At 40.1% G+C, this 72,089-nt stretch overlaps 1 protein-coding gene across 1 annotated transcript; it reads right to left on the bottom strand.

The window, feature by feature from the left end:
• Nucleotides 1-16,451: 16,451 nt before the first annotated feature.
• Nucleotides 16,452-69,083, bottom strand: syt9b (synaptotagmin IXb). The gene is made up of 8 exons (XM_063477683.1): nt 68,401-69,083; nt 45,281-45,456; nt 42,931-43,148; nt 41,689-42,229; nt 29,262-29,382; nt 28,964-29,135; nt 28,736-28,865; nt 16,452-16,554 (listed from the first exon to the last, which is right to left on the bottom strand). Exons 1-8 carry the CDS (start codon nt 68,546-68,548, stop codon nt 16,477-16,479), a joined length of 1,584 nt encoding a protein of 527 aa, XP_063333753.1. The 5' UTR covers nt 68,549-69,083; the 3' UTR covers nt 16,452-16,476.
• Between the last annotated feature and the right edge of the window lie 3,006 nt (nt 69,084-72,089).

Genomic DNA, 72,089 nt, shown 5'->3' with positions numbered 1-72,089 from the left:
GCGGCAAGAGTGAAAGGGAAGGTTTACAAGATGGTAGTAAGACCTGCTATGATGCATTGTTTGAGGACAGTAGCACTGACAGAAAGACAAGAGGCAGAGCTGTTCTCAAAACCAACGTTGAGTAAACTTCAGCTATCTACCTGTTTGTTTTTGAGTTGAGATTTTTTAGTTCACCTTTCCAAACTGAGCTAGAAAATCTTTAAATAGTTTTAATGGTTCAGTCAACATGCTCAATGGATTTCTTGCTGTGAGCAGAACTGTAGTGTTGGAAACCCTTCAAAAGCAGCTGTGGAGCATTCAAAAGAGACGTTGGGATGTCAGCATCTCTCAAGGGAAGGGGGCGTGAGAAGTGTTAGAACAATCCAATTAAATATTTGTATAAACGTGTGATGGTTAATTCTTGAAGGCAGATTTAAAGGGACAGAGTTTTATTTGTATCTGTGTCTGATACTTCTTAAGAGTTTTGCGAACTTGCAAAGTTAAGAAGTCTACTGTTGTAGAGATTCATGTTTGGGTGTCACATGCACATTATTTCAGGCCACATTCATTCCTTATTGGAAGCAATATTCCTTCTGCACCTCCATCCTTTGGAAGCAGCACTTCTAATCACTGACCCTGCAATTAAGGGGCAAACTAGCAATAAAGTACAATATTTTTAATGAAATAAAAGATGCATACATTTGATTTTTTTCATGGACTTCTCACTCATCCTTTATAAAAGTACCTATACTCACAGCAACATCACATACTGTAGAACATTTTCACTAAAATACCCACACCATTTTGTTCTTGTGCTTCCATCTCTTTGCCACTCTCGTCCCACTTTTGCTCCATATCTGCTGTGCCCATCACTGTAGTGCCACGCGGACATGCAGCAGGTAATATGTGAATAAATCGAACCAAGCTTGCTTTGTGTCCTGTGTCATTGCGGCTTCTGTGTGGTTCACTGTTTTCACTGAGAGGATAAGCAGAAACTGATGTGGTTTCCACAAGAAAGAAAAAAAACTAGGACACAGCAGCATCAACAGTAAGATGACACAGCAAAGAAGAAAATAGAACACAAACTAGAATATAAACATCTGAGGTTATGCAAACTGAAGCTGCTTATTCAACACTCAAATTTTAAGCATCTATTCAAGATTTCAGGTCAAGCTGCTCAACATTCTAACAGTAAGATATAAAGTGACTGCACTTTCATGACTTGGTGTTCCAGTAATAGATACATTGTTTCCATATGCCACGTGGGTAATGCTTTATTTAAGAGACTGCACAGCAGCTATGAGTACAAAGAACTTTCTGCAATCATTTAAACTCAATAAAAGTAGGAACTGATTTGCAAAGTCCCGAAATCGCATCATGTCGTGACATTTTACCTTAGATGATAACATGGTGCAGCCAGAATTTCAGAGGCACAGGCCTTTCACAGTCCTGGAAAAATAAGTACATCACATGATTTAGTAGCTTGTAGAGCCAACATTAGCAGTAAAAACATGACTAAATGAATTTCTGCATGACTTTATCAGTTCACATCATTGTGGGGGAATTGTGTGGCAGAAAATTCTTTCCTTTTTCAGCCATTCTGTAGACTCAGATTATTGTTCGACCTTTATCTGTCAGTGAGATGGCCTTACATTTGACTCTAGGATATTTGGCTCAATGACCACAAGGTGCATAGGTCTTGTGTTCACAAAACAAACCCAGATAATCACCCCTCCACCACCATGCTTGTCAGCTGGTATGCAGCATCCAAACATCTCCACCTTGGTCTCGTCTTCCAAAGGGTATTGTTCCAGAAGTCTTGTCATTTCTATGGAAGCAACTTTTCAAACCTAACATGTGCTACCATGTTAATGTCATGTGCATTTGAATATCAGTCCCTGGCTACTACTTACCTTCTTGATTCCTATGGAGGAAATATGTGCTAAGTTGAAAACGTTCTTTTTACATGATTGTATCTAAAGATATAAAATTTAAAAAACCTGGAGAGGAACTGGACAATCAAGCAGAATCCCAAATTAAGCTATAGGGCAGGTGCTTAGGATGCTGATGTTCACCACCTAGGTTTGGAATGCTAGACTGTTGACATTTCCTGATTAAAATGAGTAAAATCTTTATCATGAGTTTACCTGTTATGTAAGCAGTGGACGTGTTCAACCCACTCACAGTCAGTGAAAGATTGTAAAATACCAAGATAGTGACCACAATTTATTTTTATAGGAAAACGTGTGTGCTAAATTTAATAACAAAAATATTTTGTTGCATTTTCATTTCATTGAATTACATAATTGTAAACCCCATGGTAGTGCTAGAGGAAATGACAGAGCAGGGGACAAAAAAAGTCATTGGGATGCAACCTCCTGGGACCAAGGATGCAACTGCATCCCACTTCACTGAATAAAAATGCACTTGCTGGTGATGCCTGATATGAACTCCCAGCAATCCATCCAAGTAAAACAAATAGACAAACAAAAACCCAAAACAAACAAACAAAATCCCAACGATAATCCACTTATTTTTGTGATGCCAGATGCTGAGGCTTATGATCATTTAGTAACAACACTATAGAGGGCAAGTCATAATCATGATCTCCAAAGAAAGAACATACATAAAAATACTGTATGCGGTTCCCTGAACCTCAGAAAGCATTTCTTGAAACCCCTGTTTTATTCAGGGGCCCCTTCTGTCATCAATCTGCCTGTCCCTCTGGGATCTGCTTTATCCAGTTTACTAGCATTGGCGGACAACTGAAAGACACCAGGAGCTCAAAGTCTAGAGATCTGATTTGCCAGCAGATGTGAAATATGCATGATCTCATCTACAGAAGTCAATCGAATCTCTCTGCTTTTCATTTCAGGTTCTAAAAATAACATACATGCTTCTTTGCACCTTTGATGTGCTTGAAAATTAATTCGAAAAGATTTATGTGATGCCTACTGCTGAATAGAAATGGATGAATGAATATGTTATTGGCATGGACTGAAAGTGACGCTAGAAAGGGACAAAACTGAAATGTTTTGCATGCAAATATTCAGGAAGAGGACTTAACTGCATACAACTGTGTTGTGAACTAAGACGAGGAGAAGTGGACTGCAAATAAGACATGACACAGCTGGAGATCAGATAGGGTAGGTAAGCAGACAGACTGAAAACTAACAAAAGGCGCACATGACTCAGAGCAAATACGACACAGATGCAACCAATGAGGGCAAGAAGGGACAAGTGTAGGAAACAGACACAGACAGGAAGTAAAAGCAGCCATGAAGAGCACATGTGAACAAGGAAACACAGGTGTTACCTGGAAAGAGCACATCTAAAGACACAACACCCAGTGGTAGTAACCCAACTTTCCTGTCTATGAGTCATTCAAGTCACCCGTGAAATTTTAAGAAAAGGCTGATTAAAAAAAATTTGTGTTTTAAGATTTGTGTTTGGTTAAACTGTATTCTCACAGCTCTGAGGTTCCTCTGATTTGGACCCACAAACTGGCGATTCAAGTTCAATGGGAGATGTGGCAAATGTGTCAGTTTGCTTTTTCTCTTGGTTTTATATTAGATTGTCATCCAAAATGTGAGAAACACATTAAAAACATGAGTAAGTTTGGAACTTTTATGCACTCTGTGATTTTCTTCTGATTTAAATTAATGCGTAACATTCAGTATTGGCCACAAGCAGCATTAATTGGATTAATTGGGGCAAAAACAATCTGTCTTTTATCCCAAGAAGCTAGTAATTTATTGCTGACATTGTACCCTCAAATGCACATGTTTCATTGTAGCCAGGTTCATGTTTTAGCAACACTTTCTGTTACTCCGCACTAAGAGGGCATTAGCTCAGGTTTCTGCATGTGTTTCCACCCAGAGATCACAAACAAGTTAGTAACTCAATGTTCAGTGACAGGAAGAATATAATAGATCTCCATAGTGGTGCCATTAGCATGCCTGAGCAATTACAGTATGTGTGCGTCTGTGCACATGTGTGTAGGACAGCTGATGCTTGTTTGAATCCCATCGGTGATGATGTGGTTGCAGACAAGTGACCTCATTTGCTGCTCTTTCAACTAAGTGCTTCTTACTGGTGGGATGATCCTGGAACTGCCTCCCAACCCACTTTACCTCTCTTCTTCCGCCCTTGTTCTTCCACAGATCAAACACATGCATGCAGTCTCTATTTAATGAGAAGGTAAAAATGGAGCAACATTTACCCCATCCTCTGGAAATGAGTTCTCGATCAGAATAGGCAGCATTCGTTCACTCAGTCGCTCCTTAACAGCACCTTAAAAAAAGGACAGTTATGTTCTGCTTTTGCTTGTTTACAGTTATAAGCCTTATTCAAACAACCAAGATGACCATGAACAGTTACATAGCATTGAGGATTAACTAAGAATGACTACATACATGCCACGCACAAACCCAAACTTGCAGAAATACATAAATAATATCATGAAATCCAGTATTTATTCTTAGCCCATGTTTTATGTGCAGTGAATCATTATAAAATTGATTATAAAATCCTCTTAGGCAATTAAAGGTTGATTTTGCAAGTTCATCTGATTTTGGTTTGCTTCAGCCCGCCTGTAAATGTTTGGCTGAATGAATTAAATGAGCCTTTCAGGTTGAATGTGGTATCCTTAGTGATCTGTTAAAATGGGAATGGGGAGATAAACGGCACAAAGCAACAGAGTGTGGGAGTGTATTCAAATTAAGCCATAGCTCGACACCTACATGTCTGCATAAGCAGAATGAACAACTCTGACAGCATTTGTGATGAGTACCTCCAAATTTCTAAAGATGTCACAATTTAAAGCAAATTTGTAGTTTAGGTTAAAAATGTTTAAATATCACTATAAAAGATCAGATCAGCCGGGTTGAAGAGCAGAGATCTCCCTAAGCAAAGAGCAAAAAGAGGGTGTTTGTGTTTTTATAGACATTATTGAATCTTACCTGATCTGTTAAAGCCAGTATTCATTGGAGACATGGTCTAAACAGCAGCAATGTTAACATTGGTGGCTTTTGAGGTTTTCCTCAGGCAACGTTTGAATTAAATGTTAACAGCTTACTAAAGAAGGAAATGGTGATTGTGAGCACTTGGAATGTTTAGCCTTTGTAGTATACTAGGGCTTTGGAGTTGACGTCACGCCGCAGTGCATTGTGGGATCGCGGCGCCATGTCAGAAGGCCACAAATCAAAACAAACACACTGTGTTGATAGCAGGACTGCCAGAACCATGCTTAAAATCAGCGCGAAAGACAAAGGGCTGTATCGCGAACGATTGCGCCCAGACGCCAAGAGACGGTACATGGAAAAAATAGCGTGCATCGGTAATGTGGACCCGTATGAAAAAAGGCAGTGGAGTGGAAACCCAGACGGCCTACCGCCGTTGTCCTATCCCGATATCTTCGCGTACCTTGTCTGTGGAGTCAGCGCATACACGGCGAATCATTTTCAGAATTATAAATTCCTGGAGGCGCACATCTAATTCACAAACGGTTGGGTACAAGATTTGGCCGTTTTTAAGCCTCCAATTTGTGAGTACGTTGACCATATGACCAAGATACAGCCAGAGATTGCCAGCTGTGCGTTGCCATGTAAATAGTTAGCAAGTACATACACATGAAATGCAAAGTACATGTGAACAGATCTTGAATAAAAAAATAAACATACTTTTCTTTTCTGTTTCATATTTCATATGCTGGTTTGCCTGCAATAATGCCAAATAATACGCTACTCCGTCAACATGACGTGGTTCTGCAGCATCACACATTAGGATGTTTTATCTAATTATCTATGACCTCAGCGCATTCAAAATAACACTAAAAGCCTATTAAGAGAGATATGAATTTATTTAGAACTCACCGGAAAGAAAATGCCGCGAGCAAACCAACAAAAAATTGGGGATGGCAGAGAACTCGATATCCGCTCGTCTGACCGTGAAATCCAAGCCTGACGTCTTCGTTTAGTAATATCTGATACATGAGATCCCTCCCGTTGCCTCCAGGAGGGGAAACGATGAAAAGAGAGCCCATTTTCCAGCTTCTTGCCTTCCTTATCATGTGATCTAACGTTGCAACACAGCACGTACGAACCATAGCTGATGCTTCCCTGTGCTTTCTTTGGCCTACTGTCATGGCGGGAGCTAAATGGGACGGTCTAGCCTTCAGAATTACGTCACTAGCTCTCTCGTTATAACTGGCGTAAATTTTCGACCATCCCACACTTCTGTTTAATCAGTTTTCTGTTTGATGTTTATTCAGTTGTGTGGAAACCCTCCCGAGTTATTAATAAAGTTTTATTTAATCTAATCTAATTTAATAACTTTAATCTCAGCCAAACCGATTTACTCACGAACAAATAAAACACTGAAAAACACCAAACAATAACATTTTTAGGTTATCTAAGTGAGTTATATATCATGTTTAACCTGAGTAGCGAAAGACCGCGGGGGTTTGAAAACGATGTGCCGGGACTTTGCTGTTCTCGCCGGCTCAGATATTTGAAGTTTACACAGCTACATTCTCGCCTAGAAATATGTTAAAAGTTTATTTTGTGACCCAGAAAGAATAACAAGTGTAATATTAAAACTAAGTAGCTGCAGTAGTAGTAGCCATTGTTGGAACCTGGAATTGGCTGGGCCAATCTGGGATATGGTTTTTCAATTTTGTTGTCCGGGTGGAAAATCGGGAGAAATTCGGGAGAATGGTGGCTCCGGGAGATTTTCAGGAGGGGCACTGAAATTCGGGATTCTCTCGGAAAAATCGGGAGGGTTGGCATGTAATGACGCTATACAATCAGCTTTTTTGGGTAGATATACAAATGTCTTTATATTTATGCAGCCAATACTTAGTTCATATTATAGTGTATATATAAGTTTGAGGATGACCGCAAGTTGTGATGTTGTATCCTGTGGGTATGTTCTGTTGACTGTGTAGTAGCAATCCATCTATACACCCATGACTACAGGTACGTTAGATAGCTACAGGTACCTTGGTGTTCATCTGAACAATAAACTGGACTGGACTCACAATTCAGATGCTCTCTACAGAAAAGGGCAGAGCAGGCTGTACATGCTGTGGAGACTCAGGTCTTTTGGAGTGAAGACCTTCTATGACTCTGTGGTGGCCTCAGCCATCTTTTACGGTGTGGTCTGCTGGGGTGGCAGAATCTCTGCTGGGGAGCACCCACGATGTGGGACGGAGAGACTCTGCAGGTCTTTCCTCCCAGTTGCTGTCAAACTCTACAACATGGTCTCTGCAGATGACTACACGTGCAGACAAACACACACACACACATCCCATACACAAATGTAACTGTCTACCTGATGTGCAATATTATCAAGTGCATACCATTTTTTCCTACTATAACAGAGCATTTTTATTCTATTTTGTATAGTACTTTATTCTATTGTATAAAGTATTTTATTCTTGTTGTATAGTTTGTTATTCTATTTTATCTTATCCTATTCTATTGTGTTTTTTCTTAACTTTTACTGTTCTTAAACTTGTACTTTCTTGTACTTCTTATCTTATCTTATCTTATCTTATCTTATCATACAATCCCACCAAAATCTGTGAATGTGCGGCTAAAGGGTCCCCATGCTAGCTTGGTCAAAAGCACATAGCAGCAATCTGATGCCAGAAGTGAGGAAATTATTTAAAAGCTGCACAGGAACTACATGTGGTATCACAGTATTCAGAAAAATAAATTGTCCTGAAATGACTGCAGCTGTCTTCAAACCAAAATTGCACTTCAGCCTGGGCCATACACCCCCAGGATTATCTCCTGCTTTGCTTCTTCTATGGCATTGCCATTTCAGCTCTGCTAGCATCTTACTTTGAAAGGGTTTTTGTTTGCATTCATACAAATGAATAATACATTCATTGTGATATATTCTTTAAATCTGTCAACTGTACTCATTGAGGAAAATCAAAAGTTAGTTGGGCTGAAACCTACCGCAGCAGTCACAGGGCTAACAGAGAGACAGACAAACATTCACACCTACAGGGAATTTAGAATCAACAGCTAACCCCACTGAGTGCATGTCTTTGGACTGTGTGAGGAAGCTGCAGTACGCAGAGGGAACCCACCCCCAAACTGGGACCAGTCCCAGCATGGAATCTGAACTTTAAGATTAGACTTTAATTTTCCCTTTTTTGATAAAGTTTATAATGGATCAGGGTTATCTCATCGTAGTTATGCTACTATAGGCTGCTCAAGCTGCTCAGGGACATCCCATAAAGCAATTAAGCTCTTCTCCACTCTCTCTGTCTTTAACGCCAGTATTGCAATTTGTCCTTTAGTTATGCCATGTTTGTTGTTTTCTCATCTGTTCTCTACTGTGAGAGAGCCTGAGGCTGGCTCTGCCAGAGGTCTCCTCCTGCTAAAATTGAATTCTCCTTTCTTATTGAGGTTCTCACTCTAATGTTGTAAATCTTTACCTTAAAATATAACGTGCCTTGAGGTGACTACTATTCTGGCTGGTGCTATGAAGATAAAACTGAATTGCATGTAAGTACTATTAGTTATGTTTCATTATTTTCCTCTCACAACTGATGTAATACTGTTGTGTAAGATATAAAATGTTGGTTTTTGTTTTATTTTCCCCCCCCTCCAAGGTGTTTTATCTGTGCTCAAAACAAAACAACGTTCAATCACAGCACTACAAGCACAACACTTTAGTATTTCAGTAGAAAAAGTTGGCGTTCAATTTATCTTTACAAGATAAATTCATTTATTTGAGCAAGACTGTATTGAATGTTTGTGGAATTAGCATTTGTATACAGTAAAATTACAGAATCACAAAGGCCAATGGCTAAAGTCAATGTGATGAAAGGCATATTACAGTAAAATGTAAATGTAACTGTGCAGTCAAGGTTAGTCGATATTGATGGTAAAATCTTCACAGGCTTTTTTTTTTGAAAGAGGCAAGGCCACGTGTCAAGGAAATAGTGCTACGCTTTTCAACAGAGGAGCTTCACCAGATGTACTCTGGCAAAGGTGATTTTTAAAGGCTAATAGCAATACATGCATACTGTATATACATATAGATTAAAAAGAACAGAGTTTTAATGCACTTTAGTGTTGAATTCACCTTTTAGACCTGGAAACTAAATCCATGTTTTATATACACTGTTTGTGAATTAGCCCTAGCATTGCAGTCGACATGTGCATGTGCTGGGGGAGCCGATTAGAGGAAGACAACTTTATGTGCAGCTACCATCTCACACCATGTGTCCAGTTTGTGCCTGACAGGGCAGCATGTTCACTCGCCTCATACTTGATGGTATAGGCTCAGTATTAAAGCATTTTGTTGGTGGAACTGATGTCCACCAACAAAAAAAAAAAGACAAACATGATCACAAATTACTGCAGATCTTGATATTTATCTTCTGTTTGCATAAATGAGCAACTATTTGCTGTATAGACTTCATATGTCAGTGTTGTGCTCACAGGTTGTGTCTGCTGCCCCCAAGAAAAAACAGAAAAGAATTTGTACCAGTTTATGCTGTGCGAGGTGTGGTGGAAGATTGATGACCTAAATACAGGATGCAGTAGATGACGGTTGAATGTAAAGCTAAGTGTTGATTTATTAAAAAAAAGAACAAGTACAGGTGGTAGAGAAACAGGTAACAACAAATCTATAAAGCATGGGAAGCACGGGGAAAACCAATGGATACAGCAATGCTAGTGGGACGACTTGATAATGGGCGAGGGGAAACAAAGACAATAAACACACAAGGATATGGGAAAACAGTAGGGGAAGACTGAACCTAATCACGCAACAAATCAAAAATGAACACAGGAATTAAACTAAACATCAAACAAACTAGATGCAGCTTACCAAAATAAAACAGGAAATAACCAAACGTGGGCACCATCACTGGTGGAAACTTTACACAAAGGTAGGAAACACTAAATATAATATTAAAAAAAAACAAGGACCAAGGAGAGAACTCATACACATGGAGAAAAAAGACACATCAATATTTACCCAAAGAAATACCAAGAATCACAAAGTCCAAAAGCCCCTCAAAGTTCCTGGGTAATAAAACCCAGAACCATAACAGTTTGCTTGTTTGTAATTTAAAAAAGAAAACAAAAAAAACAATGAAAGCAGCAACGGTAACGGTGGCTGTCTGAATGTATTCCCTGTTTTCTGAAGCAACAGAGTAAGAAAGAAAATTCAGTGTGACTGCAGACAGCGTGCCAGTGCTGCCCAACCTATGGTGAGACATGTTTTCATAAGACTCATCTTGCACTTATGCACCCATCGCAGCCATCACAACAACAGGAGCGATCACCAGAGTACAAAATATCCACAGAGCAACACATACCTCTCAGAAAGTGCTTTGCAGCCGCTTTCTACAAATTGCCTTCAAGAACCCAACAGGGATAAATTAAGCAGTCAAATTGGCACCATATGCAGCCTGAAGGTGCCGTGCTATTGGATAATTTCTAGTGCCTGTTGATAAGTTGAATTACATCCAAGAAGCACTTTATCTTCACTAATGCACCTTTATTTTGAAATGGGCCCCAGATTTGATAGTAATGAATGATCGGCGTCTTGAAATTGTAAATCCAAATGGTTGATGATGTTGTCAAGATCAGCATAAATGCTGTGTCAGCATTCTGTCTTTGTGGTTTCATCTCTCTCATAGTTGAGAATCTTTCTGGCTCCCCTGGTGCCTTTCTACTCTCCGAAATTGAAGTGTCATCCCATTGAACGTGTAACACAGGAAGCCTCAAACAGAATATTATCCCAAACATCACTCCACACCGTTGCTGCTTTATTGTCTCGCTGTTGAATCAGCCATCTCTTGTCTTTCTGCTGTGTTTCTGTTTGCTCTTCATTGTCAAACTCTCAGCAGCAAGACAACCAGGGAAATCTGGTTGATTGGCTTAATAACTCATTTTGTTGAAACATTTTCTTCTCATTTTGCTTCAGCAACTTGGCAAAGAGTGTCTCTTCACCCCATCCTTTTCAAAAGTGAAAAAATAACCTTTATGTTTTTGAATGTAAACATACGTAACACACAGTTTTAGACTATAAAAGAAATCGCCAACAAAAAACAGTTAAAAAACTGTACGCTTAACTACAGGTATTTAAAATTATGCAATCTCATTCAATCACAATAATGAATGACAACTTAGGAAGTGCATAGTACTATATATACTAACTTGTTATTACATGTGAAAAATCACATGGAAATGTCATCGTATACACGCAAGTTACACACTTGCATTCTTATTTTAGTGCATTTTATGATAAATATGCTAAGAAAATGTGAGTGGTCTAAATTAGTAGACATTCGTACACAATATTGAGATTTTGTGCGACTCAGATACATTTCTGTCACACTCCTCTGCCCCACACACCACACACTTACAGGAGTACAGATTTAATTAACATTTTAATATCCCTGAACACAAACATTGACTAGGAGTCATTGATCACAGCACTGCTAATTTAAGGAACTGAGGTTAAACATTAAAGGTCCCATTAGATGATTGCATTGCACACTTATTCTGCCCTCAGAAAAATTAAGCACATAATAGCAATAATAAATATGCACACATCAACACAAAGGCAGGTAAAACAGATAACTCAATGTAAGCAAAAGTCCTTCAATAAACTACTGTACATGATTAATTAAGGCAAACTAATTAAAATTGAGTAGGGACATGTTTGCTTTTGCAGTGGGTTCTGCAGGAAACCCTTTCTTTGTCTCAGTCCAATCTGTGTCTTCATCTTCTTCTTCTTCTTTGTAATTATTACACATTACTCGTTACTTTTCTCAAATGTAATGCAATACTTACTTGCCAGAGAAAGTGATTCATAATTTGTGCCAGTGAATGTTTGCGGTTTTTGTACATCATAACAGAGTTTAGTCAATTGTTTAGCCATCACACTGCAGGAGGATTGATTTAAGTGTCTCCACAGTCAGAGAGTTGGTAAAAAAAAATGGCAATTACTACATTAATTATTTAGAATTCATAATTATCCCTGACACACAGAGATAAGATCGATCAGGTCCCACAGCAAATGACATCCTTTACTGCACGGCTATCTCATGAAAAGTCTTAGTTACAGTCAAATTATTTGAAACATAAAGTGGCTTCAGGTGACGTAATCATAAATAGATATCAACTATTGCGTGTTATTTCTTTTTTAATTATGCAGGGGCTTTTGTAACACGGGCAGATTAAGTTAAAAAAAAAGAGGAGGGGGAAATCAAATCACGGCAGTAATGATCTGAGCGTGAGAAGCATCACAATAAACTTGACTGGCACACTAATGAGATGTACGTCTGTTTGGGTTTCTCTCGACTCCAGTTACAGCTCTAAATTGATTTGAAACTTTTGAGAGCCTCGCCAGAAAAGGAGCAACATTAGCTGTGTTTTTCCCCAAATGCTTAAAATAAACTACCTTCAGGCTGATCTAAGGAGAGACTCCCTGTGTTGTTATGTGAATTTTCTTCTGTGAAGAACAAAATTGAATTTTACCATTGGACGCAGCCATGGTTTCTTGTAAACAACATATAAAAATAGTTCCAACAGGGGGTAATATTACACACTTTGTGGACAATTTTTTCTCTCATATTTTTTTTAGAAATAGTTGCAAAAGAATGAAACGATAGAGTCTGAGAAAGAAGACTTAGAGGATGCAGCTCCCCCAGTTTAGATGATATTAAAGTGTCCTTTAAATGCTGTGTGCTTTGGCTATAACTGGCTTATACTTTAACCTCCAGGAAGCCACTTTCAAGTGCCCATGTTATAAAATTCTGTGGTAAAGTTTTGATTTAGGCTTCAATAAAATTAAATACAGTTTTGTGGTATTGTAGGAAGACACTGACAACTTCCTCAACCCTCAAAAACTCATCTTGGGTTAATGTGGAAAACTGTTTCCATTTTGGAGAATGGCATAAAGGCATAAAGCTGCTGCGGCAAATATTGCCACGTTAACAAATGCACAAGACGAATAATTTGTTCATAAATTACAATAGCCTGAAGTAACTTTTTCATACTGACGGTAACTGCTGGCGGTAGCACCTTGCAATAACTCCAGCAAATGTAGTTGGAACCTGGACGTCATCTCCCCAGTCAAAACTGCTCATGTTACAACAGACAAAACTGAACCTTGGGCAGATGGATAACAACGTTATTTCCACACACAACTGAGGCAGCATCAAACCGCTTACTGAGTGAGAAATACAGATCAGATTATTGCAATAGGGATTTAAATGCATTTGTATTTTTTTAAAGAACAACTAATGACTGTGAACAGATGTCGACACAACGTGTCCTACACGCATAGAATAGTTTTACCAGAGCTTGTTTTGAAAAATAAATTAATTCACTATCCTAAATGAAACAGCGTAGTGATCAAAAGCATTGTGAGCTATCCGGGCAAAAAAAAAAAAAAAAGCGATTAGCTGATGAAAATTGGAATATTTGACTTTGTCAGATGAAAACATGGCTCCAGTGCTCATGGGGCCTGTTTAATCATCGTTTGGTCTAGCAAATCTGAAATTATATGGAAATGTTCACTTTGCAGTTTGTCTTAAAAAAAATTAAATCGGAGCCTTGATATGCTATCGTTTAATGTGTCCAAATTCTTGCTAATTGGAAAAATGTTCAGAGGAGGAACACCAGGCCCAGACGTTGATATTTTAAATGTCGACATTTGAGTGAGCGTGAGGTCCTAGCGCAGCAAATGCAACACTGAGGGTGTGTGTAGGAGAAAGTGTGTCTGTCACAAGGTTTTCATAGGTCTTTCAATCACAGCACTCTGTTGGGAGAGCTCACAACACAGGTGTTAGCAGAAGGCCTGAGGGGGATACACGTCTCTATATCTGTCTCATTCATTCTCTCTCTGAAGCATCTTCTCGCTGCATATCACACTACCCATAAATCAATCCATGCTATATATAGAAATATTTATTAATAACATCTGAATGGACAATGTACACACTCTGCCTTAGGTTCATAATACATCTTGTGTTTACAATATGATTAGTATCTCACAACAAAAAGATATTTATTAAAAATGACTCATGAAAAAAATGATGCATGCATGGTACCTACAAACACAGAAGAAACTGTTATTTGTGACAGTGTCCAATACCGAGCCATAAACAATACTGGTATTAATCTGAATTTAAACAGATTTTTGTTAGAAAACAAACAAACACTGGCTTATTAAATTACTATCACAGAGTATGGTTCCAGTTAAAGAAAAGCAACATTGAGTGTCATAACAGTGGGACAGGGCAGCTTCACTGTGGAATCATTCAATTAACTTAAATGGGACCTGTAATGCTCATTTCCAGCTTTGTTTTATTTTATCAGACTTTACTAAAGTAGCTTTGCATGAATCAAAGTTTTAAAAGCATCTCAATTCATGCATTGTCTGAAACAAACCTTTTTAGCTCCTCCCTTTCAGCCAGATTTCTTCTGATTGGCTGCCCCTCATAAGGAATGATTTGAACTGTCAGAGCTGTGTGCTAAAATGACCACATTATGGAGATCCCCTCTGTCTGACATCATACAGATCTAAGAACAGATACATCTTTTGGCACACAGGGATTACTATTTTAAATGTTGGCCATCTTTATTATAAACATCTATTGTATATTCTGTATATAACAGAAAACAAAAAAAATATTATAGGACCCCTTTAATTGCAAAAGCTCCTCACTTCTCGCAAATTATTAAGAGTTACCACCTTTATGGTCTTCTAAACACCTCTCTAAATTGGAACACTGAATGGCAAAATGGCAAAGCACATCAAAAAGGCACAAAGGAGTCCCAAAGGGGTTGCACAATAACATCTGCAGTCATTGTGTAGTCCCTAAGGATAACTGATTTGTTACAACATGGGTTATATTTTTTGTAGCATCTGGGAACATGGTGACATCACTACAGGGGACAGAAAAACATGAGCAGTCACATAATCAGACAAACTACAACAAGCCAGCTGTTTATTCAGAGTATTTAGATCGCCTAAATTCAGCATGTTGAATCAAACTGAGCTCATGTTGGCAGTAATGCCTCCTGTAAAAGACCCTTTCCATTCACCTTGCTCTTTTCCCTAGACCACAGGTCTGTGAAATCCACATTGAATGTCAATCGGTTGCATATACTTTGATTAACTGTGAATTGTAAATGGAATTTGCAAGATTAAAAGCTGCACTAATGTATATCTTTACATCTACATGTAATCTTGCAACATGGAACATGTATCTCCTTAGCTCAGGGGTCCCCAACTCCAAGCCTCGAGGGCCGGTGTCCTGCAGGTTTTAGATCCTGTTTCCAGTGCAACAGCTTTAAAACAGTCAAAACCTTCATACAGCATTTATCTGCAAAAGTGTAAAACATTTTCCAAGAGTAACCATGACAGACGAGACACCAAGTACAGTACAGTGTCAACCATAAGTCATACAGTTTAATGTAAAACTTTTATTTCATGTTATTAATGTTTGTGCTGAAATTGTAATTGTAAATTCTTGTAAAGCCAAATAACATTAGTAAGTAATGATGACACTTATGTCTGGTTATCAGGATGATGTCTAAAAACAATCATAATTCATTTGCCTTAGATGAGATGAGTGGACTGCCCTTTTTCCACAGATGACAACTTATGTTTCCTTTATTATGACCACACCCTGTTAAAAAAAGGATGCCAATTTAACATGCACTAAAAATGTTCATTCTGACATTTTACAAATTCTTGGATCAAATCAAATTCTCTTCAATTTTACTTCTTAACAGGAAATCGTCTTCGCCCAGTGAAGTAAAACTAAGGTTTGCATTTGAATCTCCTCTGTTCGTGTCTGCTCCGGCTGCCACTGATAAAGGCAACACACGATATAACCAAACGCATGATGAGAATGAATCTTCAACACAACAAATAAAACTTTTAAAAGAGCTGAAATGTGTTGATCTGAACAGTGATGCTTTCTAATTCTGCAACTCGCCTTTCTAAATCCTACTATTGAGCAAATATGTTGCCTACGATAGCTGATCACTTGCACAAATCAACAGTCACAGCTGTGCATATTCACCTAAAAATATAATATTTTGGTCCACAAACTGCAATTTTTCTATAAACAAAAAAGAGGCATAAGCTTAATCTGTTGGATAATCTGTTAATACTGTCAGTAACAGCTCAATATGACAAAAGTACTGTACTAGTTTAGTTGGAATGTAGTTAAGTGTTTATTTGGTTGTGAAGACACAAGAGGAAGTGGGAATTAGACTTTGCTCCAGCCTTAGCACACTAACACCTAGTTCAATCTAATGACACACAGTTTGAGTATTGGCTTATAGCTGATGTTAGCCCACTGCTGCAGCCACACTTTGTACTGTATGTTTTAACATTAAGTAGGACTGTCTGTTGGCCCGTTGTTCTACCACCCTGAGGCTCTATATCTGTGTGTGTCTGTGTGTGTTGGTGTGAGTATACTGGTGTGTGTGTGTGTGGTTATGGTGATGGTGGTGTCTTCAGGGAATTGGTGGATCCTCCTTGGCTTCCACTCACCGTCGCTCCTTGTCCGACCCACTGAACCACAACAGAGAAAGAGAGTTTTAGTTAAAGACCAAAGGGAACGAAAGTCTAGAAACTTCCAAAGACTGGATTGACATACTCAGTAAATATGCACTGTAAGCCAGGATGATTTGCATCCAAGTTTGTTATGACTGTTGGGTTAATTGGCAGACCTTAATCTGCTTTGAAAGTTGTGGCAGTTTTTCTAAATAAGAAGATTTTTCAGATTTGTCCAAGTGGAAGCCTCTGCAGCTGAGAAATCATGAACTACATGTGGAAATGCCCTTCAAAATTAAATGGGGGTGGCTCACCTGACACATATCTATATAATGAGTCATGTCAGTTAGTCAACTACCCTCAGATTCAACAGGTTGCTCTCAGTCCCATTTGTTATATCCTCTGTCCTTCAGTGCTGCATGAGACAGGGCTGTCACTCCCAACACGTTGAATATAAAACCATATGGTAATGAGTGCAAAGTGATGTTTTTCAATCCAAACCACAATATCTTTGTTATGGTAATCCAGTATTTTTAGTGCCTAATCCATTCCAGGAGGTAAAAGCAAAACCAAGTGCAAAACACAAAGGTGCAGGTCATAATTTTCCAACTAACAGGCATGTTCCAACAATCACATTTACATTACATGTTTCTGTAAAAGGGACTTTACCATACAATATAAAATGTGTTGTGATTTGGTGTTATATTGAACTGAAGTGCAAACTGCATCCAAGACATAAACTCAACTGCTGCTAACACAAAATCGGTTCTTTCCAACCATCTGCACAGACAGCATGATGACCCCAGCAGCCAGAGCCAGATCTTCAACATGTTTTTTTTTTTTTTACTTTTTACCCCATTAATGCCGGATGGGGTATTTTGTCACCCTGCTGGGTGGGCAGGCAGACAGGGTGAGTTTCTAAAATCTTGTGAAATACTCACTGTGTCATGTTTGGTTATGTGGAGCAGTTTATAACTTCACAGATGAAGACGAATTAGGCGCCAGTCAACTTTTGTTTTGTAAATTCTCTTTTAAATACTGCTATGACAAGTGCAAAATGTGAAAAATGCATAAACCACAAATTTGTTCCTCACAGAAATCCCATGGAAATCATGCTATATAATTAATTGGTTGGACTCTGTCAAAGTGAGCCTTTTTATCTGAGAGCTGGTTTTATGATTTTGATCTGGTCCTCTTTGATGTGAAATGAACCTGCCCGGGAGCAGAATGAAAGTGCACACTACCATGGAGAAATGTTTTAACCTGAGCCAGCCCTGTGAGACTGAAAATCCAGAGATATAAACTCCAAAGCTGGCTTGGGAACACACTTACCTCACTTCATGAGAGCAGCCCCTTCAGTGTGCATGTCTGTTATCTAGTTACTCATTCATGTGACAAAGTGGAAGCAACCGAGCTTTCAACTTTCTGCATTTACTTTACTTTCTACTCTGTAACGTCTGAACTGTGTGTGTGTGTGTGTGCGTGTGTGTGTGTGTGTGAGAGAGAGAGAGCGAGAGAGAGCGAGAGAGAGAGTTTACAGTCTGGGCCGAAGAGCTCAAGCTGCTGAATTATTAATGCTCTCAGTGGTCAGGGGGTCAGTCCAACACTTTTGAAAAGCCGTAAACTAAAGTGGACAGGAAACCAGCAAGTGTTTGTGTGTGTCAGAAAAACACACACACACATGCACATGTCTGTGTGTGTGAAAGCCACGTGTGTGTGCATGTGTGTTAGTGTGAAAGCCAACTTGTCAGATATGTTTAGTTTTATTTGTTGAAACATAAATTTTGTGTGAATGTGTGAATACTCATTGCTTACATATTATGCATAGGCTTAAGCTACATGTGTGTATAACTGTGTGCAAGGATGTGAAATATCCACCGAGCCAGTTTCCCTTAGGTCTTCTGTGTGGATCTCTACACAAATAAGCCATTAGATGAGATCTCAGACTCTGCTGCTCTAGTCCAGAGCTGCTGCTAATGGCCTTAGACAAGAAATGCTACTGGTTAGTGTTTGACGCAGCCCATTGTTTGTGTGGATGGGTGTGTTAGTGCTACACAAATGGCCTCAGAGACAGTAAAAGAGCTCCTCTGGCCTCAACACTGTTGGAAATATCAGGGTCATTGACCTCTCACCAATACTGAAAGTACACAGTGTGACAGCTAGTGCTTCATTTACTTTATTTTAGGATGGCTTCCTTTATGGCTTTATGTGGTTCTTTGTACAACACTTAGCTGTTAACGTGGAGAAGTGGGGACTGACACTGTGGTGTAAAAAGAGACTTAACAACCTGCATGTTATTTTCAAAGGTTGGAATAAAAAGCAGTTGAATTTTGTTTAATTTTAAAATATACACACTCAAACTTAGAGGTAGCAAACCATTCACAGGCAGATTATGAGATAGAAAAACTAAAATTAAAGCATCAGAGCTTCAAAAATGATTGAAAAGAAAAACAGAATGCAATGAATTACTACTCATCTGAAGCCTACATAATTGACAATAACACAAAGACAAAGTGTTGATACAAAAATGTTTTTTGACCTTAAAAAAAGTCACTGCTGAGCCTTTCAGGAGTAACAGAAAAGAATAAATCGAAAAGAATTTAGAATAATAATAAGAATAATTTATTCTAAGAATCCTAAGAAGTCGGTGTACATAGCAGATAAGACTAAAAACAATGCAACTGATGTTTTTTAAAGGGACATGAATGAGTAGCGTACATTATTGGTACTTGACAAAGTTCAAAACTCACCTCCATAAAATACACAGTGTTAAACTAAAGCATAAGACTACCACACAATATAAGGAGCCCAGCTGTCCTAAATCAAAAGTATTTGTACTTACCAAAATAGATTCTTATGTTTATGTTTTTTATGACAATTTGTTTGCATTGTATATAAACCACAACCAAATATGCTGCAGGTCTATAACTGTCATGTAGTCTGTTGAAGCATGATGTAGTGCATTTTGACGTGTTTAGCCTCTTTCACTTTGACAGGCAGCTTAACAAATGAAATCATGTTTTAAAAACTGCATTGTGTATTTACATTGGTCATCTTTGTCTAAAATTAAAATTTGTTTGATGATCTTGAATTAAAAATGAGAAAAAGAAAATAATAGGAATTCATTAAGGGGCAAGCACTAAATTGATGTGCATTTTGTTCTTTTATGCTAATACATAATTTATGTAAAAATTCAAAATGTATATATACCAATAGTTTTAAAGTCACTGAAATGTGTAAGGTAAGCAACCAGTTAATAAACATAATATTAGTGAATAGGATATTTTATCATCCAGAGGCCCTTTCTAGGGAAATATTAAGTTATTATAAACATCTTTGTTTCATTTAAAATTTATATGTATGCTCTTGGCATCAAACCCCAAAATGATTAAAGGTATCACATAAAAGTCTGTTTAAATTGACAATATCGTTGGAAAAGTCAGATGGTACTGCTGCAGGAGCTATGACGTAACAAATGAATGCTATTAAAAACTCCAGAATCACACATTAATTCTTTGAAATGGTTATTATTGGTTACCATGTAAATTTCCAGGCTTCTGATTTCATAGTGACCATTCTACTTCCTGTGTTAAAAAATCTACAGATAGCTAAATCCAGTGTCAATAGCTAGCAAGTTAGCCTTTAGCTAGCTGCTAATCACTATAAGGTGCTAAAGTTATCTCATTTCAGTCAAAGTCTTTCTTTAAATTGTGCAAATAAGTGACAGGGCACATGAAGCTGGCAGTTGCTAATGCACGCCATGGCTGATGCCAGTCATTACATTTGCCTGGACAGCTTTCCATTTTGAGGTGTTTTTATCTTGTGACCCCCTTTAGCTGAATACCAAAATGTTTGGCTTTGACAACTCATCATGAATTTACATGAATCAGTCCAGCATCTGTTTTAGCTTGCTCTGTTTTTTTTTAATGAGTGTGGGCTGGGAATTCAGAAATAGAAGCATCTCACCGAATGTAGCCACCTCTCTGTATGTCTCCCTCCCTTTCTCTGATAGCTAGGCGCCTCTGCTGTGGCAATCACAACAAAACAAGTCAAGCATACACGGGGGTTGTGGAGTACTTGTTTTATTTCTTTTTCATTCACTATATCTTCAAATGAACTATACAAAACATAAATTTAACATGGAATGTGAAGCTTATTTAAAATAAGTTTTCTTTTTATCGGAATAGTGCGCTATTCTGACATAGAACTGTTTTTAGGTAAGAGAAGCATTTAAAAGCAGTTGTTTGGGACTGCTTCAGACTACTGTAACTCAATGGATCTCTGTATATATGGTTACTTGAGCATTACACAAGTATATCTGGCTTAAGCATTGCCTTTACATGATCAGATCAGAGTGACTATAAAGGGATGGAGGGGCAGAACATCTAAATCTGCAGGTCCACAGACAGCCACTTGAGGCTGGCTGCTTAAACTTTGTAGCAAACATAAACATGTTTAGAGCCTGGTGTCTGCCAGACATAATCTATGGTTACAAAACCTGTGGTTACAAAAAGACATCTAGTTTTATAAGTGTGTAGGAAATTTCCCTTAGCTATTTTACTTTGTGACATCAATTTAGCTAGTTTCATAGATGGTATAAAAGACATTGCCACAATAATAAATTAGGATATAATCCCAATATGTGTACAGTTTCAGTCAGATCTACACCGGAAAGGCAATGACGAAAACGCTGTACTATATGGTTTTTAATGGGCATTCACAAACCAATGGGTTTCATATAATTTCATAAAATACATGTCTATATTTTATATGCAATTCATAGTGCCAAGACAGGCTGTGTCCTAAGCATAAACATATCGAGCACAATGTCTTTTTGTTGCCTTCTGAATGAACATTTTCTGCAAATTATGCCACTTCATGTCATTTGTACTAAAAATGCTAGCACTTGACTGACTGTGTGATATGTTCACAAAGTTTATGGATCTTGCTAACCAAGCTAGCAAATACTAGCTGATAGCTTAGCTCTCCAACCCTTCCATTGCTACTGCTTGCCAGATAGAGTGTACAAACCATCTTTTATGGACAGTATATTATGGTGAGTCAGAGATGAGCAGTCATGCCATATTTGAAATCAAAGCTAATAGAGACATTAGTAGTGAATGGCCACTTAGAAGCCTTAATATTGATATGCTAAATTGATTGTTTTCTATGGCAAAAGCTTGCTTGTCAGGAAACCAATGCCAGTTAGTTGATCCACAGCTTTCCTGCTCAAATGGCATTTGTTTGATGTCAATTCGTCCAGAAGCTAAATATTAAATTCTGGACCAGAGTATGAATCCCTTTGACTCTGGTGATTACCTCACTTTTAATCCATAAATACATAAAACTCTCTTCAGTAAAATATCTGAATGCATATCAGATATAGACTATCCATTTCTTTGGTTCAGAAATGATTGGTACCCAGAGGATAGATCTTAATGATTGTGGTGACTACTTAACTTCTACTTATCTTGCATCAGAAGTATGGGGGAAATCTTTATATGTGTGTTTTTCATTATACAGTATAAACCTTCTTCTGGCTGCTTTCTTTAGTGGTTGCCTTAGCAGATCATTTGCCTCCATCTCACACTGTCCTTAGCATTCTTATTTTTATGTCCACATTTGTAACATCCATGAATCTTCTCTGTGGTTTACCTCTTTCCTCATGCCTGGTAGGTCCATCTTCAACAGCACTTGAGCAGTATATCTGCTATCCCTCCTCTGCACTTGCCCAAACCATCTCGGGCTCACTTCCATCATACAAACCTTCCCTTTCAATCTGGCTCTTATCCTTTTCTCACAAATCTGTTGGAGTTGGTGGAGATAACACTCATCTTCACCAACTCCAACCTGCCTGCATTCTTTACTTCATCTCTCTTGCACATTATCCGTTTTATTGAATGGCTGACCCCAGGTATTTTAACTACGCTACCTTCACAACCTCTCCTCAGTTTATCTTCACTTTTTTGTTTCAAAAAAACAACTGTCACTCCTACCGCACACCTCACCACTGTTCTGCTGTCCTCATACATTTCCTGCACCACCCTCACATACGGTGCTTCTATGCAACTCCTGACTTCTTAAAGCAGTATCACATTTCCTCTCTTGGCATCTTATCATATGCTTTCTGTAGATCCACAAAAACAGTGCAACGGCTGACCTTCTCTATACTTTTGCATCAACACCATACCCATGGTGTGCCTCATCCTGCTGCAGTTACTCTGCACATGGCCGTTGCTCTTAAAACAGCACACTTCATCTCCACTTTTTAGGGATCCTCTCACTCTACATGATTGTGAAACATCAATCTGGTTCAAACAGTCCAGTGCCTTCTCTCCTATACATAGCTGTCATTGTATATCTAAATTATTGTAGATTGAGCCACACTGAGCCTTGATATTTTCTTTTAACAGTTAAATGTCTCTACATTGTAAGCATTTATGATAAAGAATTCGATTGATGGCCATAAAATTTGATGGACACCTTTCTACTCCCCTCAGGACCAACTGAAAAATGACTTATGGTTGTTCAACCTTTCATCCACCACCTCATTTGTCATGACCAGACGGTCCTTCCTGGGGCGACCTGCCTGCCTGTGTGTGTGTGTGCGTGTGTGTCTCTCTCTCCTCCTCCCTACCCTTGCTGTCTCCACCCAGCGGCTGACACACCTGCACCTAATCGACCACCCAGCTGTCACTGATCATCCTTCGTCATGAGCTGGGGTATTTAACTGTGTGTCCAGACGGCAGTCGACGCTGGATTGTACTTGAAGCTCGGTAGTTAAAAGTGTTGTTAACTTCAACTTAGCTTTAGCCGGCTAGCCTTCTCACCGGTGTTGTGTCGCTCGTTTTCAGGAGGAGGAAACACGGAGCAGGAGGTTGGAGAGAAGGAGCCCGCGGAATTAAGCTCTCGGAGGAGAAGAAAACACACTCGGATGATCACTGTGGAAACTCACCTGTGCACCACTGGGAGTTGGAGGAGATCACCATTGGACTTTGCACTTCGCTTTGTTTTGGGATTGTTTTTGGGCACTGTAAATAAACGCACTGTCTGCTTCGCATCAAAAGCTCCGCGACTGAGTCCGTTTTTCCCATTACCCGTGACAGAACAATCCAGCCAGCAATGGACTCAGCGGACTCAACTCCCGTCCAGCGCGAGCTCGCGCTTCAAGCTGAACGGTTGGAACGACATGAAAAAATGCTGCAGCATGTGGCCGAGGAGCAGTCCGCGCTACTACAGGTGGTATCTGAACTGAAAGGTATGTTGCTAGCTACACCTAGAGCACCCGTTCACCCACCAGAGCCCGTTACACAACCACAACCACCAGTAGAGCTTCTTAATGTAGCAGCGGCCTGTCCTCTTCCTCCATCTCCACCTCCGCCGCAGCGAGAACACACATTACCTGTACCTGAAAAATTCAGCGGAGATTTGGACAAAAGCCGGGGATTTTTGACTCAATGCTCTCTGATTTTTAGGCAGCAGACTCGAGCTTATGCCTCTGATATTGCCAAGATCACCCTCATGGTTGAGCTCATGACCGGACGAGCACTGCTATGGGCTCAAGCAGTTCTGAGCGCCCAGCCTTCCATCTCATATAGTGATTTTTTGAACAAATTTCGGTGTGTGTTTGACAAAGGATCAAACCCTGACAGTGCTGCTCACCGCATGTTTACTTTAAAGCAGGGCCGGCGGAGCGTGGCAGACTTCTCCGTGGACTTTTGGATCTTGGCCGAGGAGACTGGCTGGGAGGAGAAGGCGCTCCGAGGAGCATTCCTAAACAGCTTAAATGAGAATGTCAAACGTGAGTTGGCCACTAAAGAGCTTCCTAAATCACTAAGTGCCCTGGTTAACATGTGTATCAGTCTAGATGACCATATGCGGGAGTTTGGCAGGCGGACTGGAGAGGGGCGACGGTCAGTAGGGGGCGTAGGAGTTCCTACTGGACTCCCATCTCTCGAGTGGAGAGAGGAGGAACCGGATTCACATGCTGACGAGGAGCAACCCATGCAGCTGGGACGGACTAAAATCACCCGGAGCAGAAGACAGCTGGTGGGTGAGTGTTTTGCGTGCGGGAAGAAGGGGCATTTCGCGGACGCCTGTCCCTCACGGCTAAAAGACTCAGCCCGTCAGTAAAGGTGGGGATACTGACGGGTGCGCCGGTTAAGACATTCCTCCACCTCAGCTGCCCCGCTAAATTACGGTTTCTTTCCCGCACCCATTCTTGTGATGCACTAATAGACTCGGGAGCTGAACAAAGTTTTTTGGACGAGGCTTTGGCCCGCAAGATGGGGTTGCCCGTTGTTCCTCTCCCTGAAACGCTTCAAGTGTCAGCGCTTAATGGCAGACCGTTAGCTGCTGTCACTCACCGCACGCAAGAAATCACACTCACTCTCTCCGGCAATCACACTGAGCAGATGTTCCTTTTTCTCTTCGAGGCACCTGACACACCCTTAGTTTTGGGATTCCCCTGGCTCCAGCAACACAATCCACAGATTGATTGGGCCAAGGGATGTATCGTGGGGTGGAGCACCCGTTGCCATGAGCAGTGTTTACGCTCTGCGGTGCCGGGTTGTATGTCAGATGATCCTGCTGGGCCGCCCACTCGCCCCGACTTGTCAACCGTGCCTGCCGAATATCATGATCTCGGTGAAGTCTTTAGCAAAGACGGGGCCCAGTCGCTGCCCCCCCATCGTCCGTACGACTGTGGGATTGATTTGCTCCCAGGCGCCCCCTTGCCCACTAGCCGACTCTATAGTATCTCTAAACCTGAGCGCGAGTCTATGGAGCGCTACATTACGGACTCCCTGGCAGCCGGCATCATCCGTCCCTCCACTTCCCCCTTGGGCGCAGGCTTCTTTTTTGTTGAAAAGAAGGATAAGACCCTACGCCCCTGCATTGACTATCGGGGACTAAATAAAATCACCATCAAAAACAAATATCCTTTACCTCTGCTCGCCTCAGCTTTTGAACTCCTTCAAGGAGCCACCCATTTCACCAAACTTGATCTCCGCAATGCTTATCACCTGGTCCGCATCCGCGAGGGGGACGAATGGAAGACGGCCTTCAACACCCATCTGGGTCACTTTGAGTACCTGGTAATGCCGTTCGGACTCACAAACGCCCCTGCTGTTTTTCAAGGCCTGGTAAATGATGTTCTACGAGATTTTTTGAACCACTTCGTGTTTGTTTACCTTGACGACATTCTGATTTTCTCCAGGTCCAGAGCTGAGCATGTTAAGCATGTGAGACTGGTGTTACGCCGCCTGTTGGAGAATCGGCTGTTTTGTAAAGCGGAGAAATGTGAGTTTCATGCCTCAACTGTCTCTTTTTTGGGTTTCATCATTGAACAGGGCCAGTTGCGAGCGGACCCGGCTAAGGTCAAAGCTGTGTTGGAGTGGCCTGTGCCCGGCTCCCGGAAGAAGTTGCAAAGTTTTCTGGGATTCAGCAACTTCTACAGACGTTTCATCCGGGACTTCAGTAAGGTAGCATTGCCTCTCACACAACTTACGTCACCCAAACAGCCGTACCTGTGGTCTCCAGCAGCCCAGCAAGCATTCGACCGTCTCAAGAGCCTTTTCGCCTCTGCCCCCATCTTGGCCCAGGCCGACCTCGCCCTGCCGTTCGTGGTGGAAGTGGACGCTTCTGATTCAGGAGTTGGGGCGGTTCTCTCTCAGCGCAAGGAAGGTAAATTACACCCTTGTGCCTTTTTCTCCCGTCGTCTCACTCAGGCCGAAAGGAATTATGACGTAGGCGACCGGGAGCTTCTTGCCATCAAGTTGGCGCTGGAGGAGTGGCGGCACTGGTTGGAGGGGAACGAACATCCTGTTGTCGTGTGGACGGACCACAAGAACCTTGCCTACCTCCAAGCGGCGAAGCGCCTGAACGCCCGACAGGCGAGGTGGGCATTGTTTTTTGCACGGTTTAACCTAACCATTACCTACAGGCCCGGGTCCCGGAACACGAAACCAGACGCCCTATCACGCCAGTTCGCGCCAGACACGGACCCCGAGGAGAAGGAGAGACCCATTTTGCCGGCCTCGTGCATTGTGGGGACCCTCACCTGGGAGATAGAAAGGGTGGTCCGAGATGCCCAGCAACAAGAGCCTGACCCCGGCATCGGTCCAGCAGGTAGATTGTATGTACCCTCAGCGGTCAGGGGTAAGGTCATCCACTGGGCACACACTGCACGGTTTACCTGCCATCCGGGCAGGAATCGAACTGTCACCTTTTTGCAAAGGCTGTTTTGGTGGCCCTCTCTCTCTCAGGACGTCCGGGAGTATGTGGCCGCATGTCCTGTGTGCGCCCGAAATAAGACGTCCAACTCTCCTCCATCGGGACTCCTTAGACCACTGCCCGTCCCCAGCCGGCCCTGGTCGCACATCGCCCTGGACTTCATCACTGGTCTCCCGCCGTCTTCTGGTAAAACTGTTATACTCACCATCATTGACCGTTTTTCTAAGGCTGCCCATTTTGTTGCCCTTACCAAACTTCCCACCGCTCTAGAGACTGCCCAGCTCTTAACCCAGCATGTTTTTCGCCTTCACGGCATTCCTCTGGACATTGTTTCTGATCGTGGGCCCCAGTTCACCTCTCGGGTGTGGAAGATGTTTTGTACCGAGCTGGGGGTCCAGGTCAGCCTGTCTTCTGGTTTTCACCCGCAGACTAACGGGCAGACTGAGCGGGCGAACCAGGAGCTGGAGGCCATGCTGCGCTGCGTCGTGTCCTCCAACCAGTCGTCATGGAGTGAGCAGTTGGCGTGGGCCGAATACGCCCATAACTCCAGCACGTCGGCCGCTACGGGTGTTTCTCCCTTCGAAGCATCCCTGGGGTATCAACCCCCACTCCTCTCCATCACGGAGGGAGAGGTGGCCGTACCCTCTGTACAACATCACATGAGACGCTGTCGACGGATCTGGCGGGCGACCCGAGCGGCTCTGCTACGTACAAGCGCACAAAACAAGAGACTGGCTGACCGCCGCCGCGTCCCTACACCGGCCTATCGGGTGGGCCAGCAGGTATGGCTGTCCTCTAGGAACATCACTCTGCGGACTGAGTCCAAGAAGCTGGCTCCCCGGTTCCTTGGCCCCTTTTCTGTGCAAGCCGTCCTGAATCCAGTGACTGTCCGGCTGGCCCTCCCGCACAACATGAAGGTACACAATGTGTTTCATGTTTCTCAACTTAGGCCGGTCCGGACCAGCCCGTTGTGCCCGCCTCCCGGGCCCCCACCACCCGCCCGGGATATCGCTGGTGCTCCGGCTTATTCCATTACTCGCATAATGGATGCCAGGCGCCGCGGTAGGGGCTTCCAGTTTCTGGTGGATTGGGAGGGGTACGGTCCGGAAGAGCGTTCCTGGGTGCCGCGGTCCGCGATTCTCGATCCCGGTATGGTGAGGGAATTCCGCCGTCGGCACCCGGACAAGTTTCGTGGGTCGCCCGGAGGCTCCCATTAGAGGGGGGGTACTGTCATGACCAGACGGTCCTTCCTGGGGCGACCTGCCTGCCTGTGTGTGTGTGTGCGTGTGTGTCTCTCTCTCCTCCTCCCTACCCTTGCTGTCTCCACCCAGCGGCTGACACACCTGCACCTAATCGACCACCCAGCTGTCACTGATCATCCTTCGTCATGAGCTGGGGTATTTAACTGTGTGTCCAGACGGCAGTCGACGCTGGATTGTACTTGAAGCTCGGTAGTTAAAAGTGTTGTTAACTTCAACTTAGCTTTAGCCGGCTAGCCTTCTCACCGGTGTTGTGTCGCTCGTTTTCAGGAGGAGGAAACACGGAGCAGGAGGTTGGAGAGAAGGAGCCCGCGGAATTAAGCTCTCGGAGGAGAAGAAAACACACTCGGATGATCACTGTGGAAACTCACCTGTGCACCACTGGGAGTTGGAGGAGATCACCATTGGACTTTGCACTTCGCTTTGTTTTGGGATTGTTTTTGGGCACTGTAAATAAACGCACTGTCTGCTTCGCATCAAAAGCTCCGCGACTGAGTCCGTTTTTCCCATTACCCGTGACATCATTAGGGACTTTGTGGTTTCTAGGTTTCTAAGTTATGTCTAGTGCTATGTTAAGAGATGTCATTACAATTAAAAAAATATTCCAGTATCCTCATGAAAAATAATTATATTTTTGCTTTATTTTACAAGACTTTTATCAAGTGTATCTTCAATTTAAAACACCTAGTACACAAAGCAGACCATACCTCTATGAGCGGGTGCCAGTGTGCGATTGGCTTCCGTGGGTACGTCAGCATCTCATTCCAGTGGTCTCGCCCAAGACTCTCAGCCTCACTGCCTACCCTGCATACCCCGATCACTTCATTATGCCCAACCCTGGAGGACAGAAAAAACAGCACCCACAGAGACTCTAAAATGTTCTAAAATGTGCTGGCATGTCACATGAGAGTGCTAAATGTACAGAGGTAACTCACCGATCATAGTCCATGACAGCTATTAGCAGGCTGATCTGGTCAATGCTCTCAGGAGGAACATCAAACACAATGGCCTCATTGTACACTGGATTCAGAGTGTTACGCTTGGTCGATGTCTTTCTCTTCTTTAGCCTTCGACCATCACACATCAGAGACACTTTCACATATGGATCTGAGAAGAGAAAAGGTGTTACGACTGAAGAAATAATTAAACAGATATACACACACTAACGCATGCATACCTCATCTTCCTACACCACCTCTTATTGGACACACTGTACTGTTGATGGGCACCCACCTGAGGCTCCAGTGATGTCCATGGCTTTGAGGTTTCTGGCTTTGATAATTGTGATGGTAAGCCTGCCAGCCGTTGGGAGATAGCACAGTGAGAACATCAGCTCTCCAAGGTCCACATTGTCCTACAAACAAATATATTGTGTTCCTATATTAGCACTGCACATCATCAAACTTTAATTAACTTTTTAGATTCAACACTACAGTCACAGATGGAACACACAGGGATCTGTATATTGGCAGTTAAGAGGTTGAGTGATAAAAATATACTATATGGGTAACGAAAAGCACAACTGCTGTTAGAACAAACATGAAAGAATAGGAACCAAACAAAAACTAAGAGACATCTATTTCAGGAAATCGATCATGGATAAAAGCAGCTTTGGTTAAGGGTTTATAATGAGCAGCACAGTTAAAGCGGATCCAACATGTAACACCAGAGGAACTTCACATATGGATCGTGGCTGAAACGCGGAAGCCTTTCAGAATCATGTCTGGATGATTCATCATTAATCACTAATCACCACGGCATTACTGTATCACAGCGCCCATGTGCACACTGATTTGGAATAATTGTTGCATTTCTTAATCAGTCTGTGCTAAAATGTGTGGAATCTACAATCAAGTTTGAGCTACTACTAAGATTATAAAAACTTCACTGCTTCTGCTTCTTATTCACATTCATGCATATGCCAGACTCTTTTCCCAATTAACACATCTGAAAATAACGTGTGATGGTGTGATAGTGAGCAGTGCGTTTACGAGGTACAAGCACTGACAAGATTTATCACAGGGAAACTCTGATTTCTATTTTTATGCCTCCTCTCACATATCTGGCTGGTAGTTAGCTTCATGTTAGGAAACCTTAGAAATTAAGTGATATATTTACAAAAAGGTTGTTTTTTTTTTTTCCAAAAGACTGATTTGCAGTTTTTAAAATAAGAACTAAAAATACAAGTTTCAATGGGTAGGGTAGCAAAGCAGGTTAAGAGTGATTAATACAGAGGATGCTAGCGATAATGTATTTTAAGATTCGTCAGGAGAAACCAGTCTGCTAGAAAGACTTGTTAAAGATGAAGCAGAGACAGTGGAACACCATTGTTTCACTTGGAAATTAGTAAGTGATCCATCGCATGCTGTTCAAGATGATTTGGAGTCTGATTATGAGAGCAGCAGAAATGCCCATTAAGAAGCTACTGCTCAGAGTCTTCAGCTGAAAATCACTGAAAATCAAATTGAACAAAATGAGTTAATTCATCATAGATGACAGCATATGCACGCCTGCAAGCACACTGACACACACGCGCGCACATACATGCGTCGTCCAGGACCTGTGACATTCTCAGTGGGCGATGAGTTGATTCATCACACGTGTTGCTGAGGCGAAATCTACCTCCAACACCGCATTATTGGTGTAGCTGTGAGCCTCGGGCATTAATGATATGCAGCTTATGCAGCCTTCGAGGTTTAACACACAAATTGGGGCACAAGCACAGGAATGCACACTCTGACACTCACATAAAGGTAAGCGTGTGTGGGGAAGGTAGATCAACTCGCCCTTCAGCTCACTACAGGATAATGTGATTTCCTTCTCCTATTTCACACATACACACACACATACACACATACTAAAGTTTTCAGACTATAGGATGTCGGTCACTACTCTTATGAGCACTCAAATCAAGCCTGCGGTCAAGATTATGGTCACTTGCGCTCGGCCAATGAAATTAGAGTGGTGCTTTAAAGCGCTCCAATAAAGCAGAGAGAGCATATGGACGGTCCATCTTCTCCAATTATAACACTAACACCTGCTCTCCCTCAGGAGCAGCCAGGCTTTATCTATGAGCCTCTCTCTAGCTGTGTCTTTCATAATCACGCAGTCTAACTTGATCACTCTCCTCTCGTTCATCATTCTGCTTCGTCCTTCCACTTGTAGCCTGTCTTTAAAGTGTCATGTTTAACATTCTGATATGATGAAATAAACCACTGTGTTTGGTATTTCTTAGACATCCGGACATAAAAAAAGCATATGAAGCACTTTCCTTATGTGCTGCACCAAAAGGCAACTTTTTCTACTGGTAATGAGAAGCAAAGAACCATCCATCCATTCGCTTCTGCTTCTCAGGGTTGCTGGAGCCTATCCCAGATGTCTTAGGGTGAGAGGCAGGGTACACCCTCGACAGGTCGCCAGTCTGTCGCAGGGCCAACACATAGACAAAGACAACCATTCACGCTCACATTCACACCTATGGGCAGTTTAGTGTTTCCAATTAACCTATCCTCATTAACTGCATGTCTTTGGACTGTGGGAGGAAGCCAGAGTACCTGGGGTGAACCCACACAAACATGGAAATTAAACTCAGGACCTTCTTGCTGTGAGGCAATAGTACGTGCTAACATGTCACCGTGAAAGAACCACGTCTTAAATATATCTTTTATGACACATGTTACATAGACTGGTTCTTATATAGTGCCTTTCTACTCTATCTTGAGCACTTTACACAACTTGCCCATTGACACAGCACTTTTTTTCTACTGTTTCTGGGTGCTTCCTAACTAACATCCACACTCTGATTGATGCGTCGGAGAACTACATGGGGTTAGCATCTTGCAGCATCTTGTACTTGGCATGCAGACTAGAGCAGACTGGGACCGAACAACCAACCGTCCAGTTAGTAGGTGACCTGCTCTACCACCTGAGCTACAGCCACCAAAACAGCACATAGTGGAATGTTAAACAACTTTAAACAATAATTTTGTGCTGTGACAATAAGAGTCCCTGTCAGTTGTTGTTGTTGTGGTAGTAGACCGTACTGTTTGGCTGCCTGATACTGCAGAGCATCACAGAAGTACTGAACAACTGCACTCCGAGGCAATAGAGTTAGTCATTCCATTAGACAAGAAACGTATTGCTCTTTTACTTTATTAAGCAGATTTGTTGTTAAATTATTCATCTAAAATAAAGTGGGTGCCCAGAAATGCTATCCTAATATTTAGGACCTGTAAAGTTCTCATTGCTCAGCCATATATGTATTTAAATAATTTTACAAACGTGAACTGACTTGACAAAGATTTTGTTTTTACTCAACTTTATACGGCCTACCCATTTCACATGCTTTATTGACATAATTGTATTTTGTACTTCTATAAACTGAATCTGACTGCAAGCAGCTGCAATTTGTACTCAGAAATTTCCCTTCCATTTGTAGATTGAGAGTAATTTTTTCTTCCATCACAAATGCCACTTACACTGTGAAATACTCCATTCTTCTTTTTTTTAACAGTCACTGTATCCATGGCAAACTGATTACAGTTTTACTGTTTTATTAGATCTCCACAGCTTTAAACAAAGCTTTCATTCATGCTTCTTCTGTTATATATTTTACTGACTATATACTGTACATATAGAGAGAGAGAGTTCTTTGTTCTTTGGGTCTTCGCTTCCTATATGCATATATAGATATGTCAATGAATCATTGCGTTAAGGTTATTGTGCTCTGTAATGGGAGGTTTTTGGTTTCCCCAATTCTCTTTCTTCTCTCCCTTTATCTCCTTACTCAATTACTACTCTCAGGTGTAGTAATGGGCCAGGTTCTTTGGATGGCCTGCCCGGTGAGTAGTGGGGTGCTGGGCTCTTTAGTGGTCAAACTCAAGCTATGCCATATTTAAGGAGCAGGTGGTGCTCATATTTCTTTCTCTTCTGCTTATTCATTTCCTTCTCTTTCCCTCTGGACTCCATTGGCTGCCTGTATACTCCCCTGCAGTCAGCTGCTAAAGATAACCAAGTACTTTATACTCACGTGGATCTCAGCTAACTCCTGTTTCCCTCTCTGACAGGAAACTTTGACCCATTCCTATAGAGCAGCACTTACCCGATTCAGTTACTTTGATTAATTATTTGGTATTGTTGCTGTAATAATGATCTGTAAACTGATGTAAGAGTCCTCCTTTTGAGTCTTTTTTCCAATTCATTATGACAGGACGATTCGGCCATGCGTGCAGCTGTGTCCCATGTCGTGTTGTTGGTTGGCCAACATGAGCAGATTCAGAGCTTGTCAGCTGAGTGGCTACAAGTAGTCCACCAATGGCTCAAATGAACAAAAAGAAATGGCGAAATAAATGAACAGTGCAATTCAAATCATGAGCTAACACAGCCTTGCTCCACACAGGCTGAACCCACAGGCACGCCTCAGATGGTTGAAGCTGAACCCCTGGTCCCGCCCTCCATCTGTTCCATCTCCTGAGCCCTTTGGAAGTCATTTGGGTTGTTGTGGATGGTTTCTGTTGCAATGGTTACTGTTGTTTAGCTAAACGTCTTGCTCCTTTACAAATGATCCCTCTTAAATGCACCACTTAATGGGTTTGCTTATAGAGGTAGGGCTCTCCAGTGGGCAGAATCTTACCCAGTCATTAACCCTGTTGAGTCCTTCATTTATGAATGATTTGTGGAGGATTCAGGATGGTTTTTGACCATCCTTTTCACGAGGAAGAGGCAGTAAGGAGGGTTTAAAATTTATGTCAAGTAAGTAAAAGTGTGCAGCAATTTCTGTTGAGGTTTGGATGCTGAAACGAGAGTACATTAGGTATGAGCTATCTTCTCAAGGTGACCCTGCCAGTTTGGATCATTTAATCTCATTAACCATAAAAGTTAACTATCACCAGCAGAAGCAGGTTCTGGAGAGAAACCTTAAATTCCAGTTATCCGCTGTCCATGGTTCCTATCACCTGATCCTCTCTAACTTTCACTTCCAGTGTCAGTGCTACGGGCTATCTAAAGGATCATTCTGAGGAGTCAGTGCAGCTCAGCCGTGCTTAAGCTAACTTTGCAAGAATTGCAGAAAAGGATCAAGTCTAAAGTCTGCATCTACTGTGGCCAACCCGGCCATTTCATTAGCCCCAGGAGGCCAAAAGAAAATGCCTCCCAGGAGAAGTGGGGATATTGGTGGAAAGCACCCAATTTAAAACTGTTTCTAAAATGTTGTTGCCAGCAGCCTTCTGTTTTATTCAGGATTCTGTGACTTTCCAAGCTGTAATTGACTCTGGAGCTAAACAAAGCTTGTTAGACAGTCAATTTATTCAGAAACTTGGAATACCACAAAGCTATTAACCACTCTTCTCTGGTCAATTGCTATCCCTGCCAGTTCCTAGTCACTCTCTGTCACACATAGCTCTGGATCTTGTTACTGGTCTGCCCTCCTCTGAAGGTAACTGTATAATGCTCACCCTTATCAATGGATTTTCTAAAGCTGCTCCTTTTATAGCATTACCCAAGCCCCGTTTGACCACAGAGACTGCTCAACTACTTGTCCAGCATGTGTTCTCCCATTTCTGTTGATACAGTATCAGATAGGGGCCTTCAATTAATCTCCTAAGTAGGGAAGACTTGTTGTGGGGCATTTAGACCTAGTGTTATTAGCTTGTCTTCAGGGTTCCATCTCCAATCAAGCAGCCAAACTAAGAGACCAAATCAGGAGTTAGAAGCTGGATTAGGTTGTCTTGTTTCTTCAAATCCTACCTCCTGTATTAACTATCTAACTTGGATTAAATATGCTTGTAACACTTCCACCTCTGCGGTTACTGGAAGCTCTCCTATCAAGACCTCTTTAGGGTAACAACCCCCTTTGTTTCCTGCCCAAAACTCATGGTCCCTTTGAGCCAAGAAATTGTTTTCCTTTTAGCCCTCTTGTCTCCTATAGCCTCAGGTAGAGATGTGGGCTGGGTTACCTTCGCTTCAGTGATCACACCTGTTGCCCGTTCCTGTTCCTGCAGAGGAGTACCTGAGTCTGTTATTCCTACCTTTCATTAGATGTTAGATGTTTCTTGTTTCTGGAATAAAAATCTGTAAACTGCCACAATCTGATTGTGACAAATTCTCTGTGTACTATATGCACTGCAGTGTTATTTGTGATTACAATCAAATTTTCAAGATTTTTTCTTTTCTTTTACACCTTTTCAGTTTGAATAGTAAAAGAAATGAAAACTACAAGGACCAAAAAGTAAGCATCAGAGCATTTGACTCCCTTAAACACTGGAGATCCCGTTACATGAGAGCCAGTCAGAAGTACAATATATCTGCCTGGATGAACATGGTGGAAATAAATAAATCACTGACTAGGCTGAACTTCAGCTGCATAGATAAATACACCCTGGCAGAATCAGGTTAGGCAAAAGGATCCTTCATAACTTCCAGTCGAGTAAGACTAGTGTAAGACTTTTATCTGTAAAGAAGCAAACTAAATCCATTGCAACTTATAAAGGAAAAGTTGCTCTGTCGCATGGGTTCCGGCAGAGATGCATCCATAGATCTGAACATTTCTTCCTCTGGCACACTGTGCATAAAATGTATGCTTACTCTAGTCAGTCTAAGATTAACAGACTGATTTGCCCATTCCTAACTTTTTTGCTCTCTCTGAAAGGTTTTGCTTCTTCAGCCTAATGACTTGTGAGTCAATTGTCCAATTATCTCTGAGATGTTAGTACTAGAAAGTACATATTACCTTTTATAGCCACTACGTTACAACTTTGGCGATTTAGCTTTTTACCCTCTTTAACAGGATATTTTAGAGGGTAAAAACGTCTGCTGAGAATAGAGGACTTGGAATGCCAATATCCTATCTCCTCCTCTGAGGAAAGACTGCTATTATATATATATATACACACACTGAATGGGATATTATTTGTTTCCTATGACCTTCATTGTTGTCTGAACAGGACAAGCAAGCCTAGATTTTACCTGCAGGGAAAGGGTTTGAACATTAAACCAGGTGAGGATGTCCAAGACTGTTTTATAGAATAGATACATACCTTTCAGGTCAATCACATACACTCTCAGCATTTTTAGCAAGTACACGTTTTGAGTGCATGCATGAACATGAAGTAGAATTTACCAGTAGTTGTTTGCTTTGTATAACAAACTACTGAACAGTTTGGGGGGCATTTCATACTCTTATTGTCTCAATATAAATACATTGTACATGTACGTATAAAGCATATACCTTTACAGCAAGACTTAAGAAAAGTAGAAATCTTATAATGAATCAGGAAAAATGCCATTATTATGGATAAAGGACCTTGTCGGGAAATGGAAAGCTCCTTTACTGAATTAACAACACACACACACACACACACACACACACACACACACACACACACACACACACACACACACACACACACACACACACACACACACACACACACTCACACTTTGAATGTATATGCTGACCCCATTCATCATTGTCCTAATTACAGGCCAAGCAGATTGCAGTCAATAGTATTGACTGGCCCTGCAGACGCTGCAGGTTACAGTGGCTCTGAGCTCTTTATTGTCCTTGCTGTCCCCAAAAATCTTTCGCTAAGAAGAAAGAGGACAGAGATGTCTATGTGGCAAAAAGTCATCTGCTGGAAAGCAAATAATTCAAGGAAGCTGCATAGCTCAAGGGAGAAAATACAGATAACATATAGAAAGGGCTTGTCAAGGTTTTGAGTCCCCAACCCAGAATTTTGAGTTTTCTTGGGCTTTAAATTTTTTTTTTAGTTTTTAGTTTTGTTCTTAGTTATTTATTGTTTATATCAGATTTTCTTCTTCTTTAGGAACTCGAGTCTTAGCTCTTTGTTCCAGTTTATGTTTCCATTAGTATAGTTTAGCTGGACAACTTGAATTTTCAAAATCTTATGTAACTAACAAAATTAAATTTAAATGTAAAGGTAATAGTAGGGTGGCTGTAGCTCAGGAGGTAGAGCAGGTCACCTACTGATCAGTTCAATCCCTGGTTTTGTTCTTTGTAGGTAATTTCATTCAGTGAATAATAACTTTTCTTTCAGTCAGTTCAATTCAATTTTATTTATATAGTGCCAAATGAAAACAATCAAAACTCAAGGCGCTTTATACTGTAAGGTAAAGACTCAACAATAATATAAAGAAAACCCCAACAATCATAAGAGCACGTGGCAACAGTGCGAAGAAAAAACTTCCTTTTAACAGGAAGAAACCTACGGCAGAACTAGGCTCAGGGAGGGGCGGCCATCTGAGTTCAGGGTGAGGGTGGGAGTGAGAGATAAATAATAACTTATGATTAAATGCAGAGTGGTCTGTAAACACATAGAAAGTGAAAAGAGATGAGTAAAGACAAAACTCCCAAAATAACTGAAGCAGTTCAGTCAGTAAGCTTTTAGTTTTAGGCAAATGTTATGCAGAACTTCCTTTTCACCCATTTGGTAATCCACTGATGAAAACGAAAGGTATGCGTCTTGATATATAATCTGGCCATTTTAACCTTTTCCTAATTCATCATCACTAAAATCCCTGTATGTATAATATCTTTTTTTATATGACTGAAGTCCTTTGCAGTGCTACTGAAAAATAGAAGACAAAGTGAAGCTGCATTCCTTCCTGTGCCAGCAAAGCATTCCAGAGTAGGATTTCAAAAACTGCTCCAGTAATTAATCACATTAACAGCAACAACAACAACATAACAAGTGTTATAACACAAATTCACAAAAAATCTATTACTTGCTTGGGGCTATAAAAACTCTAAAAAATATGTTAATTTTAATTAAAAATCAACATGCTAGAGTAACAGGTTCAAGCTCTTGAGAATTTGCTTTTATGCCTAACCTTATATACATAACCAACAAGATGGCTCTGATGTCTATAAGCATGCAACTCAGAAACATGTATGCATTACAGTCCAGTGCATGTGGCCTGCAATGGCTAGGGGTTCATTCACTGCCAAGAGCCATGATTAATGCACAGACACTGTGAGAGGACCAGCACGGGGTCCCAATCTGTAACCTCAAGGGAGGTAACCTAGTTCTGCTGGGGATAGTGAAAGAGGCAATAGAAACTTCATATTTTTCTTTAGACCTCCCTCATAGACCTAAAATCCTGAGACGTTCAGTAATCAGACTGATTCTCTGTGAAAATAAGAGAGAACAATCATTATCTATGTATTTTGTGCATGCATATAAAAACATGGGATTGTTTTAATACATTTCTGGGGTTTGACTGCTTTCTGGAAACAGAGAAGCACAGTTACACGTGTAACCTCGTTTATGGACGCCTAATCTGAAGGCTAGAGAGACTCAAGTTACAGTTTGGATTAACGTTACTTGCTGTACAATACACAACAGACTTCCACTCCTATAATCAGTCAAGCCGTCAACGTCATAATTTTTTTTTTTTACAGAAAACAGGACAAAATTGACGTGAATGCAGCAAAATAAAAATAAAAGACCTGCCGAGCAACTTTACAAAAAATCCTTTTTAATCCTGTGAAATTTAACCAGCTAAAAGTCAGATTGGGTCATATTAAGATATATGGAGAAAATACTTTGAAAACATTTACAAAATGTTCAGCATGCAACTCAGCATGATCTCGCTCTCTTGCTGTTCTTGTGACATTAAAAAAATAGAAAATGCGGTTTCCACTGTAAATTGATAGAATAGTGTATAACTATGATTTCCTAGTGATAAACAAGAATGAGATAGTTTTACCCTCTCTGTTCACCCACTTGTATATCACTGTGATGACAGTGGCTCTCAGAGAGTTGAGTTGGTGGACACAATATAAACTATGTGATGGAGGCCTTTGTGTTTAAATGTATCCATTTACCAGTTGATTTCATTCATTTTCTAGAGGCTGACATGTCCATTGTTTTACATGTGTTGAGCGTGATCTTTTTCATAGTACCAGGGCTCTTTCTGGTCTATTCTTGACTTGATGTGACACAGGTTAAAAATATACTTCAGTGATAACCAAACTCAACCTAATAACGACCACCTACAGCTTCACCAATTCAAACAATCCATCTGCCAAAGTTGGTGTTCTTGTTCAAAAAAAACCATTCACCAATTCAAAAAATAGAAAGTGACTCCTAATTCAGCCTTGCAGCTTGAACTACAGGTGATTCAGTAAAATAGAACCTGTATTAATGGCACTGTTTCATTATAACTAAAGTTCACGTATGATTGAGTTTGACATCTTGAACTATACTGTATATCCTCTTGCTCAAAACGAAAATATCCCTGAGTTGCTAAAGGTAAACTATGCAGAGTTGGAGATATCTGTCAGTGTCCATTTTTATCTATGGTGTTAAGGTGGATGGTTAAAAAGGCATTATATCTAGAAAGTGGACGCCTTATGACTTGGACATACAAGACAGGACAGCTATACATCACATATTGAAAGTCTCAGAGGAGAGCCTGACCCAATTAGACTGACCTTATTTAGTTGGCAATGCTGTTGAGTCTGCGCAGTGTTGAAACAATATTTGTGAACCAACGAGATTAGTGTGTGTGTGTTTATGAGGTGGGAGTGTTGTCCCACTGCGTCTTCACATCACTGTAGTTAACGAGGCACAAACAGGTCAGAACTGGTTTAACGCTGGCCCAGCTAACGATCATTTTCTCGCTTTGAACTTAATTAGTTGATGAGGAGCAGCTGCGTTGGCCTTGTAAGTTTCAAAGCCTCAAAATTAGGCTGAGTGGTGGTCACACTCCAGACACTTTGGCACACATGTTCATATGCACTGTATTTGTCAGATGCTTTTCTAAAGACGTGCAAACGTATGGGCCTCTTTTATAAACAGAATCACAGATAAAAGCAGGTACACAAGTCTAATACACACTACCATCTTCAACTATGTAAACACTCTTAATTAATCATTTGCATGTAAAAATGCTGCTTGCAACAGTTATTAGACAAGGGAATAGAAACAACAAAAAAAAAAAATCACAATTGCACTGAATGCTCAATTGATACAGGAGTTGCATAACAGGACAAAAGGACATGTTCTGTTTGGTGGACACTTTGGTCCTGGAATTGCAATCAGAGCAAAATCTACTAAACTGAAAAATGTAACTCACACTATCATGTCTTTGGTTTCAGAGCAAAGGGCTGCGGCAAGAGGTAAGGGAAAAAAATAAATGGTTTGACTACAAATGCATCAACAACTAATATCAAGGCACTTCATTACAGAAATGTTACAGTAAGCAGTTTATGAATAGTTAATAAGGGGGGTTTAAAGCATTTCTGCACAAACATCATTTTTCACACCCAGAAGCTACAGCCATCGTTTACCTGCCTGAGTGCATCTATTCAACATGGCGCACACCAACCTCCCCACTTATATGGTAACAGTGAGGCATTGCTAACTGAGCTAAATGCAAACATCATCATGCAAGCAAGCTTACAATGACAACTGATTATGTTTTGCAGGTGTATAGCATCACCACCATGTTGGTTGCGTGTTTTATTGTGCTAAACACAAATTATTTCTGTACGACTAATGGATATGTCATTACTTTTGCAGTACAAAGACAAAGCACAGAAAACATCGACTGCATCCATAATCAAGAGCCTTGGCCTATTTTTTATTCTATAAATTGTTTACAGGCTCAAAACCAAATTAATTATTCCATCCTTGTCCTTGACTCACTTGTCTACCTGACTTCAGCATCTGTTTGTTCAAATGGCCTAATTACAGCAGCGTGAATAAGATGAATATGAACATAAAGCCTGATACCAGCTTTAAATGAAACACGGAATTTCTCATTTGGAGTTTTTACTCTGCTAAATCTATTTGCATATCTCACCAGCCTAAAAATCAGATTATACACTAGTTTGTTTTGAGTATGTTTTGAGGAATAAATGCTATGATTTCTGTTCAATGATTAGTGTAAGGCTTAACTTCTAAACTTCCGTACACAATGAAGCAATGCTTCACTTACAAATGACTAAATATGCAGAACGGTCTTTTAATCCTAGTCCGCCCATTACGATTCCATAAACAGATTACATTTGCTCATAATCAGTGTGATCTGACACTATTTGCCCACAAACAACAACAACAAAAATGTCTATCCCATACTGTAACTCTTGTTCAACAAGGAGGGAAGCCATAACAAATTCCCTGATGGGAGGATCTAACTTCCTAACTGAGTTACTCTGTGTACCAATGCTGTAGATTTATTCCAGTGAATAATGTAATATAGACAGTGTCGCTGTATCTCTGTCAAACCAACCCTAATCTTATGTGTAGATCTGGGTCACTACCCCCAAGTGTTTCCTACTGCTTTCATTAAACATTAACTGTGTCTAAGTATATTTTTATGTCTTTGCCTCTTGAAACCGCAGATGAGTTCCACTTGGAGGGGAAATGAGATACAAGTCCGATGACTTATCTCCTTCCCTCTGCTGTTATAACAGGGTTTTACAGGAGTTCTTGCTCTTTTTGATTGTTTGAGCAGATTTGTTACAGGGACAAGGGATTTTGGGAACTACAGATAGTGTCGGTCTCGCCATCAAGTATCATGGTACTGACAATAAATAATAAAACGTTTAGTAAATGTAATAAATGTGGCCTTAATATGACAAAGAGAAGAGAGAGTAAAATGGACAGTCAAAGAATGTAAAGAAGCTAGTTCTCACCGAGGTTACATATTGTATGTTCCGGCACAGTTTTGTCTCCCGGGGAAAGTCGGAAAGATCCAAGAAGTTGTCCACCACCACTTGGCCAATCAAATCATGGCGAGAGAACCTGTCAAAGTCGTAAATACTGAAGTGTAGCTTACGATTCGACAGATCTGCGTACGCCACAGGAAAGAGGAACACTTCATCAAAAACCGGGTTGAGTGTCTTCCGGTGCACCTTGGTCTGGTGCTTGGTTTTGCGGTCGGGCAGCAGGTAGATTTTGACGTAAGGATCAGAGGTCCCTGAGAAGTCCTTGGCAGGAAGGTCCTGGGCCTTGTGGATCTTCACGATCAGCTGCTCCAGGTCAAAGTCAAACTTAAGGATAAAGTGAAGGCGCCCACAGTTAGAGGTTCTATGGCCATCTTCTGCATCTATCGAGCGCTGCTTGTAAAGTTCTGGTTTGATCCGACCCAAACCAGACAAAGACTCCTGGCGCTGGAACTGAGCAGGGTTGAAGTCGGGATTGGATAAGTTCATTTGACGACGGAAGGAGTTGTGCCTGTAACAAAGTGGTGTAATTGGAAGGTATATAAGGCAATTCAAATTATTCAGCAAATATATTCTTAAATCTTTGCATCTACTGTGTTCTCTAGCAGCTGAGGCCTGTACTACAAAGTAGGATTTGGGGCTTAACAGGCTAACTTAAGGTTTAACCCTGGGTTTTCAGTGTTACAAGATTGGTGCACATTTTCCTTGATAACTTTTACTGCACGCGTAAAATGTTCTGGAGGGAGTTATTTTTGAGATATGAGAGCAAAATATAAAAAACTAAATATTGTCACCGTTCCTTAAAGATTCCAAAGATATAGTTTCACTGACAGTCCTGTAGTTCTGACAAACTATATACAGTCTGTTGTTCCCGGATATGCATCAATAAATATTAAGAGCACCTTTATTTCTATGCTAAGGATGTCGTAGTGTAATCACAGCTGATGTGAAGTGAAGTTTCACCTGGCATTAGTTGAATGAATGATGTCACATTGGAAGTTAACATTTGGTGTGAAAGAACCAACAGGGTACGTGAAAAAGTTAAGAAAGTTAAGAAAAAGATCTCCTGGATATCCCGAACTTGCTTTGTAGCAAACATCCCTGATGTATACTGTCACTTTCCTAATTAAGAATCTCTGAACTGTGTGTGTCATCTGTATTTAACCTGTCAGCAACACTAAATACTGGACAACAGTTTTAAGAACTACTTACCGTACAGAAGAGGTAGGTTCAGTAATCTGTCTCTGAACCCTGTCCCTGGCCAGAGTGTGAGCATGGTTTTTCTCCACCTTAGTTTGCGTCTCCAGTGGGATGTCAGGTGATGTGTGGCTTATCTTCAAGGCCGACTCCGGGACAGGCACACCCGAAGGGGGCCCCGAAGGCTCCTTCACACAGCCATCTTCACTGTATTCCCTTTCCTCCCCGTCCACCTGCACAGCACACATCAGTGTCTGCATTACTGCATGCTATTAAAAAAATGTAATGTGGGAATGCTTAGTTGGACTGTTAAATTAATTTCTTGGTTGTATTTTTAAACAGAAGTGCCTTAAACCTGAAATACTTCCAGCTCTTTAAATACTTGAGTCATTATCCTTTTTCTTATTTTAAGATAAAAAAATAAATTAAAAGACATGTACTTTTTTGAAACATGATGTGTTCTGTTGTAGACTTATTCCTGTAGCGCGACTGCCACTAATCACGGTTAAAAATGTTATAATATGAAGCTCTATAGACTACCCTTCTTGGAAAATAAGTAAAAAAAATAAGTGCATGGCAACAATCAAATAAAGAGATTGATACCTGCAAGGTTGTTAGCTTAGCATAAAAACTAGATGAAATAAAAAATAGGTCAAGGACAGTCCAGTAAGTCTTTCCTAGGTTTTTGGGATCTTATCATCGCTGTAAAGTTGGCAGACAACCACCAAAAAAGAAGCAAATCTTTTGACTGTAGCTCTGATTGATTAAGCTAACAATTGTTTTAGCTTCCCTTTGCGCTAACATAGCTCAGACGACAAACACTCATGATGAAATTTGTACACAATTTGAAAGTAGTGGTGGCAGTGTACTCGCACCAGTACAATGCCAAGTAGAAAACCCCAGTCAAATAGAAAATACACATTATAAAAAGGGCTTCCTGTTTGTGTGTATAATTATACATAGTTCAAATAGCACTACTGCTTGAAACAGATGCAAAACTATGTTACTAAGTTCTCTCTTTAAGGCCATCTAATAGAGAACAGGATATTTTGGATCACTCTGGTTGATTAGATCTTTAGTCATGTAAAAGTTGAGTAGAGCTGGAATTATTTTAAGTGAAAAAACTCTACTGACCAAGAAGAATGATAAGGTTACACTGCCCAGTCCCAACAGCTTCAACAAGCCCAACAAAACATTCAAAAGAGTAGGCTCTCAGAGACACTGCTTCTTGTACCTGTTAGCACCAATGTTAACAGGTTAGTCTCATGTGAGTTGTTTGTTTTGTAGAGATTGGATGTGACACATTTGTCAGCAAAAGTAGACCACAAACCACTTTTCATAGTCATATCTATATCATAGCAATAGCATTACATAATTTGTGCTTTTCATTACATTTTTAATATCTAGAATATATAAGAAGATAGCTGTAGCCCTGAACCGTTTTATACATTACCTTGGGTATCTGCATTCTCACGCAAAAATTCCAACATAGTATAGTTAGTTATATAGTTATAGAGAAAGTTGGATGGGTTTATAAAGGGTTTTCAACTTTTCCAGCTCTTATCTGTCTATTGCCAATGTGCAAAAAGTACAGCAGTTGCACTGATCCCAGAACCTGGGTATTTCCATTCCATGCCACATGTGAGCTGGCACAACTGTGACTATAATTGTCAAAGGTAAACTCAATGTAGAAAGACAAGGCTGGCAGTAGCAGAGCTGCAGAAGCGACACTGATGGTATAGATGACACCTGCTTGCAATCAGCAGCATTTCAGTTCAGGTTATCATCGTGTACCGATTAGCTGAGCAGCTCTTTGGGCTTGAGAGAAATATTGCAGTATGAGGTTGTACTATGACCTTTAAAATGGATTTTAATTCTAATTTGGCAGTGGCTATCTAACAACATCATTACAGTTTGGCAGCATAAGTACAATATCAAATCCTGTTAGTATTAAACTGTGTTGTATAAGAGTTTTATACAAATCATACTCTATAAAGGCTGTATTATTTTAGGAATAATCTTGCAGTGCAAGTAGACTGATTACATACAAAAAAGCGGCATTAAGACAAAGTGAAATACAATTTTCACTGGAGATTTTTGGAGTATCTGGTTGTCCAAGATGCACACCATATCACTGTAACAACCGGGTTGGATTTTGGCTGAATATGACTTTGGTTGCATGTGATATCCTCTTGTGACCCCTGGTTTCCTATCTGCATCTGTACTGTGAAATTCAATACTGGCAAATTCAAAGAAAAGTATTCTTTAAAAAAATGATTTTTACTGCTCCTTTCTGTTTACATGATATTCCCATTAAAACTAAATGTTGCTCACACAAGTAATTAACCCTGCTCTTCTTCCTTACCTCTGTGAGGACAGGTTGTTGGTCTCCTCCCAAGAAGTGTGCCCCCTTGAGGACATCTGGGAGGAAACGACCACTTAGTGGCACCCAGCACAGCTTCCATGAGACAAAGAGGGAGACGCTGAAGAGAGCCAGACCACAGGTGGTCACCAGCAGAGACAACAGGCTCACCGATACATCTAGAGATGGAAGAGAAAAAGGAGGCGGAGGTGCTCAGCAAACGGTGAACGCAGCTTTGCCTGTGAAAAATGCTGGCACAGATAAACCAAGCTCCCTAGGGAGGACAGACTGTGTTTATTAAGAATGCAAAGTTAAAGAAGAAAATATAACATTTTCTCATAGTAGGCAAAGTTTAAGAAAAAAATATGTTTAATGAACTATCCAAAAATCTCAGCAATTAGACAGAGATACATTACCATGTTGATAAGGTGCTAAAAGGCCACATCAAAATATTCTAAACAATCTTCAAAGGGAAAAAATGATCAGGGAGAGATGACCCATTTAAATGATTACCTAATTCTAATAAATAATTATTATTAATTATAATTCTTTTTCAACAGTTATATAATCTTTCCTCTTATTAGGATGTTTTAAAGACTGAATAGATAGATAGAAGAAAATGTGGAAAGATGTCACTCATTCTTTTTTTTTTTTTAAATCAAAGCGCACAAATCTAACAACTGACACTTTCAATGCAACACACATAATTATAGGTGAGCAATGGATGGATATTTTGCAGGTGAACAAACCAATGTATAAATAATTGCAAATAACCTACAGTCAGGAAATACATTTTTGAAAACGTGTGCAGGAATGTGTTGTGGTCAGACACTGCCTGGTCTGTTGAATGCACAGAAACATGAGAGGGCTTTTAATTTGAAATGGACACCAAACTGTTGAATTAGTGTTAATAGCATAATGCTGAAAAACGAGAGTTTGTCAAGTGGAGGATACATACACTGCATACACTAATCACATACTAATAATAACAAAAGCTTGCTTCAAATAAAGCCCAGCTACCTTTGAAGCTGTAGTAAATAAAAGATGCTTTAAGAAAATACAGCTTACATAAACTAGCGGCTGAGAGTGCCACTGAGAGTCAACAAAGGCTGCAGAAAATGTATACAGGCAAACAACTGTATACATAAGTATAAGCATAAGTGTATTTGGTGGGTTCCATTGTGCAAACAGAAATTGTCAAATTAGGTATTATTTTACATTTTTATTGTTAAATTAACAATTAAATTAACAATTGTTAAATTAACAATTAGGGCATTAAATAAACAATGACGCAAATGCTTCAGTTCTTAAAGCAAACTTGAAAGGGTCTCTGGTTGTGACAAACCCACAGAGAATGATTATCCAAACTGCGGTTCCGCACTGCAATGCATTTTAATGTCTCTCACCACATTGTTTTAGGGTTATTGGCCACAAGTTTATTTCTTTGTCTCACAGTCCTCATCAGTACTGTTTCCAGCCATTAAAAAATGTAATATCCCTGTGTATCCCTCTGTTTACAGGGCATCTGCTCTGTATTTCCATCTGTATGGACCACATAAAATATGCAATATTTATTTCCAGACTGCAGTAGTGATTGATGGACGTTTGAGACAACTGGATAAAATGTTGTCGTCCATTAGCTAAGGAGAGAGTTTGCCTCTTATCTGCTAGGTAATAGCACCCTGTAGCTTCAGAGAGATAATGTTTGTTGATACCTCTTTCTTGTGAAGCACGCTTTTTCAAACTCATCTAAAAGCTTGGCTAAGAATGTCTGCTGAGATAAGATGCTTTAAAGAGGAAAACTTAGAGACACGACTGAGCGCTCTGGCTCTTCCTTTTGTCTTTTTTTTTCTTCCTGCAAGTCATTTTGAATCAAACTCACACAAAAACAAAGGTCTGAAATTTTGAGGCTCCTTGCTCAGTACAATGCCCTGCAGACTTGATTATGCTTGAACAATAGCAGTGATAAACTCAGCATTCACAATGTCTGCAGTAGTTGTGTACCAGTGGCATGCCATCACATGAGCAAGAATCTGTTCTACGTTTTTAACAGCTGCCGAAAGCCATGTTTATATTACATTTCATCTGTGGTCATGAACCCATTCTTCTTTAACAGTGTTTATTATTTGTCGTTCCTGCTAAGCAGAGCTAAGAGCTTCTCTTAACAGTACAGCAGAGAGTGCTTAAGCCAGGGTGAGATCAGCAAATTTATGGATGCCATTGGAGTTTAGTACTTGATGTTTTTCTTTGCATTGTACTGTGCAACTTATTTCAACTTCTACTTTTACTTTATACAGAATCACTGAGGAAAGCAGCCTTGCAGAATGATTTATGTAGAAATATTTGGAATCAATTTAGCAGAAACGGGTTCTAAGCACACAGATGAAAACAGCATCCTGAAGTTTTGAAAAACATTTAGATGACTTTTTTCACACTGTGAAAGAGATTTGCACACAACACCCCATATTTTCTAAGTAATACATATAATTAGTCTTTTATTATAAATATTATAAATAAAGCTTTTATTTCACGCTTATTGGCTACTGGATGCAAATATCTAACCATCCTCATCACCAGTAACTCTGTGCATTTAGACATGTAGACGTGTTCAAACCAAGCATCGGGTGATTTAAGTGATTTTGAACGGCGACATTGTTGTTGGTGCTGGTCTGAGTATTTGAGAAGCAACTGATCTACTAGATTTTCCCGCACAACCACCTCTAGAGTTTACAGAGAATGGTCTGGAAAAGGGAAACTATCCAGTGAGCAGCAGTTCTCAAGAAAAAAATGGAACAGTAACTCAACAAAACACTCATTACAAATAAGGTATGCAGAATTCTCTGAATTCACATCATGTTAAACCATGAAGAAGATGGGCTACAACAGCAGATGATCACACCCGGTGACATTCCTGTGAAGAACAGGAAACAGACTCAACAAAAATTAAACAATAGAAGATCTGATAAGTCTTCTTACAATCCAAATGCTTACACATTTGGATTGTAAGGTCAAGATTTGGCATAAACATGGTGATGGTAGTGTAGGAAATGTTTTCTTGGCAATGCTTTAGGCCCCTTAGTACCAACTGAGTATTGCTTAAACACCTACCTGAGTATTGTTGCTGAACATGTCTATCCCTGCTTTGGATGATTGCTTCCAGCATGACAGGATGCCATGTTACAAAGCTTAAATCATCCCAAACTAGTTTCTTGAACATGGCAATGGTAAAATGGACTGACACTTAGGCAGCAGCTTTCTACTCAACTTGAGCGCTAAAAGAGCTTTCTACTAGAAGTCTCAGTCACCCAATCACACACACATTCATACAGTGCTTTTATCTAAACCACAGCCACCCCAATCAGTTCAAATGGCCTCCACAGTCACCAGGTCTCAGTTCTAAGGATAAAGGGGAGTCCGACCCAGTACTAACAAGATGTAAACTGGCCTGTTATTGTAAATGAGTATTTTGATACCTAATTAAAAAACAGTTATGTACTGTAATCACTTAGGAATAAAAGCAGTATCATGACAAATGGAAAATCACTTTCATAAAGTCCATATGTACCTAAGTTATTCAAAGTGCCCAGTGGGATGCTGGTTTAGCTTAGTGGGTGAGCAAGTGACCACCTGCCCAGAATTCCCCATGTCTGACCTGTGACCCTTTGCTGTGTCTTCCCCTCTGTCTGTCTTCACTGTCACTATCCAGTAAAGGCAAAAATGCCCCCCAAAAATATAGATTAAAAAAAGAATGTGCACACTGGTTAATTATGCTACACAACTAATGATTTACCTTGGAGATGCTACCTTCATCGAGTCAGGTTATAGGACATTAAGTGGCACAAGATACAGAGATTGCAGTTCTGAATGGTTTCCTTAGCAACAACTATAATTGGCTTCTTCAACAAAGCCAGTGAATGTGAACATGGTCACCATGTGCTCAGGATCAACTTTGTGCCAGTTTCAATCAGGTTGTTGCTGTTGTTTACCTTCACTACAGCTATAACACATCACTGTAGCATCACGTAGGAATAGGTTGCATCCAACATGTCAGATTGCAGACATTAGTACACTCATTACCCGCTGCGTTAATATTGCTGACCTTTATACCTAGTGGCACATTAGATCAATACGATATCACTGTGCAAGATACATGATGCAAATACACTTTCACTCATGGAGGTTTTCAGCTTGCAGAACGCAAACACTGAAGGAATAAGCTGCTGTAACAGTGAAGACCATTTTAAAGAGAATTTATCTTTTTTTTTACTTTCCAGACTCCCTGCAGTTTTAATCAAGGCTGAAATTTGAATGCAAATAAGTAGGAAATAAGAAGAATCCTGTTGACGAGTTTAATATAAGCACATATTTAATTTCTTTACTGCTTTCATCTAAGCAATCTTAAGATTTACCACTTATTTTTGCCCCTATGTTTTGTTTTATTATCCATGTGTCATATTACTTTATCCCCCTGAATCTGAGCAAACAGAACAGCTTTATACACTCAAGAATTCTGCTACTTCTATTAGCAGGTCCATCATGATCCCAGTGACCCAGTTCCTCTGACAGCCATGAATTAACACTGTCTTCATCGTGTTTGACAGATGATGTGATGATGTGCTGTAGATCATAAACCTTTCCTTCTCCCTACTGTCTTTTATCATATGATTCTGTTAGTTTCAGTAACAATGAGCAGTTCTTTCTCCAGAACTGGGCATGCATATAAAATAGTTTTCTTAAAGCCTAATTTGACCTTTTTCTTACCAAAACCTAGTCACAGTTTACATTTTGTGGGTAAAACCTCTGTATTTATAATCACGAAGGCACCTCTGAGTTCTGAATTTTGACTCTCCAAGTGAGTGCTTTTAATTTTTTTCTTCTAAGCCTGTCACTGGTAGTAAAAGTAGATGAGTTAAAATACCTAGGGTCAGCCATCAAAGGCAACAGGCAGTGCACAAGAGAGGTGAAGAAGAGAGTGAAGGCTGGGCGGAGTGGGTGGAGACGAGTGTCAGGTGTGATTTGCGACAGACGGATGGCAGCAAGACTGAAAAAGGTTTGCAAGGTAGTGAAATCTGCTATGATGTATTGCTTGGAGATGATACAGACATTAGGAAGAGCTGAACATGGTAGTGTTGATGATGCTAAGATTTTCATTGTGAGTTCCCAGGATGGACAAGACTAGAGATGAGTGCATCAGAGAAACAGGTCCGGTTGATCAGCAGTTTGGAGATAAAGTTATAAATGCAAGGCAGAACCAGCTCCCACTACTTTTAAGATTAGCCTTAAAACTTTGCTTTATAGCATATAGTTAGGACTGGATCAGGTGACCCTGAATCCTTCCTTAGTTATGCTGCAAAAGGCCTAGTCTGCTGGGGACCTCCCATTATGTAGGCGAGAAGGAAAGGGGCAGCCTCCCTGCCCCCCAAGCATGGTTCTGTTTAAAGGGAATTTTTCTTCCCACTGTTGCCAAGCTTGTTCAGAGGCCGACATGTGATTGTTGGGGCTTTAATTTACAATATAAAAGCACCTTCAGGCGACTGATACACTATATAAATACAGCTGAACTGGGCGATCCACCGTGGCATCACATAATGGTGCCGAAAGAAGGAAAAGGAGCAAAACCTGTTACTAAAATAGTTAATTATTTAGTTAAAAAAAATGTGGATTTAGATACTTTAAAAGTTTCTGCTGTTTATGTAAAAGGCTTGTTTTATTTTTATTTTTTTAGCCTCCTCCATATGATTCGAGACATCTTTGAATTGCACATGTTCCCATGAGCACCTATCAAATGAACACCCAGCTTAAACATTAAATTCAACACTCAAATTATAATGAAAAAACTTACTTTTGAACCTATGAAAATAGAGGGACAACATAAAAAAAATCCCCACTTAATGCCATGCAATATTAACAAATTAATGGTGTGACAAGGCACTTTAATCCCATTTTATTTGCTTCACTTGAAATTCAGTGTGGTGGTGTACAACAGTAAAGACATGCCATGTCATAATAAGACGGGTAAAACATAAAGCTTTCTGAATATGTCGACAAAGCTCTGCATGACACGGACGTTAGAAGTAGAGCAGAGTCAGCACTATGATTTGTGAAATGAGGCAGGTAGAACATAGTCCTCGTGTGCGCAGCTCTGCACTTTGCAAGCAGCTGGGATGAACTGAAAGCAGAAAAAAATGATCTACAATATGTGTCCCCGACACAGTGCCTGGCTTGTGCTCTCAGCTGGCACAAATACAAAGCGTGCAGCTTGTTCTGCTGTGCTCTGGCTTTGATGTGCCAAATAGGTGATGCATTTGTTTCGATATTTCACACCCAAAATCCTGCTTTTAAAAAAACTGAAACACAATGAAGCTCAGAATATCTTTATTTTGTACTCAGATCAACCGTGTTAGATTTCGAGGCTTACCGTGTTCCTTCCAATCCCACTTCTGCTCAATATTTGAATTTTTTTTAAAATACTGAAAACACTGTTGTTCTTTGATCTAGTGGCTTCATCCAGTTACATTTGTTACAGCCCTTTCTAAAGCCACAGGGTGTCTCAGCTTGTCAGCTTCTCGTGCAGGGTGCAATCAACGCGCCAAGGCCTCAGCGCTATACAGCTGGTGGCAGTTAATTAGATTCAGGAGCTCCACTAATCAGTAAGCTCACTCCTCACTAAAGGAAGTTGACAATTATAATTAAAAAAGGTCAGAGAGGTTCTGATTAATATAATTGTCTGAGTTGTGGTTTCTAGGTTTTTTTTTTTATGTGACTATACATAAAGGAATTACAGGTACACCTAAAAAGTTTCTAATAGCTGCAGGGATTTAAGGGGTGGCGTATATCAGTGCAATCAGTGCAGAAGTGGATGTTAAAGCAGTACAACATGCTTCCTGTCAGCCCACCGCTTCTCTTTGTATCCTAATTCATACATAGGCTAATATATTTATTCCTCCTGTCAGAATTAGACTCCAATTCCTGCCAAAGTCATTATCTGGACAACATTGTGTTCATTTTCATTTGGAAAAAGTTACAATGAAGGATAACTCTAGCCACTGTGTTGCTTGACTAATAAAGTAGCTAGACAGGATTAATCTTCCATTTTTACTTCTAATATCTTTTTAAAGACTTTATTTTATTTTATTAGATAGTGACAGTTGAACAACCAGAAGGTAAGATAGTGATGGATGACATGCAGTAAATGGCCTGCGGTGGAAGACAGAATTAAACTCAGGCTTCTGCTGTGAGAACAGAGGCTCTGCTACATGGAGCACACTCTAACAGGTACTCTGTAGTAGAGCTGGGCGATATATCGAGTTTTTAAAAAAATATCGATATATTTTTATACGAGATATAAGATGTGACAATATCCTTTATATCGATATAGTCTATGTTACGTTATAATTATAGTTGTGGAGCCACAAGTTTGCCTCTCTTTCGTCCACTTTTGTCTTTACGCAACGTTACTCGGCCTCGCCTCTCCTTCACTGAACACAACTCCCCCTCCTCCCCCATCGCTTCACCTGCAGGCAGCGACAAGATGGACACGGCAAATCTCCCTTAACGAGTTACTGCGCATCGCCCCGTGCGTGGGGCTGGACGGCGTCAACGTGTTAACGAGCTAACCACGCTAACGAGCTAGCCACGCTAATGCCATGCAGCCCAGAGGCGCTGCACAGCCTAAAATCCTTTCATTCTCTCAAAAGTTGACAGCGCGCCTTATGTATGAATTCTGGTTGTGCTTGATGGCCGCGAACCGATTTTATGTGGTACACAGCGCTCAGCAATCTGTCAAAAAATGTTTTAGTACGACTTTGGTAAGCTACGGAGCTGCACCGCTTGATGGATTGTCGGAGCATTACAGCTACCGAGGAGCCTCGCGTAGTAATACGTACTGTGCTTCAACGTAATATTACCGTAATGTGTATAAGGACCATAAATGGCACCTGTTAAGAGACGTGGTTACAAAGAGGATTTCAAACTCAAGGCTGTCAGTAACGCAGTGAACTTGGGAATAGAGCAGCTGTGAAATCTGTCTCTTTGTTATTATGCTCAGCGTCTTTTAGTTTACATTTTGACTTCACAATTGTGAGCTTTTTGTTATGCACAAAAACAACATTGTTTTCTTTTATTTATGGAGCATTATTATTTAATAAATGCTCATAATTTATTTTTGAGTAATTTTTTCATGTACATCTATGCTCTATGTTAATAAAAGTGCCTGTGTGACATCTGGGACACAGCTTTAACTAAGAACTCTCTTTTTGTTCTTACTTTATGGCTTTAAAAAAAAAATCGAGCTATATATCTTATATCGCCATCCAGCTAAAAAATATCGAGATATGAATTTTGGGTCATATCGCCCAGCCCTTGTCACGATCCTGGGTCTTATGACCCAGTGTTTTGAGTTTTAGTTCTTTTGATGTTTATAGTGTATGTTTAAGCTTATTAGGTTTCCTATGTTCACTTGCTTATTAGTTCCCCCTTGTGTTTTCAACCCCTGTGTAGTCTCCCTTGCTCTTCGTGTGTTTCATGTCTGTGTGTCTTATGTTGTCATGTCTGCGTCTCATTATATTTCCTGTTTTATTTTGAAGGGGTCCTGTGTTCCTGTGTTCCTATGTTCAATGTTTTTAGTTTTACTCTCTCCTTGTGACATCATTATGTTCATGTGTGTCAGCTGTTTTCTCCATGTGTTCCCACTTCCCTCATTATCCTCCTGTGTGTATTTAGTCCGTGTGCTTTCAGTCATTCCTTGTCATGTCGTTTGCTCATCCACATCTCAACTTCAGGTATCCATGTCAGTTCACCATGTTTAAGGTTTTTCATGTTTAGTTTTAGTTCACCCAGTTTAGGTTATTGTTTAGTTTCACCAATGCCCTTTTGTTTGTACCTTTTTTTGCTAGCCTCAATAAACGGCTTGTTTTTTTGTTATATCCATGCCACGTTCAGTTTTTGGTCTGCGTTGAGTCCTCTTTTGCAAACACATACAGTCTGCCCCAGCCAGACTGTGACAGCCCTACTCTGTAGCACACCGTGACTTTTACTTTACCTCATATGTTTTTTTTTTTTCTTTCTTTTTTAATTCTGAAAAAAATGCAAGCTTGAATTTGCCTAATTCAGTGGAACTGCATAGGTGGTAGAAAATTGATAGGTTAATGGATTTTGCAAAAAATGACTGCATGATTTTGAAGACAAGAAGAAAAACGTGAAGGATTTCAGAAAACACAAGTATAGAAATAGCAGAGTATATTTATATACTATATATGCACTTTATATAGTATATAAATATACTATATAAAGTGCCTCTAGACACTAGATACATAAAGTTGACATTACAGTATAAAACATGGATGCAGTGTAAAATGAAGTGACTATAAAAGTGCCTAAAAGCCTGCATGGCGATAGCTGTGGTTTAAAAATAAAATACTACTGCTCCTATAGAAGTCTGAGATCTCTATAAACACTTTTAATGCCAAGTTTTTGGGCCCAGTCGCTCTTTTTTTAGGTCAAATTGAACAAAAAATTGAATCTATTTTGCAACTATTGATTATTCCATGTTTCAAAAAAGAGAACTACCTGTGCTATGAATCTCCACACTTGACCGCTAACACTTTAGGGCAGACAAGTTGTTAGCCAAATGAGTTTGCAGTTTCACTGTCAGTTCATTCAACCATACTGAAATCTCGTGTTTTGGAACTAACATGGTGACAACAGAAACGCTCATTTTGAGGCTTCAAAACAATATTTTACAATGTCTCTCTGTCCACCTGTCTATGCTCTGTATACCTGTCTATGATGTCTATGTTACCTCAGCCATTTAGTTAAAAATGAATAAGAAAAGAAATGCATGGTGTTTTAGACCTTTGTTTGAATGCAAGGTTTCAAAGAATTCCAGGCTGTGAGGCCATTAATATTCTACAGTAAACTGAATTCATTCGCGTGAAGTAAAAGCAGAGGTGCTACATGCTGAAAATCAGATATTCATAGAAAAAAAGTATTTCAAGTGGAAATAGAAGCAGCTCTGATAGTCAGCAGAGATGAGATTGGATCCACTGTCATCCCCAATAATGCATTACTGCCATGGTAAAAGAACAGTGATGATGGAAATGAAAGAATTAGCGCTCATGCTTAATACAAATGGCTAAATATAATAATTATTATGCACCTGGCAACAGCTTAACACCCATAGTAAGAGTAATTAAGAGATTGGTGTGTTTTGACAAACTGATTTTGTTGATTGCTGTTTTGTTGCTCATTGGATGCTTTTAATGACAAGCACTTTGCAAATCTGGTCCTGAAAGGTGCCATTTGGATACATCTTTATTACTTTTAATCGCAAATGAGCCACAAGGCATCTTCACGAGTCCCATCAACCACTCGTTGCACAGGAAATGGTGGAAAAAAGCAATGCATTTCAGATTGTGAAACAGAATGCTTTACCAACAGGAAGCACATCAGCAGAAGAGATCAGAGTTAGATTTTCACTGCCCAACAATGCAAATGGATTGTCCTGATAGAAGCCTTGGCAGAGGCGTACTCCTGCCTCTGAACCAATTGAAGCTTAAAACCCCAAAGTGAACACACAGATGGCTGCTTTTATTGATTTGGACTAAATCTCTCTTTGATGAGGCGTTGTTTAAATCAGCAAAACACTTAAGGCCGCCCAACCGTTCAGAAAGGCTGACTTGTTTTGAGGCTCAGAATGAGCAGAAATTGAGGTTTAAAGAGGGCCTCCAGCACTTTGAGACTTGAATGCTCCTGCCAGTTTCATATGTTTAATTTAACATACGTTATTTTGACAGTCACTCACATTTGCATGTACATATAAACCACATTACCCCTTGTTAAGCGAACACTGTACAGAAATTGAATAATGCAATATTTAAATACTCAATTTTTTCTGGAAATGTCAGCGTATTAGCCTAAGAATCATCCTAACAGACCCTTAAATATCTGTACAGACTTATGTGTCTTGCAGGTATCTTGCAGCTATTGAACTATTTGACTGGATGTCCAAAATTTCATGACACTCCATCCAAGAGATTTTTGTAAGATAAATGGTTGATAAAGGAGAAACATCAGTGGTTACAAAAGTATCTAAAAGACTTTGAGCCTAACAAAGGCTGCAAACAAACAGCTAAAAGCTAATAGCACAATCCAAATAGAAGCATGGCTCAACTAGCAGTTGTTCAAAACCACAAAGCTTTTACACAGTGTATGAACTTTTTTCCAAGTTTTCTTTTTTTGTATTGTTTGTTTTCTCTACCTCTTCCTTTCTTTCTTTGAAGCTGTCCACATCTTGTGAGAATGTTGCTTTTGTGAGACCAAATTAACTGTATACTAAGCAGTACCTCGTTAATCAGGACCTCTGCCTCGTAGTATGCAAAGTTTCTCTTTATCTGTCTTTGTTCTGTGATGGCTGAAACAAGCTTGCAATCAGAGCCTTTTAAAAGGAAGTGGTACATTATATATGGTTGATTTGGGGGTGCTAATGTAAATGAGACTGGGTCTGTAGTAGATCAGACATATCTTTCTACAAACCATTTAATAATCATTTTTAATGTGAATCCTTTAAGACACAGGGCTGTCTAAACATAGCCTTCTCTCTCTCTGCTTCATTTTGCAGTTCATTAACAGCTCTATACATCCTGATAATAACCTTAACCCTTTATCACCTAAGTATCACACGGGCTGCCTGGACTTATTTGGTCATTTTGGCTGTAGAATCACAAAATAATGGGCATCTTTTAGGAAACATTTGAATTTTTTCCACAGCCCAAAATGACTGAGACGTTCGGTAATGTGAAGCGCACATGGTAACATCTAGGTGGGGCCGATTCTTGTGAAATAGGCCTGCCATTCACTACTCTAACTGATGTTAACTGTTAGGGGACTTTCTACTCTGGCTCATTATTATTGGTTTTGCTTTTGCTCCTCCAGTGCATTACCATCTCTGTGGTTGCATGCATTAGTGGTGAAGAGTGGATACCAAGGTCCCTATGCCTCTGAAGAAATCTGATTATCGCCCTCTGTTTAGTCTCTGAACAGAGCAGACGCCAATCAGGGGCACATAAAACACTGTCATGATGATTTCTGTTTAGTCCTGTATACTATCCAGCACACCTACACAGACAATAACCTGCAATTACACTATTGTACTGATGTAAGCATCACCAGGAGAGCAGCAATAATTATTTTTGCGTCCTACACTGAAGCTTAATATCTTCGTCTATAGATATCTGTATATAACTGACACATGCTAGCTGAATAGAGGCAGTGTTAGTCAGCTGGTTGGATAAATGTCCATGTGATTTGATACAAATTTTCATCTTCTAGGAAAGATCAGTTCTGATCATCTGTTGATCTTTAAATTCTTTTCGTTTTAACCAATAAGACTATAGTCTCGGGCTTGACTGGTCAGGTGTTTGGTTAAAATGTACTCATCTGACCAAATTATAACAGGCCATTAATCATCAGTGTCAGGAACAGAAATCAGCCAGGCCAGGTCATTGTTTTGTAAGATATAAAAATATGCTTCTGGAAAATGATGTAAATAACTGACCATTGTTTTGTTTTTGAACTGTTGGTTCTGCTTTTGTTTGGTAAGACAAAATATGTGAGGTAAAGGTGGGAGTACAGCAACTCATTTTCAGTTAGCAGTTTTTAAATCTTTCCAGTAGCGGAGCATTTTATTTTGAAAGGAGAGAAGATCTCATAACTTATTGCAATTTGGTAGAAATTGTAACATTGAGGCTACGTCCACACGTACACGAGTATTTTTGAAAACGGAGATTTTCCGTTTTCGTTTTAAAAAATAATCCCGTCGCAGAAAATGAAGGAAAACGCTGCTAGGAACATGCCAAAGCAACAGGTGGCGATATATTCCTAACCGTGTAGAAATGTTGGCCAATCAGAAGTCTAGAAGCCACGGTGGGAGATAGTAAACAAAGATGGGGCATAGAAGCAGAACCGAGTCCTATGTGTGGAGGGACAGTAACTGTGTGTGTATATGTAAGCATTTAAACACTGCAGAGAGGACAATTAACAGTAACAGTATTGTAGAAATTCATTTCACCGAAACAATAACGTGGCGCACAGTGTGACGTCAAAAATGGCGCACACCTTTGACGCTGCGTTTTCGCCGTTTTCCTCGTCCACACGTAAATGCAAAAATGGAGTTTTCAAAAATATCCACCCTGGCAGGCGTTTTTAAAAATCTCCATTTTTTAGTGACCGAAAACGCCGTTTACGTGTGGACGAAAGGTGCAAAGGCATAGAAAAATCTCCGTTTTCAAAAATACCCAGGTACGTGTGGACGTAGCCTGAATCATTTATCATTAAAATAATATTTTGTATCAAAGAGATAAAAAATGTGTTTGTGTATGCTGTTAGTTGCAGTTCTCAGAATTAAAATCAGAGTAGTCAGAAATCTGTATTGGTTGGTCACATGGTCATTGGTTGGTCAACTGGAACTGACCAAGAAAACTGCAGTCAGTGTCTCTCTAGTTAAGTTCATAAGTTGAAAATTGGAAGACAAACATTAAATTTTCCACATCTGTGGAGTCACCCAAAGGTTAATGTAAAATTTGGCAGTAAGTAAGTAAGTCTATGATCTGGTTTGATTCTGAAGCAGAAGAAAATTGTTTGTATTGTGAGTTCAGGTCTTCTAGCTTTCTGCTGCCTCACCATGGATATTTAATGCTCAACATAGAAAAAAATGATTTGAGATATATATATATATATATATATATATCAAATCATATTATAAATAATGAATTATCAAAGCTGTTTCTTAACTTTGTTTTTCACAAAATTCTTTTGATTTTGAACGACTTCCAAAGCAACAATTCTGTGCATGTGTGATAGCTTATCTAACTTCAGTAGGTTATATTAAAACTGTATTTAGATCACATGTTTTATTTTGTCACTTACACACACATTCACACATAATATAAACACAATTAATCAGTCTTAGTGTTTTTGAACATTTGAGCACGGCTTGTCGTAAACATCCAGGAGCGCAATAATCCAAGTGTGCAGTAACCAGTACTCTAAATTCTGACGTTTCATTTGACACTGAATCTTAAGTTAAATATTTGTAAACAGATCAAAGAAACTAGCCTATATATCCATATATATTACTGCTGATATCACAGAAAAACGTGTAACACCGCTCAGCCATCTAGCGGCTTCCAGGGTCCTTAATCGAATGTGCTTTACATGTTTTTGCTCACTACTGACTTCTTGCCTTTGAATATATTCTCTCCCACTGCTGGTAATGCAACTTCAGAATGCATTTTGGTGGACCGGCGTGTCTATTACATGTTTTGCCGTGATACTGGGTTGCAACAGCTTGATGCTCAGGACTAAAACAGTAAAACTGTGGCTGTGTCTAACACCTCCCCATCTTGGGTGTACACAGCAGATAGTGGATTGGTCAGGACGGTGAAACACAATCTTTATGTTGGAAATCCTCAGCAGTATAAAGGAGCTTGAGGTAACTGTGGGATCTGGGATAAACTTGAATTGAGTTGAATTAGAAGTAATTGGCTGTGCAGCTCTCTTGCTTTGGGGACACACATACGGATCCTTAAACTCAACTCAAACAACTGAAGGTAACACACACAGCTTTCATTTGTTAATGTTAATCATACATATCAATCTGTACGTCACTCTGGCAACTCAGCATATGAATTTTTGTAATCTGTATTTTGTGTTCTTGGGTGTTTGCTGAAATGTTGAAAAATAAACCTGAATCTGTGCTGTTTGTTAAGCACAAGGCTAATAGATATGTGACAGACTCATTTCATTTAGAAAAATTGTGAATTCTTTTACAGTCGAAATTTTTTTTTTGTTGACTGCAACTTCATGGTAATCAGCTGAGGAAGAAGCCAATGTTATAACCAATTTATTGAGTTTTGTAAAGTTTCACACTGTCAATAAGTGATCTTAGCATTGAGTCATCTTATTAAACTCTTCTATGTACAGTTGACCTCACTCCAGGGAGTACAGTTCAATAAGCTGCTACGTTCAAGTCAGCAGTGGGTCAATAAGAGAGAATAGCTGTGGTGAAAGGGTGGAATGGCACAGGAGTGAGGGTTTAAGGGGAAGAATGGGGATAATATCCTCTAAAACACTCTTGAAGTGTCAAGCAGTAAAGAGTTGTAGATGGGGTGGTGTAAAAACAGATGGCGTGCGTAGGAACAGGGTCCAGTTGAGAGGCAGGGGAAGACTTTGGCTCAAGCTTGTTTTGATGCATCCAGCTGATAGAGGTATTAGATTGGGATCCAGGATGTCTGGAGGCTAGGTCAGTGCCCCGAGGTCTTTGTTGCACTGCTCAAACCAATCCCAAATAGCTTTTGTGGTGTGACAGGAGACATTATCCTGCTGGAGTAGGTTGCTGAAAGTGTTGAGGTAGGTGATGCGTGTCAACGTAACATTCGCTCGTGAGCCAGGACCTGAGGTTTTCTGAGCACAACGTTGCTTTGTAAGAGGAAGATCAGTGTTATTCACCTCACAGAGAAGAGAGGAGACATTAACTTTATTGGGCTCATTCGAGAAAATCATCAGAGATTTCTAAACCAAATTTCCAATAATGCTATGTTGCCTGGCAACAATACCTTGAAAATGCAATCAAGGGTGTAATGAACCCTAACCTATTTCTCCTAACATTTAATCAATCACTCTTCTTAGAAAGCATGAAAAATAAAGCTTTTCTGCTTTCGGCTGAACATCGTTCCCATGACTATAACTTGTATCTCTAGTTCACGCATTTATTACTTCTAGGCTGGACTACTTTAATTCATTATTTTCAGGATGTCCTAAAAACTCCCTGAAAAGCCTTCAGTTGATCCAAAATGCTGCAGCAAGAGAACTGAAAGGGACTAGAAAGAGAGAGCAGATTTCTCCTATATTGGCTTCCCTTCACTGGCTCCCTGTTGAATCCAGAATTGAATTCAAAATCCTGCTCCTCACATACAAGGTCTTAAATAATCAGGCCCCATATCACCCCATTAGAGCACTTTGCTCTCGCACTGCAGGCTTACTTGTTGTTCCTAGAGTATTTAAAAGTAGAATGGGAGAGAGAGCCTTCAGTTTTCAGGCCCCTCTTCTGTGGAACCAGCTTCCAGTTTGGACTCTGGAGACAGACACTATCTCTACTTAAGATTACTCTTAAGTAGAGATAGGCTTAAAACTTTCCTTTTTGCTAAGGCATATAGTTAGGGCTGGATCAGGTGACCCTGAATCCGCCTTTAGTTATGCTGCAATAGGTGTAGGCTGCTGGGGGATTCACATGATGCATTGAGTGTTTGTTCTTCAGTCACCTTTCTCACTCTGACTCTCTTCACAGCATGTCTTCTATCCTGTCTTCCTTCTCTTACCCCAACCAGTCGCAGCAGATGGCCCCGCCCCTCCCTGAGCCTGGTTCTGCTGGAGGTTTCTTCCTGTTAAAAACTAGTTTTTCCTTCCCACTGTGGCCAAAGTGCTTGCTCATAGGGGGTCATATGATTGTTGGGTTTTTCTCTGTATGTAATATTGTAGGGTCTACCTGACAATATAAAGTGCCTTCAGACGACTGTTGTAGTGATTTGGCGCTGTATAAATAAAATTGAATTGAATTGTATCTGTCTCTCCTGGTTTTAGTGTTCAGTGTAAGACAATAAAACAGTAATGTTAACATTCAGAGGCAGAAACTGTTGTGTGACAAAAAAATCAAGTCATTTATTAAATGATTAAAAAGGTCATTGTGCATCTCTGTTTCATGTTAGCAGTACATTTGAGCATGAAAAGGTTATGCAAATAAGGGTGGAATTTTATTTACATTTTTTATTTAATTTTGTGCACGTGACAAAATTTTCTGAGCAGACCACAAGTTTCTTACAAAGCTACTCTTGTTACATGTAAAAACATAAAAGTCTGAGACAGCAGCACTCGATCTCTAGCAATATAATAATCTAGTAATTACTTTCTAATAAGTCTTATTAAAAACAACATGAGTTTGAGTTCATAAAATGTGTTTCTTATTAGAGGCAAAAACAAGGAAAAAGCAGACTATGCATTGATGTGGGTCTAGCACACATGAGCACCTACGGCCCCTCATTCATCATTTCCGAGTTCAAATACCAAACTTAAGGCTTCACAACACCTCAATAACCAATGGGTGATGTCACAGTGGCTTCACTTTTACACACAGTGTATATTATCTGATCGTTATTCTGCACCACATGGGTGTGAAAGAATAAGGCATCACAGCTGGCTCATTCTCATCTTACACAATCATATAAAAATCATTGAAAAAAATTAAACTTTTTGGTATAGCCCACGTTTAAATCTTTGATCTTTTTAAACAATGTTTAACATATCAGTTTGAAATAGTGTCCTATGCTCATGGTTTTGACTAAGACTTGACCTGAACGTGACATGAAGGTTAAATAGGCTTTATAAGTAAAACTGGACTGGATCTCCTTGTTTTTTCTCTGTTTGAATTTAGCCGTTGATCAAAAGTTGAAAGTTGTTGTTGGGAACAACTCTTCACAAAGGATGAAAGGAGAGGAAAAGAGATATTCCCTTAACTTTGCATGAACATGAACCTGCCTTTTTTTTTTCTTTGTCATAGCAGTGATGACAACATCTGGATAGCTGCTACAATGAAACAGCATTACAGGACATTAGAGCTGCTTAATCATACCTGCCAGTAAGAACTTCATAATGGGTGAAGCAGCTTCTCACGCAGTCAGCCTGCAAATCTTCCACGACAGGGGAGATATGTCACACAGCCATCCTGCTGTCATGGAACATATTTGATCCTGTGCCCATCTACCTGTAAGCAACCCTTACTTGCACCATCTCTATGAATAAATCCACTAAACTCTTCCTTCCTGGATTGGGACTTCTCTCATGAGGTCAAATATAAAGTTTTAACAGTGTAACCAGTTACAGAAAAACACCAGTTAACAACTAAACTAGCTAGTAGTAACTGAGAATGTATACACAAACATAAAAATAGGTGCATCCCTGCCCGGATGAAGCAAATTGCAAATTATTTAAATGTTTCTCGTCCATTCCCAACTCTTTTTCACAGAGGTAACATGTGAGTCATAGAAGTGCTCGTGGGAGTCATAATTTAATTGGTTTATCTTGCATATAATTATCCTGAATGAAGCTACACTGGAAACCAGGCATGTGTGAATTAGTGCCTCACCTTCCACAGAGATTGGATCTCACAGCACAGCACCTATGTGTACATATTAGTAATAAATCTGTTTTGCATTGCAGAATCATAGCACATGATGGATGAAGAAATTAGTTAGGTTAATCCTGCTTTTGCATTTTATTGCATTCAATACCATTAACATACATTAAAAGAAGTTGAAGCTTGACTCCAAATATATTTTAAAATCTAAAAAGATATCTTTTTGTTGGACTGTTCTCATGGGCAGACAGAAGCAGTTTTAGCAAGTACATAAGAGACGGCAGGAAAGAAAAAAAAGCTTGGTGATTGCATCACTAATCTTGCCCCCACAGCTGGTTCCATTATGGAGGTCCAGCATGGAGCAGGCTGCACACTTAAAAATAGAGATACAGGAGAAGTTCAGTTTGAAACTAAGAAGCATGCTTTTCAATCTAACAGGCACACAGGCCAGCAAGAGCACAGGGGTGATTTGATCCAAAAGCAGCCTCTGATTTCATGAGCTTTTAGTCTGAGTTCATTACTGTTGGGTAGAACTGTTTTGCTCAGTTCAGTACATATGCTTTTGATATTTAAGCTGGATTTATGTGTCTAATAGTTCAGTATAGTGTCTCCTCAAGCCTTTGAGTAGAAGGTAGAATTACTGGTAATCTCCCATTAACTAAAATGTAAGTTTAACTTCACATTTTGCCTTTGACTCGTCAAACTCATGTCAGTGATAGTTGTGGGTAAGTGTGAAGGGATAAAGTCATCTGCACAGTTCATCCAGCTCCTTTTTTGTTGTCTTTACAACAGAGACATGCATGAAACAGAACAGAAGTTCACTCTAAGTGGGACAAGTTAAAAAGAAAGTGCACTAGTGGAAAATCCATTTTAAAATGCAAAATGCATTGTTTTATTTGATTTTTCTCTCTGCTCATTCAATTAGGATCTCATACATATGCTGAGTGGAAATTTCAGTATAATTAAGAAAGAAAAAAAGTTTTTTGTCTTGAGGTGTGTGCTTTTATTTTGTGTTTGGATGTTTTTTTTGTCATTTTTAATGTATCGTTTCTCTGCAAGTTTACTCAGCCTTAGCCTCTTGAGGGCAAGTACTGTCAGAGGCAGTCTAAGAAAGAGAAATGGCATTCAGACAATTTTGAAAAGAAATCGTTGCAGAATTCGGTAACAGCAAAGTTGAAGGTTATCCTGTCGTCTTTCCCAAAAGAGAGCCAGATGAATTGAAATCATTTGAGCCAATCAGGTTGTTGCACCGATGCATTCACACATTAGAAATTTCTGACTGTTTAAACTGTGTGGTAGGCGTATCTACACATTATTAAAGCAGACTACTGTGAGTATAATTGAAAATTCCTGCTTTTTAGACTTTTGGTTTCATAAAAGCCCTCACAGGGTCCTCGCAAGATAGTCTAGATTGAATGGAGCCGTATTTTATTCAATTTTTAGATACTTTTTACAGACTTCATGAAAATCTTTCAGTAAGTATTAAAGAAATTATAGTACCAATTTCCATCAATCAATTCTGATTTTAAACATGAAACAGCCGGCTGAGAATTTCAGCAAATTTCACTTGATGTTAAATAACAGCAGCTCTATCTGTACTGTATTGTAACAGCCAGTAAATGAAAGATTACAAACAAAAAAGGGGAGACTGATAAAACATCCTTCAACGCCTTAAGAGTGGCGATGTTGCAGAGTTTGTGCACTAGAGCGCAATCCGCAACTTTCCTGTTGGCAACACACATAACCAGCCGATCCATGCAGAGTCAGGTAGAGCATAAAAGATGGGGAATGTTGGGGAAATCACTTTCTTTCATGTGTTTGAAAGAAAACAAATGTTGGCTGAAGCATCGCAATATCGAATTTTTAACTTTGCAAATATTGGTATCAGCGTCAGTCTTCAAAATCTTATATCAGTCAGGCTCTAGGCGTCACCTTCAACCACATCAGAGAGCTGTTTCTTTCGCATGTGATTTTTTTAATGCACCAATCAGCATGCATTACTGTAATGCTAGTGCTTTAAGGGCAAAATTTGCTTCACAGTGAGAAAAACTAAAGGACATGATAATATTTTTTATTTGAATTCTGATTTCAATGCAAAGACTAAATTAAAATGTGGAAGGGTTTTGTTTGTTTGGGGGTTTTTTTGTCTAGAAGCAGGTGTAAATGAATACATAATAATGACAGACTACTATTCATCGCGAACTATCTTGAGAGCACCCCCTGCTGTGCCACTGGCTGAATTGCAGCCAATTACTGTACAACAGGATTATATCGAAGAAAAATGGATATCCTTGAACTTCTCTGATTTTAATACTTCCTGGCTTATTATAATCATGACTTGGATTATTATAATATTACGTTTCATTTCATGCCAAACCCACCAAAGATTTTTTTAAAACAGATTTTATCAGATTTAAATGATATCAGAAAGTTGTACCCAGCTCCAGTCTCCCGCAATTCCCAAAGGGACAGTTGTTTGCTGTGTATCAAACAGTGCACGTGCATTTTTTAGCACTCTAATACAAGAGGAAGTGGGTCAGAGCTCCTCAGAGGAACCAGTGGAAGCTTGAACTTCCGCCTCATCATATATGCTTAATGATGAATTGTAACATGTGTAAAGGATGCGGTTATCTTCAAAAAACAACATATGTGTACACAGACACAAGGACAAGAGGAGAGAAATACACTGAGCCACAGCATTAAAACCACTGACAGGAGGAGAGCAGAAAATTAATCACCTCTTTATAGTGCAATGCTCTGCCGGAAACCCTCAGGTTCCGGCCTACGTGTGGATGTTACTTTGACACGAGCCAGCCACCTAAACACTGACATAGAGCAATCAATATCTGAGAGACTGGCCACTAAAAGGTTTGGAGGAAAAAAGTGTTATTTTCAGACTAATGTAAGTTTGAAGTGTCTGAATCAAAAAGAGGATAATAATAGTTTAATGCATAATGACATCAACTGAGTTGATTTTTCATATGCTGCTGCTTGGCATTCGTTCTAGCCGATGCCACGGAGATACTCACTCAATAAATCACAAAGTAATGTGTCTCCATGTTCCAGCATGCACACTCTCCACACATCCTCTTTTCCTTCTCATCCCTGTTATGCATTCATGCATTCAGATCTCAACAAAGTTGTGGCTGCAGTACATCAGCGTCTAGCAACTGCAGATAGAGTGGAGTGAGTTTAAAATGTGGTGATTTTTTTGAAGCGAACCACACAAATGGCTTAACAAATATCACCAAATACAGTATTTTATATGCAGTTTGGCACGAAATCTGTCTGCTAGCTAAAGGCACAGTAACCGTATTTGAAAATTAAAAAGTTTAGAAAGTTAAAGTCAGATAACTGTGATGTAAGTTTGCTCGATTTTTTTCATCAGACAATTAATGCGTAAATGTTGTGATTCTGAAGTTATGTGGTGATTTTACTGCAAATGACTGACTTTGGCTGAAAGGTTATACAGGACAAGCCAAACGTTTCAGTAATGGGTACTGTAGATCCGGTGTAGGGTAGACTGTGTTTACTGTCCTCTCTGCTAGGTTAAGTTAAAGGTAGGAGTTATTCAATGAAGTGCTTCAGCAACACCGAATTCCACCTTTATATTATCTTTTTACTGGCTAATGGTTTAAAAAGAGCCCACAATGACTCATGTAACATGTGCAAGTCCACAAGGAACAATAAATATCAGAGTTTGCTGCAGCAACACAGGTCAGACGATCACAGCCTGTCCACAAAGAAAAATCTACTGCAGCTTACAGTAGAGAAGATTAAGTGACTTATTTTTCAGTGAGTCATTTCACCGCACTTCACCGCTCCAGCAGATCTTAAGGAGTGCACACCTGCCAAATCCCACTTTAACCCCTGACCACATGGTATTTAAAAGAAAGAAAAAGAGTCAGTCAAACCAAACCAAGATGTGGGAGGCACTTCAGAAAACACGGTGTGAAAGTGACAGCTGCAGGGGTCTGCGAGGCTGCAATGGCTGCAAATGGATGATTCTTAAAACAAACTTTCAAGATTGAAGGACATCATATCAATATGTAGTAAAAGTAACTCTCTAAACTTTCAAATTCATAATTCATTGATTTTACACTTCATTTTATCTCTAAAGGTTTTGCTGAAAAACTTTAAATTTATTGGGTGATCCCAACAGATTGTGTAAAATACAGTAACTAATTTAAGTTGTCGATCCTTATTTCCTTTTGCTGGAGCCATGTCTGCACAGTGATGGCAGTTATGTGGAATTATCGGGTGGGGCTTTCTCTCTGCCTCTCTCCAGGCTGTCAGAGTAAAAGAGAAATCAAAGCAGCACTCCCTTTCAGTCTGCGTGAAGAAGCTGATGGATGCCGCTGGAGCATTTGCAAACAAACACTCACACTCACTTATAGATCCGAAATGTTTTGTGGATTCTGCTGGCACTAATGGATGCAAGCAACAAGTTCACAGTTCACACTCTTAATGCATTTATAGTGAACTGGGAAAATAGTGAAATACAATTATGTGCATGGAGCAAAAAGTTTTTTTTTTGTTTAGACTGACTACTATTGCAAGAATACAATTAAAACGAAAAGGTTCAAATGCTTTTTTCCTCTGAACGTTTCTCTTAATGTGGTGATTGTACAGTTAAGAGCAACCGTTTTTCCTACAGTGGGAGTCTTGCACACACACACACACACACACACACACACACACACACACACACACACACACACACACACACACTGGACGAATAACGTTTGAAAGGGTTTCGTGTATTTTGGGGAAATTGGAGTTTGTTTAGTGCTTTCCTAAAGATAAAAACAAAAACAACAAAAAAAAGCTATTTGTTGGAGCTCCCGGAGCTCATAATAAAATTAAACTGCCACGAGTTAGTGTTGGATATAATATAACTCTATCCTACTTTATCAAAGAGAAGACCGTGGAGCCTTACCTGAGTCCGTGTAACGGGGTCTGGCCAGATCCCTGAAGTAGTAAATGAAATCCAGGCAGTTGTCGTCCTGCACCTCTCCCTTGGAGCAAAGGTCCGAGAGCAGTTCCAGCGCCTTTCGACAAATCTCATCCTCTCTTTCTGCAGGCATTGCCCTCCAGCATCCTTCTGGCTGGTCGGCCACTCCGGCTGATCCTCCACCTCTATCTGTATCCTCCTCTCTCACACACACTCAGTCACACACCACCTCTAACAGCACAAAGACGCACGGCAGGAACCGCGGCTACACCCCTGGATAGCTCCGGTGCGCATCCGTCAAAATCCACTGCAAACCGAATTTCCCGGAGTTTAATTGTTTTTTAAGTAAAATCAGAAGGTTTTGGCCGCGATGTGAGAAGTTTTCACCGGCATCTCTCTCTCTCTCTCTTTAAATCCCCTTTCTCTCCGTGTTGTTAAGCGATGAAAACGCGGCTCCAAATCGGCGCGCGGCTCACGTTGTTCACCTCCTTCTTTTGAAATTTCCTTTTCTCTTTTTTCCCTTTATTCCTTCCTTCTCACCACCACTGTCTCCTAAGCGCTGCTCCGCTGCTGCTGAATCACTACTGAGCCTCCAGGCTTCAGTAGCGCCAGTCAAGGTCTGTGAATGAATGCTCGGCTTTCACTGCACACAATTATTTCTCCACGCACTGGGATGCAAAAAGACAGACAGGAAGTTCTGCCTCCATCAGCGCCCCCCTTCCCACACCAACGAGAAGTCCTTTGAGGAAGAAAAGCCGCCAAGAGATCTGTGCACCTCTTCTTAAACAACGGAAATGTCACGGAATCTCACCCTGGTTATCTCCTTATTCTCTTTTATCTCATGCGTAAAGTCAAAGATTCCTTTCACCAGGTAATCACATGAGTAATGTGATATCCGCTTGCGCTCCTGGGGAGCAGATGTAAGGGGCCCAAACACCTGCGAGGGCCCACATGTACGAGCCTGACCTTTACTGATGGAAGTAATGAAGGGCGAGAACGACGGATAAATGTCACATTAAAGCCTTGGCTAATAACGACCTCCACATCTTAGCCTCATTCTCTGTGTTTAGAAAGTGTTGGAAGAGAACCTTGAAGTATCTACAAAGTATCTCCGGTGCTTATATTATATTATATTATATTATATTATATTATATTATATTATATTATATTATATTATATTATATTTGTTGAGGGTGTTTCAGTTGCAAACTTGGAACAAAACTGTTGTAAAGGAAGAACCCAGAAACTCAGAAAATTAGGGGAGAAAAAATGTATCATAGTTTTGCTTTTGCACTCTGTTCACATGAAGATAATCACAGGAAAAAAACGAATGCAATGTCATATTTTCAGTTTTTCGACAAATTTATTTCAATTTCATGCTAAATTTTGATGGAAACTTGGCTTCTTTCAAGCTTCTTTCTTTCAAAATGACTATTTGGTTCCATGTCAATAGTAGGCAGCTCTTCTCAGTGGAAAACAATTACTGACACCCCACCAACGCAGTACTCTTGCCTAATCTAGGATGGGTTCCATGCATTTCCACCAGCAAAAAGACTGGTATTGGTCAAAAAAGCTAGCAAAGCACCATAACTTTGTAATGCATAGCTGGATCGAGAGAAATGACTGACCCTGTTAAGGGTTACTGCAAAAAACAAAACAACAAATAAAAAAAAGATTAGCCAGTGATTAACAGATGCAGGGGCGGCACTGTGGTGTAAAAAGGTCCTGAATTCAAGTCCACTGGCCAGCAGGGGCCTTTCATGCATCTGCATATCCTACATGCCCATGCTCTCCCACGGTCCAAAGACATACTTGTCAGATTGAGTAGTAATTTTAGATTGGCCATAGTTGTGAATATGGGAATGAATGATTGTCTGTCTCTGTGTGAAGCCCGCAATAGACTGGTAATCTGTCCAGGGTGTACATCTCTTTTTGCCCAGTGACAGCAGGGATAGCATTCAGCAGCACTGAATAAGCAGAACATGATGGATGGATGTACAGATGGATGACAGGTTGTCCCGATTTTTGTTACAGCAGAAATTACCTCAAGTTCTTCTAGTTACTCTACATCAGTTGTCAAAGGTGCTGCCCAGGCAACAGTGACTTTAATGTGACGCTATAAGTGACCACAGAAAATAATGAAGTAAATACATTCTCTCTTAAGTTGGGCATTTTAACATGTGATTCCACGGAAATTGAAGCAACATCATTTGGAAGAACTTCTGTGGTGTTTTTTGGCACTTACACAGTGGCTTTATTTTTCATGCCTTGAAGTTTCTGCTCAGTTGAAATTTAAGAACAAGAAAGTTGCAGTTGGAATACTTTTGTGACAAACACAATCTTACCTCCAGCACAAAGCACAAAGCCAAAAAATTACAAACTCCCCAGAACCCAGCGTGTGGTGCCAGATGCAGTTTCTAACACAGAGTACCTATCAAAATTTGACACTTTCAAATAGGTAGGGTAGCCTTATCACACCTTTTATTGTTAGACACAGCTTTAGCCCGAGCTTACATGGATCCAGTTTTCTGGTAATAACATTACTTCAAATTTGACCAGCTTTCTGAAATCAGAGTCTTTGGAGAAGTGATTAATTTGCATCTCTGAATGAAGCTCGCCGACTAACCAGGTGTTTTTTTAATGAAAAACATAATCCGTTCATCTTTTCAAAGTCCGAATCAAAAGGTTGTGTTTTCAAAGCTCAATTGATTTATAGTGCTGAGAGAGAAGTTACACCATTATCTAGAGTACAAATAGAGTCGTTGATGCTGACATGTCATCATGGAGTGGCGATGAAAGTGCAGCAGCAAGTGAAAGTGCTCCCGTGTGACACTACTCAAACTTTGATTTTTTCACAACCGGGGGTCATGTGGAGTGTTTTCAGTGCAGGGTACCTGTGTGTCCCACTTCTCAGCACATACATACTCAAACTCATTGCACCACTGTTATATGACGATGTGCTGTAGAGCTGCTTATACACTGAAGTAACCACTCAAGATATTATCTCCTTATATGAGCCAGTTCATGCGATCCTGTCAGCCTTAATGGTCAGAGGCTCCAAAATTTCAGTACATCATCAAATAGCGAGTGCTGTGCATGGCAATGCTCTGTTCAGCTGTGTTCTGCAGCTTGATTTGTGTGTGTGGGAGTCTGTGTGGGTGCCTCTGCTTCCCTGTTTGCATCTCTGTACACATGTGCACATTATTTGTTCTTTTCTAAAGTCTCTGTACTGCGTTTATGTATGCACATGGACACATTACTGCACCTGTGCGTGTGTTTGTATGTGTGTGTGTGTCGCCCTGGGGTGTGTCTGTGTCTCTCGTGGATGTGGGTGAGTTTGATTTAGCATTATTTGGAGGATCCAGCCAAGGCTCACAGCCAGCCCAGCTGCCTCAGAGAAACAGAGGGCATCTGTTCGGCCTCCACACCAGTCGCTCTGTTCTTAAACGCCTCTCGAAGCAGAATCCGCACATGAACTTCTAACTAAGGTTAAAAGGATAGTCACTATGATTCTCAATGTCTTTCAGCTAAAATAAAACAAAACAGCAATGTATCTAGTAGTTTTTGTTTTATGGTCAAGCTTCTGTGAAGCACTTTGTGATTTTATCTTGAAAGGTGCCATATAAATAAGATTTTACTTACTTACTTTACTTAGTAGTACTTTGGTTTATACC

Source organism: Pelmatolapia mariae, linkage group LG7 (genome assembly GCF_036321145.2).
Source record: "Pelmatolapia mariae isolate MD_Pm_ZW linkage group LG7, Pm_UMD_F_2, whole genome shotgun sequence".
NCBI classification, from domain to species: Eukaryota; Metazoa; Chordata; class Actinopteri; order Cichliformes; family Cichlidae; genus Pelmatolapia; species Pelmatolapia mariae.
Note: the sequence above shows the minus strand (reverse complement) of the source record. Positions and strands in the feature narration are given on the sequence as shown.

Excerpts from the sequence above, each read along its gene's own strand:
- syt9b (XM_063477683.1), bottom strand. The coding sequence starts at position 68,548 with ATGCCTGCAGAAAGAGAGGATGAGATTTGTCGAAAGGCGCTGGAACTG. Across the intron at positions 28,866-28,963 it reads GCTGTCATGGACTATGATCG|GGTTGGGCATAATGAAGTGA; the intron begins GTGAGTTACCTC and ends TCTGTCCTCCAG. Across the intron at positions 16,555-28,735 it reads ACTGGCACCCGCTCATAGAG|TGGGTCGGACAAGGAGCGAC; the intron begins GTATGGTCTGCT and ends GTTGTGGTTCAG.